Source organism: Coffea arabica, chromosome 8c (genome assembly GCF_036785885.1).
Source record: "Coffea arabica cultivar ET-39 chromosome 8c, Coffea Arabica ET-39 HiFi, whole genome shotgun sequence".
Classification (NCBI taxonomy): Eukaryota; Viridiplantae; Streptophyta; class Magnoliopsida; order Gentianales; family Rubiaceae; genus Coffea; species Coffea arabica.
Window position 1 is genome coordinate 11,124,964 of NC_092325.1, and position 72,089 is coordinate 11,197,052.

Below are 72,089 nucleotides of genomic sequence, written 5' to 3' on the forward strand. Positions count from 1 at the left end.
CCATATTCTCAAAGTTTTAAAGCCCAAATGCCAGAGACTTATATATCCAAATTACAGACAAAAATCCATCCCAATTTCATACAATGAATTCTGATAAGATAAGTTGCAAAACAAACGGGCAGATTGCGGGCCACGGAGAAAGAAAAACAGCAAGAAAACTGACAAACAAAAAAAACAAGGCCCAGGAATGCGAAAACAAATGAAAGTGAAATCAGTTGGAACATTGTTTTGGGATGATACCTGATGAAAACTTTTCAAAAACAGGATAGGAAACGCCGCAAAAAGGAAACCGCTGGAATCTCTTCGCTGCGGCGTCGAACCCGCACCCGTGGAATCGATCAACGATTTTGGGAGGTAAATTCGAAGACTTTATCAAGATTTTCTGCAAATGATTTCTAAGCGAAAGCTTCTCCCTTTACTTCCTAGTTGGTGCAGAACTTGAAAATTTTTTGAAAGGAGCAAAGATCAAAGAGATATTGCAGCTCAAAGATGGCTGTTTTTCAGCCCTTGCTGCGCAAAATTCTGCAGCTTTTCTTTCATTTCCTTTCTTTTCCAAAAAACAAACTCCTCTCTGTCCGTTTGACCTGAAACCTCCTCTCCCTGCTTCACTCCTCTCTTCTCTGCCCTCTCTCGGTTTCAACTCTCTCAAAAACAGCCGTTGTTACCAAACCTCTTTCCCCCCCCAGCTCTCGGTCTCTTCCCTCAATCTCTCACTTTTCTCTCTTTCAGACGCCACAAAGCTGCGTTCTTTTCCTTCTAAAGACCTCGTCGCTTCCTTCTCTCAACCAGCCGTCAAGTTCTCCCTTCGTTTCTTTCTTTTTCGTCCCCAAGAAACCCTCTCGCCGTTCCTCTCCTGTCTTCTCTCCTACCTCACCTTAATCAGCCGCCAGTCCTATTTCTGATTTTCATCCGTCACCTCTCTACTCCCTTTTCTCTCGGTTCTCTCCGTCACTTTTTGATTCCTTTCTATCCCTCTAGCCGTCTCCCACTCTCAAACCCTCAGCTCTTTAAGCCGTTCCCTCTTACTTTTTCTCTCATCCCTTGCCGTATGTTTTCTTTTTCTTTCCTCTTTAGATTTTGCGGCCGTCAATCCTTCCCCCCTTTCTCCGCTTGCGTCTCTTTCCTTTTATACGGGAATCCATCCTAAACCCTTCAGTCCTTTCTTCTATATTTGCAGCTAAGGGCTGCCTTGATCCCTTCTTTGTAAGCTGCGACAAAACGCAGCTTACATGCCGCAAACCCCTCTTTTTTTTTTAACTTAATAAATAAAACAATTAAAGCATATATTTTGAATGTTTTTTCTTTTTCTTTTTTTCTCTTTTTTTTCTTTTTTTCAAGAAATTCTATGATAAAAACTTAAAAATAAAAATAAAAATAAAAATAAAAATAAAACTAGAAACTAAAAACAAATAAAACTAACACTACAAATAAAAAACTAAAAATAAAAAGTACATGAAATTACACCAAAAATTTGGTGTCTACAGTTTGCCCTTCTTTGTCTGAGTTTTGAAAAAAAACTTGAGACAAAGAAGCAGACACCAAATACTTACCCCTGTTATTTGGCTGCAAAATGATTCCAACGAACAGGAATTCTCAAACGGGACTGACCCGAACAAGTTTGAATAATCATGGACTGACCCGAATAAAATGAAAATCATGGGACTGGCCCGAATAAAACGAAAATCATGGGACTGACCCGAACAAAACGAAAATCATGGGACTGACCCGAACAAAACGAAAATCATGGGACTGACCCGAATAAACTTTTAATCATGGGACTGGCCCGAGTAAGCTTTTAATCATGGGACTGGCCCGAATAAGCTTTTAGTCATGGGACTGGCCCGAATAAGCTTTTATTCATGGGACTGGCCCGAATAATCTTTTAATCATGGGACTGACCCGAATAAGTTTTTAATCTTGGGACTGACCCGAATGAAATTTAAAATCATGGGACTGACCCGAATAAAATGAAAATCATGGGACTGACCCGAAAAAAACGAAAATCATGGGACTAGCCCAAACAAGCTTTTAATCATGGGACTGACCCGAATAACCTTTAAATCATGGGACTGACCCGAATAAAACGAAAATCATGGGACTGCCCCAAATAAAATGAAAATCATGGGACTGACCCGAATAAAATGAAAATCAAGGGACTGACCCGAACAAGTTTTTAATCATGGGACTGACCCGAATAAACTTTAAATCATGGGACTGGCCCGAACAAGCTTTTAATCATGGGACTGACCCGAATAAGCTTTTAATCATGGGACTGACCCGAATAAGCTTTAAATCATGGGACTGACCCGAATAAAACGAAAATCATGGGACTGACCCGAACAAAACGAAAATCATGGGACTGACCCGAATAGAAATTTAAATGGGATAGACCCACGGGATAGACCCGGACAGAAATGTAAATGGGATAGATCCAAACAGAAATTTAAATGGGATAGACCCACGGGATAGACCCGGACAGAAACGTAAATGGGATAGACCCACGGGATAGACCCGGACAGAAATTTAAATGGGATAGACCCAGACAGAAATGTAAATGGGATAGACCTACGGGATAGACCCGGACAGAAATTTAAATGGGATAGACCCGAACAAGAATTTAAAATCATGGGACGCACGCTAGTGGGACTGACCCATGGCTAGCGGCGGGGGGAAATGACAGGCGCACTAGTGGGACTGAACCAACGGCTAGTGGCGATGAAAATGAAATGCACACTGGCGGGATTGACCCACGTTCCAATGGCAGTGAAAATGAAATGCACACTGGCGGGACTAACCTCACGCTCCAGTGGCTGTGAAAATGAAAAGTCTTGACAATCGGACAGTGGGATCAAACCCGAGCCTGCCGTGATGAACTTGATTTGATTTTTGACTTTTTGATTTTTTTTTTATTTTTGATTTTTTGATTTTTTGATTTCTTGATTTTTTGATTTTTTTTATTTTTTATTTTTTTTATTTTTGATTTTTTGATTTTTGATTTTTTGATTTTTTGATTTTTTTGATTGAGAGAGACTTGTCGAAATAATTTGCCCCAGTGCGATGAATTAGTCAGTGGGATTAAACCCAAGCCTGCCCAATGGGAAGTTGGCGGCACGAAATCCAGTCCCAACGAGATCTTGTGAAGTTGGCGGCACGAAATCCAGGCCCAACTTGATTTTGAAATGTTGGCGGCACCAAGTCCAGGCCCAACGGGATGTTTGGGAAGTTGGCGGCACGAAATCCAGGCCCAACGAGATTTTTGGGAATGTTTCTGATTTTTTGAACTTTTTGAGGGAATCTTTTCAAAGATAATTTGCCCCAGTGTAGGTCCATTTTCCCTCCTTCTTCTTGTTTCTCTTTGCAGTATCGGCCTTCCGCCTTATTGGATGCTCTTCGTCGATTTCAACTATGAATACCTACACAGGGACTTACCAAAATATGACATGCACTCAAATTTTTGTGAAAAGAAACAGCGTGATTGATTTGAAAAATGCATTATTTTGATTCTTGGACGAAATTCGCAAATGTACTACAAAAAATTCGCCCCAGTATGGGCTTATTTCATGAAATCTCACAAATAAAATTTTGCCCCAGTATGGGCTCCCTTAATTGCAAAAATTTATTCAGATGATTTCCCATTTATTTGAACAAAGAGAAACAGCACTTCTAAAATTTAGAAAATAGTCATATATACAATGTGAAGACACTTAACATCGAGTTTGAACTCATGCAGAAATTTCATGATGAATCCCTTAGAATAACACCAAATTCAAGAAGATTTCTTCCTCACTTTTAACATCGGTGTTTAGGATAACAGGTCACCACTTTCTGGTTAGCCCATCTTTCAAGACTAATCAAATGGGCGTTATTTCTGACTTGGAAGTGACTAAAGGAAATGGGAGGCCAAGACTTGTCTTATTTTGTGCCCCAATTGCATGTAATCTATTCAATATCACATCTTAGTGAAAGCAAAGAGTTTGTCACTCTTATTTCTTAAGAAAACGTAGTCAACGTATAAGTTTTATAGGCTTACAACAAAATGGGTAGAAGCGATAGCTAAACCTGTGAAAACTGGTTATACCCCCATGATCACAAATGATTGATGTATTTCTTACGAGTATAATCCTCATTTTGGATTGTCATGAAGGAATAAGTCAACGATGGACTTTATAGCTTGTAATGTGGCTTGAAAAGATAGTTGAAGGATAAATCTTTCAAGGACATTGCACCGAAGATCGCATTTTTCAAAATTGCCTCTATTTTGAAACTCAAAGATCTCAGACTTTGACTGCATTTTTCTTATCATTCACCAGGGACTTCAGCGTCAAATTTTTCTGCATTTTCCTTGCATTTACTTTTCTTGCTTTGCTTTTTGCCTCTTTTCCCTTTCCCTCAACTTGGTGGATTTTCACATGGTGAGTAGAGTCAATCCCATACCCAAGCAATTCAGAAATACAGCTAAAATTTTCCGGCATCAGAAATTTTCTTGGCAGGGCTATTGCAAAGAACAGAAGTCAGGACTTTCGACTTTTGTAATGGGGTCTGGTGGGGTGTTTAGAAAAGTTAAGGCTTGAAGGCAGATTTCAAGAGTGGTTTAAGTAATCTGAGATCGCATTGTTGTGCCAACCCTATTTTAGGGTTAAATCAAGACTTGCCCCAGAGTTTATGCTCAATTGAGGCTTTTCTCTTTCATTCTCTTTCTTCTTTTGATTTTTCGGCTTTCTGCCATTTTTGAACTTTCACCAAAATTTGCTCCAGTTGATTTGTGAACTGAGGTTCTCTTTTCTTCTTTTGCTTTTGATTTTGTGACTTTTCACTTTTTCACTTCTTGAAATTTTCCTTTTCAACTCAAACTTGCCCCTAGTGTGGGTTTTGCGATTCTCAGGGGTTGCCAAATGAAGTATTTTATTCTGAAGGCTCAAAAGGGATAACTAGGGATAGAATGCTTGATCGGAAAAGAAGATGGCCTGACTTGTATTCCGTTCCTTACAATAACTCTGAGAGGAAACTTTCATTAATGCGAAATTTCTGGCATGTATCTGAATTAACTGACTGAGTAAGACCCTTGTTCATCCTATATTTGTAAAACATAGGCGATCCACGCGGACAAAACTCTTCCTTTTCTTTCTTTTCTTTTTTTTTTTCAAAATTGAAACCCAAGTGGAAATTTCTCCAATTCGTGATTCCCTTCTTATTCTAGCATTTTTGCTTTTCCCTTTTTCTCTTTTTTCCTTTTTCAAGATTCCCCGATCTCCTTCCCCAATGTGGGGTGCGATCATATGTGCACTCGAAAAGAACCACCAATTTTTTAGCTCAAATGAGGATGCAAGGGATGATCAGTGTTTAGGTTGTAGAAATGACGGCCAAAGCATCATTCTTACACTTCATGACAATCAAGTAAACGAATTGCTCATTGAGAATCCATTCCCTTTTGATATTTGAAAATTTTCCAATATAGGATAGTGATTATTAGGGCTCTTATTTGAAACAGAATTATTCTTTTAAAGGCTCAAATGGGAGAGCAAATGATAAACTCTGTATAGTTAGAGAAAAGAATGCTCGAAGTATCATTCCAAATTTTCAAAACAAACAAGAATAATGCACATTTTTGCTTTCACTTAGATGTGAATTGAATCGGTTAAACACAATGGATATTTTCAAGCAAAGATGGCCCAAATTTGCAATTTATCAATCAATGTGACTGATTTTATTCTGGGGTTAAGTGAAGGAGAAAAGGTATCTCATTGGGCCTTTTGAGTGACCGTTCACCCTTTTCTGAGCACTCTTATTGTATAGCTCGGATCACCGACCTAGTGTACATGAGGATTTTAGAGAGTGTACACATGCGAAATTCAGGCTATAGGTTGAAAAAATCTCAATTTGGTCTTATTTCTCAAAATTCATCATGAAATCTCTAATTGTCCAAAAATTTTATTGCTGAAAAAGTTTGAAACAAAAATTCTCGTTCAATTATGATACAAATGAGAATAGAAAACTTCTAAAGAGCTCCACATTTATACCCTTTTTGTCTCCTTTTCTTTTGACACAAAAATATATTAACAAGTCAAATATACAGAATTTTCCTTGAAAGCAAGTATGAAATCTCTTAGAAGCTCTTAGCCTAGAGCTTTCAGATGGATCTTTCATGTTTCCATTGTTTGATCTGCCCAAGAATCAAATAATACTTTCCAAAACTTTATCGGATAAAAAATTGTTATCCAATATAGGGAAATATTTTCATCTTATTGAAGCATTTTTTATGAATGCAGGGGAGGGGGGAAACAAAAGAAAAATACCCAGAGTCAGTAAGCAAGAATAAAAAATCGGTATGCATGTCCTATGGGGAACCCTGTTTATGCCAAGGGTAGGCCTAGAATGAGAATGCAATCCTCCAGAGTAGGCACTATACAATACCTGATGGATCCGATCAACTCATTGAGTGAAAAATAATTTTGAAGAATTTGGTCAATTGGAGAGGCGAAAGACATTTGTCAAAATGAGGACCTCGTCCGAAGGGATTGATCACTTTTGATCGATACAAGAACTTGCAAAACGCACGGGTTTGACCTTGACGAACTTCCTATCGAAGAGATTGGAATTCGTTGACAAATTTTCTCAGTGAAGCACGGGTCAAAACTCCAACTGATCAAATGGCTGGATACAATGGATGTTTTTCTCAAAATCGACTAGGTTTTCCATTTTGAAATTCGACATTGAAATCCTAATTGGTCAAATGAAATTGACAATTTATTAAAAATCGACCGGATTACCCTAAAAAGGGAAACATGTCAAATGAATTGAATGAAATTTAATTTATCCAAAATTAATCAGATCACCCTAAAAAGGGTAAATTGATCAAATAGATTGAACGAAACTTGACTTATTCAAAATCGGCTCGGTTGCCCTAAAAAATGGGTAAATTGGCCAAATGAATGAAATTGAATTAGTGATTTATTCAAAAAATCGGCCGAATGACCCTAAAAATGGTAAATTGATCAAATGAATTGATGATTTATTCAAAAATCGACCAGGTGACCCTAAAAAGGGTAAATTGGTCAAATGAATTGATGATTTATTCAAAATCAACCAGGTGGCCCTAAAAAGGGTAAATTGGTCAAATGAATTGATGATTTATTGAATGAATTGGCAAAATGGATTGGTTGAATTGTCCAGCCATTGGTTATTTCAAAATTATTGAAGTGCATTAGTCTATGACCTTCTAAAAATCAAATTTTGGCCTCAATTTATTTATCGTCTCAATAGGAGGAATCATTTGTGAATTTCTTCAAATTAATGTCTTTCACGCAAGGGATTTTTACCAATTTGATAAAATAGCCAAAAAGTGATTATTAGATGCTCATATTCCAAAGATCACTCTATGAAAATGATCGGATCCTACCTTACCTTATGCACTACCCCTTTGGATGGTACAAAATGGAAACGTGCAAGTCTCACTGGATTAAGTATCCGAGAAACAAGGTGGTTTATTCCTGACACGGGATCCCCTAAATGGCATTCCCTTTCTAGGGTTTAATGCATGATGCCATTTATTAAAGCGATGTAAATATGTGACAAATATGGCCTAAAGGACATAAATAATAAATCGGGGGGAAAAGGTCTAAAATGAAATGTATTTATTGAAAATTAAGTGTAATGACTGAAATTTAAACATGTGAGATATCTAGTGGGTAAGTCACTAAAAGAGTGCCAAAAAGGCCTCTTATTGCTAAGACACATGAATGCAAGCCAAGCAAACACAAGAATGGTTAGTGCAATTGATAGTACACATAACATATTGGGAGTAATTAAGAAAAGAAATACAATAAAAACAAGTAAAAGGGGTGGAACCCCTTCCCTCGTGCCTAATGTGCTTAAAAGAGGGTGAGGCTGACTCTAACCTAGGAAAATTCTAACATGGATGCATGAGGTTGGGGTTCACTAATGCGACTAGACTCGATAAGATTTAAAAGGTCCCCAAGCCTTCAGACCCAAAGGCCAAGGGTCATCACTTCCAAGGCCTTCGATCGGTGGCTCGAGTGATCCCTTAGGTAGCACTATGGGCGCAGTGCACACCATCCGCCTACTCAAGGCAATCAATCCTAATCCTACAAGGCGGTGTGGGATAGCGCCCACGAAAATAAAATAAAATGGGATAACAGTAAGTAAACGTGCACGTATGAAGTGTTCCCTATTTTGAGGGAAGGGGTTGAGAACCAACGCGAGGCTCTAAAGGTGCCACATATCCCCCAAATGCAATGCAAGCGCGAGATAAGCAAGTAAACATACATCCAATCAACCAATCATACATTCGCGAGCGAGGGAGTAGTTGGATACGCGTGAAATGCAAAATCCTAAAAAAGGAAAAAATGCAACCCTAAAACACCCAAATGTGATATATGAAAAGGTTAAAAGAAGAAAAAGGTTGATTAAATCAAATTTGCTCGAACACTCGAATGTCCCCAGTGGAGTCGCCAACTGTCGCGCCCCATTTTTTGATAAATAAATAAATGGTTTAAAAATGTATTTTTTTTATTCAAATTGTGATTGGAAAATGAATTGTGATTTAAAAGAAAAATGGGTCTAAATTGGGGTTTGAGAATGCGAAGATTTGACCTAAAATTATAGTTTAAAAAGGGTTTTTGAAAATAAAAAAATCGGAGTCGCCACTTGGTAATGAGTTAAGGTGTACCAAGTCACCTAAAAAATGAACTTTTTAAAGAAAAAATAGGAAAAAGTAGTAAGAAACCCCTTTTAAACGACTCCTAGTCCACGTAAATCAACGAAAAAGGTTCGGGAGTCACATTTGACGAAGGGGAAGGCAAGGATAAAATCCAAGGCACCCCTTTGACCTAGCCAAGGCTAGTTGCGTGATTTAATCAAAGATTTTCTTGTTTTAACCAAAGAATTTATTACATTTGGATGTACTACATGGATGCAAACCTTAGACCTAGGGTTAGATGGGGAAATTTCTCTCCAAAGCTTGAGTGATGCCAATCACATTAATTGTGAAGCCCAATAATGATTCTTTGGGAGAGGTCACATATAATCCTAAATGACGTAAAAATGAGTGAAATGAATGCATGCCATGTGAAAATGTGAGTTTGTGTGAAGTGAAAAAGTGATAAAAACAATAGTGTGTAAGTGAAAGTGTGCAAATGGATGTACAAGATAAGGTGAATAAAGTAATAATGTGAAAATGTATGTGTGATAACATAAAGTGCATGTGTGCGAGTGATATTATAAAGTGTAAGTAGTTGAGTGAAAACGTGCAAAATTAAAGTAGTGTGAAGTGAGAATGTGGAAAAAGGGATAGAATATAAAGTAGAAGTGTATGTGATAGTGAATGAGTAAAATGCATGAATCCTATAGGAATGCATCAAAACGGGAACGGGGAGTCCTAACTTTGTGATTTTAATTTTCCCTTTGATTAGAAGGGAGAACTAGCGTGCTAAGGCTATTTTGGAGCCACACTCGCTCGTTTCCCTTATCAAAAGGGGACTCTCAAGCAAATGAACCCTATAACTAGTATGAGGTGCAAAAATCCCAAAATGAGGGGAAAAGGGGTTCGAGGAGCATGCCAAATGATAAAAACTAAGAAAAATGCATGAAATGAAGTGAAACACGCAAATATGCACCTACGAAAGGGGACGGCCTATTGGGCCTAGCATTGGACTAGCCCTTTCTATAAATGAGCCACAACTAGCGTTGAACTAGTGTGGTGACGTACATTCATCCATCACATTCATCCATAGCTATAGAAAGCAAGTAGACATGCCAAACACTCATAAACACATAGCACATAACACTTAGCATGCTCGACTAGATGCAAGAGCCTAATAAAGCAAGTAACAGATAGCAACAAAGGCAAACAACCAAGCTAATGAACCTATTACATTTGCTAGCTAGGCACACATCTTCAATAGGTCTTCATCAAGTGCTTTCCAAGCCCTATCTATTACAAGCCAAGAGGTGTACACATACCCCATAAAGAATAACTTAAATAAAAAGCAAAAGTAAATGAAGTAAATGAATGGAATTAAAGAAAAATAAGGGAAGCTAGTAGACATGCAATTTTCACGTAGCACGTTGGATCACATAGGAGAGAGACAAAAAAGATAAAAGAAATTATACCTCCCTTGAGTTGATGCCTTAAATGGAGTGAAATCACTTATTTATCCTCCAAAATAAAAGAAGTGGTCAAGGTACCAATTTATTAAGAAAAATTAAAGAAATGTGCAAAACAAAGCTCACTTGATCGTAAAACCTCTAAAGTCATGGCTTAAGTACAATTGAACCAAAGCATGGTAGTTAATTGAAGCAAACAAGCAATGCAATTGTAAAAATTAAAGCTGCCAAGGATCAAATTGAAGAAATTATTCAATTGATTGGGTCATAGTAACATTAAGGACAAGCCAAGGGGTTGATTTGCAATTTTTAGAAATTATTTCTTCATGCAAAGCATGCATACGAAGAAGATTTCTGCATTTTAAAACCTTCTGCAACTAGAATGCCGAATGCACTTTCATCTTCAACCATAAATTTCAGAAACTAACTCAAACTTTGATCAAACTCTCTCAAACCAATGTCCAATCTTTGAATCAAGCAACGCAACACACAACTTCAACATCCAAGCAAGCCAAAACATAGAAGGAAAAACCACGCAAATGCTACGAGGGAAAACATGCTTCTGCAACAACAAGAGGATTTCGACAGCTAAGCTAGTTCATCCACAAGCCTTATTCATGAATCTGTGGCAAACAAACTTTAAACTAACTCTGGTTATGTTCGACCCAAACACTCCCCAAAGGATCCAACAAAGCTAGCCATGAAATGCAGCAAATTAGATAACCAAGACCCACTTCACGGATTTATGACGGGAGAAAGGAAAGATACAGCAAAACATGAGGGAAAAAAAAACGCAACCTTTCTTCCATTCCCTGGGTTTCTACAAAATTTTCTCATTCATGCTTTCATGGCAAATGAGCAGAATCATACTTCCATATATCATAGCAATACACCAAAAAAAGAAGGCCATCACCTTCTGCACAAAACAAACTCAGTAAAATCCCAGAAAATTGTCAGCATCAGTCATAAATCCACAAGACTTCATCAAAACATGCGATCTTCTCTTTTGTTTTTTAAAGAACTTCATGTAATTTTCTGCTGCAACTTTGCCATATTCTCAAAGTTTTAAAGCCCAAATGCCAGACACTTATATATCCAAATTATAGACAAAAATCCATCCCAATTTCATACAATGAATTCTGATAAGATAAGTTGCAAAACAAACGGGCAGATTGCGGGCCACGGAGAAAGAAAAACAGCAAGAAAACTGACAAACAAAAAAAACAAGGCCCAGGAATGCGAAAACAAATGAAAGTGAAATCAGTTGGAACATTGTTTTGGGATGATACCTGATGAAAACTTTTCAAAAACAGGACAGGAAACGCTGCAAAAAGGAAACCGCTGGAATCTCTTCGCTGCGGCGTCAAACCCGCACCCGTGTAATCGATCAACGATTTTGGGAGGTAAATTCGAAGACTTTATCAAGATTTTCTGCAAATGATTTCTAAGCGAAAGCTTCTCCCTTTACTTCCTAGTTGGTGCAAAACTTGAAAATTTCTTGAAAGGAGCAAAGATCAAAGAGATATTGCAGCTCAAAGATGGCTGTTTTTCAGCCCTTGCTGCGCAAAATTCTGCAGCTTTTCCTTCATTTCCTTTCTCTTCCAAAAAACAAACTCCTCTCTGTCCGTTTGACCTGAAACCTCCTCTCCCTGCTTCACTCCTCTCTTCTCTGCCCTCTCTCGGTTTCAACTCTCTCAAAAACAGCCGTTGTTACCAAACCTCTTTCCCCCCCAGCTCTCGGTCTCTTCCCTCAATCTCTCACTTTTCTCTCTTTCAGCCGCCACAAAGCTGCGTTCTTTTCCTTCTAAAGACCTCGTCGCTTCCTTCTCTCAACCAGCCGTCAAGTTCTCCCTTCGTTTCTTTCTTTTTCGTCCCCAAGAAACCCTCTCGCCGTTCCTCTCCTATCTTCTCTCCTACCTCACCTTAATCAGCCGCCAGTCCTATTTCTGATTTTCATCCGTCACCTCTCTACTCCCTTTTCTCTCGGTTCTCTCCGTCACTTTTTGATTCCTTTCTATCCCTCTAGCCGTCTCCCACTCTCAAACCCTCAGCTCTTTAAGCCGTTCCCTCTTACTTTTTCTCTCATCCCTTGCCGTATGTTTTCTTTTTCTTTCCTCTTTAGATTTTGCGGCCGTCAATCCTTCCCCCCTTTCTCCGCTTGCGTCTCTTTCCTTTTATACGGGAATCCATCCTAAACCCTTCAGTCCTTTCTTCTATATTTGCAGCTAAGGGCTGCCTTGATCCCTTCTTTGTAAGCTGCGACAAAACGCAGCTTACATGCCGCAAACCCCTCTTTTTTTTTAACTTAATAAATAAAACAATTAAAGCATATATTTTGAATGTTTTTTCTTTTTCTTTTTTTCTCTTTTTTTTCTTTTTTTCAAGAAATTCTATGATAAAAACTTAAAAATAAAAATAAAAATAAAAATAAAACTAGAAACTAAAAACAAATAAAACTAACACTACAAATAAAAAACTAAAAATAAAAAGTACATGAAATTACACCAAAAATTTGGTGTCTACACTCTCCAAGCCCTATCTATTACAAGCCAAGAGGTGTATACATACCCCATAAATAAAAGAATGACTTAATAAAAGCAAAAGTAAATGAAATGAAAAAAAGCAAGGAAAGCCAAGTAGACAAGCAATTCTCATTTAGCACATTGGATCACATAGGGGAGGGACAAAAAGATAAAAGAAGTTATACCTCCCTTGAGTTGATGCCATAACGAAGTGAAATTACTCATTTACCCTCCAAAACAATAAAATGGTCAGGGTACCAATTTAATTGAGAAAAATTTAAAGAAATGTGCAAATACAAAGCTCACTTGATCATAAAGCTCCTAAAGTCATGACTTAAGTGCAATTGACAAAGCATGGTAGTTATTTGAAGTAAAGCAAGCAATGCAATTGTAAAAATTAAAGCTGCCAAGGACCAAATTGAGGAAATTATTCAATTGATTGGGTCCTAGTAACATTAGTTATAAGCCAAGGGGTCAAAATGAAATTATTGAAAGCTGTTTCATGTAAACTCATGCAACTACGTAGAAAGCTTTCTGCACAAAACAAACAAATCAGCCGCATTTCTTTTATGTTTCACTTTCAAACGCCAACTTCAAATTCAACTACATACCTTAACCAAAGCTCCCTTAATCTAACATCCAAAACTTTAAACTAGACAGCAAAACATAAATTTGACATCCCAAACCAGCAAAGACATAGGAGGAAATCATGCAAACATTGAAGAACGAAAGCTGCTACAACCGAAAGAGAAGTCTGCTGCATTTTCATTTACAAATGGATTCTAGACAGCTTTGAGTATAGCCATTTCATCTGTCCAACATTGAACTTAACCAGCAAAGCAAATAAACTCCTCATCCAACAAACCAAACATTCAAAGCTAATCTAAGCATTATAACACACAATTTCAAAATTCAAACAAACCCAACTATAGAAGAAAACTGATGCAAAGTACTGGAAAATTTTATGCAAAAACGGTTCAGCAGTCCTAATCTATTCATTTTCCAGCAAACATTTAGATATGATTCAAGTACCCTTCAAACCCAAACGCCCAAACTCAAAAACAGCAAAACAGATTGCAGCAACCTTTCATCTGCTACAAATTTCGCAGCTTCATGTTCGCAACCCAGAAAACAAACAACAATTAAAACACAACCTAAAACCCCGTCAAATTATCCATTGCTATCTTTGTTATAAACCTGAGCATATCGACAAGATGACTAAACTAGATTTGCAAGTAGTTACAGGAAGAAATGAATGCAGCAAGTCATGAGAATGACATGTATTTATTTGTGCCAGGGTGCATTTGTTCGCAAGCAACTCTAAAACAAACTCTACCAAGTAGACGACCCAAAACCAAGTGCTGGAAATTTATGCCACTGTCCTCAACATGATCCTCTGTCCTAGAAGAAAATAACTAAACCAGAAATGCAGCAAAGCAACGAAGAAGACATTCTGCAAATTCTAAAAAAAAAATTTCGGCCAACATCAAAAGCTCGTGTGAATTTAGAAACATTCACTTAACAATGTAAGACCGAGAGTTTAAACCTTTTTCAACAAAATACGATGATCAAACACTCCTAAAACAAGATTTAATTTAGTAAGGATGAACGAACGCATACACAACAGCAAGAGATGTCCCTGTCAAGCATAAACGGCTCTTCCATATGACTGACTCCACAATACAACAGAGACACAAAGGGAGAGGATCGCAGCAGATATGCATACAGCTTGCCAACCAAACATGCTAAAGAAAACACAGGTTTCAAACCAGTCCAAACTTGAACAAACCAAGGGAAGAAACAGAATTCATCTGCCCAGGCTGCTGCAACAAGCCGAGAGCCTCTAACTTGTTGCAGCGCACCTTTCGAGTGAACTCCAAAGACTCTAATAATTTCAGGTTACGCAAATAAGGCCCAAAGATGCAGCCTTTAACGCACCAGATTTCATTTCGTCAGATTGGGCTCTGTTTAGCAATGGAAACGAACAAGGAAAAGGGCGAAAAATTACCTGTTCCACTGCTGGAACGCACCCTCCTCTCTGCTTGATCTTTGGAGTCGCCGCCGTCGTGAAGCTCTCAGTTTCTTAGCCTCTCCTTCAGCCCGTAGCTTCTTCCTGGAGCCCTCAACCGTTAACTCCCTCTCTCTCTGTTGTTCCTTTCCTTTTCTTCTCAACCTATGGCTACCTCCTTTTTGGCTCCCCCACTTTCACTTTCCCTCAGCCTCTCTTTTACTCCGCCGCCCACTCCAAGTTCCTCCAGCCGTCACCTTTTGCTCTCTCAAACCTCTCCGTTATCTCTATCCGCCGCCCTCTCTGATTTCTTTCTTCAACCTTCTCGATTTTCTCTCTTCAAACCAGCCGTCCAGCCCTCTCTATTTTCCAGCCGTCCAAAAACTCTCCCCAAAAATCTCTGCGCAGTCGCTGTTTTCTCTTTTCCTCTCTTCCAGATTTGCGGCTATCACTCTCATCTCCCCCTGCTCCCCCTTTGCGGCTCTTGCTTCCCTTTCCTTTTATACCGGACCTCCAACCCTAAAACCCCAGCCATCTCTCCTATATTTGCAGCTAAGGGGCTCACCGAGCCCTCCCTTGCAAGCTGCGAAAAAACGCAGCTTGCATGTCGCGTATCACACTTTTTTTTTTAAGAATAATATAAATAACAATAAAAACAATAATAATTCAAACAAACTTAAACTTAAATAAAATGTACAAAATTAGCAACCAAAAGATAAAAAAAATAAAAAACTAAGATTTTCCTCTTTTCTTCTTTTTTTCATTTTCATTCATTTTTCCTTTTTTTCTAAGAAATTCTATGCTAAAAACTTAAAAATAAAAAATAAAACTAGAAACTAAAAACTAAAAACTAAAAATCAAATAAAACTAACACGACAAACAAATAAAAAACTAAAAATAAACAGTAAATGAAATTACACCAAAAATTTGGTGTCTACAAATCCTTGATCAGATCATTAAATCTACAATACATTTTGTCAATATTTCCATGAGGTTCCATCTTAAAAGATTCATACTTAGTGACCAGAATGGATTTCTTTTGCTCTCTCACATTCTCGCTTCTCTCATGGATCTTTTTAAGTTTATCCCAAATTTCTTTTGCAGATCTGCAGTTTTTGACTCTAATGGACTCATTTGAGTCTAATGCACTGTATAGAACATTCATAGCCTTGGCATTTAGAGTGAGATGAGTTCTATCTTCAGCAATCAACTCACTTCTTATTTTTTGTCTCAGCCTATGAGTAGTTTCATCAACAATAGTCGCGTCATATGGATCTTCACTAACAATAAACCACAACTCAATATCAATGGATTGTAAGAATATAATCATCCTTTCCTTCCAACTCACATAGTTTGATCCATTGAACATTGGAGGTCTAGTGACAGATTGTCTCTCAAAGAACATGGCATTGTTGGTTGTCATATTTACTCCCAAGCCGATTGAGCTTAATCTCTAGGAGACCAAGCTCTGATACCAATTGTAAGGATCGAAAACAACCTAAGAGGGGGGTGAATTAGGTTTTCTAAAACCAGCTAAGATATATGTCACTCTTTTTCAAGTCTACCTTTCTTTTCTCAAAGACCACTCAATGGAACAGTTTACAAGAAAGCACAGGTGTTCGTGAGATGAAGAGGTGAACAGTTTATATAGTAAAGCTGTAAACGAAAGTAGAGAAACAAACCAGGCTTCAAACTCAACTTGAGTTTGAACAACACTTTATATAACAAGCTACTTCAAGTTGAACAATCTTGCAACCAATTTCTTGTGTACAAGGGAAGGATCATTTTTTCTTGCCCTAAACCACACTTGGTCAAGCAAGGAAGTTTTATAAACACTCGGATAACCCTCACAATACTACACTATTGAAGAAGCTGTGTCACACTTGAAAAGTTACAAGAAAATTGCACAAGCTGAGAATACAAATGTTCCTTTTGGAGTATTCTAACACTTGAATCACTCACGATTTAATGTAGACTTAATGTGTAAAGTTGATCTGAGGTGGTTGACTTTGTTCCTTTTGTAGGAGACCAAGAGATTCTTCAATTAATGCTGTCAATGGATAGAAGGCATCTGAAGAGTCAACTAGCCGTTGGTGCTGTCGGACGTCCGATAGTCAGTTTTTATGCGTCCGAGCGAGGTCAGTGAGCTCGAGAAATTTTCTTGAACCTCTTAGGACGTCCGATCCCCTCTCACCATGCATCCGAGGGTAAGATGCTGACTTGGAGGTTCCTCTTCAATTCCTTCGGATGGCCGTTGCGTCCAATGTGTTGCGTCCGAAGTGCAGCAACGCTTGTCGGACGTCCGATGCTCAGGTGTTGAGCGTCCGATCGTGATCAGTAATCGTAGAAGCCCTGGCTTGTCTTCTTCGGACGTCCGAGTCTGAGTTTTTCATACGTCCGAAGTTACTCAATGGATGTCGGACGTCCGATACTCTCCTTTTGTGCGTCCGACATCTTCCTCAGCACTTTTCATCCTTTTTTATCTTTTTTTTGCTCTAAGTCCTCAAACCCGTTTAGTGCTATTTCTGAAAAGAGTCTCTACAAAATGTATTAGTAACATCCATTTGTTTTGTAATCATCAAAAGATATGAATTGAGATAAACATGCCCCAATGTGACATGGAGCATCCAGGGGTATAACTTCAGCTTTCCTTTGGTAATCATGGAACTAGGGACATAGGACATGATACTTGGGGTAGATTGGATGGTGCAATATAGTCCTACACATTCGATTTCAAACAGCTGCTGATTAAACTCTCAGAAGAAGTTGGGGAAATGGTGTTGGAAGGAGCAGCTAAGCAACCCTCAATGAAGCTGATCAGAGGGAAGGCAATAAAGAAATTCATGCTGCAGAAACACAGAACCTTGGCATCAATCTGCTCAGTGCCTGAGAATAGCAACTCAGATGATGTAAGTCCACTTCCTAGTGAAATCTCAGAATTACTGCACCAGTTCTCTGATGTGTTTGCTGAACCTACACAATTACCACCTGAAAGGGCTCATGACCATACTATACCTTTGAAACCAGGGGCTCAACCCTTTAAACTCAGACCCTATAGGTATCCACACTCCCAGAAAACAGAAATTGAAAACCAAGTGTCTAACATGCTTCAAACTGGGATCATTAAGCCTAGTACTAGTCCATTTTCTTCTCCTGTCCTGCTAGTAAAAAAAAAGAAGGTACTTGGCATTTCTGTGTAGATTATGGGTTTCTAAATGACCTCACCATCAAGGATAGGTACCCTATTCCCAATATTGAAGAACTCTTAGATGAATTATTTGGCTCTAAGTTCTTTAGCAAGATTGACCTTAGATCTGGTTATCACCAAATCAGAGTCAAGGCTTGTGACATCCATAAGACAGCATTTCAAACTCACAAAGGCCATTATGAATTCCTAGTTATGCCTTTTGGCCTTACTAATGCCCCTGCTTCTTTCCAATCCCTCATGAATAAGATCTTCCCGTCTTACCTCAGAAAATTCATACTTGTCTTCTTTGATGACATACTCATCTACAGTCCAGACCTGCAATCACATGTAAACCATCTGAGAACAGTGTTGGAAATTCTGAGATCTCACCAGTTGTATGCAAAGATGTCCAAGTGCATGTTTGCTCAACTGAGAGTGGAGTTCTTGGGCCATATCATATCCTACAATGGGGTTGAAATGGATGCTGCTAAGGTTGAGTGCATAAGAGCCTGGCCAATGCCTGAGATTGTTAAGGTTTTGAGGGGATTTTTGGGCCTTATAGGTTATTACAGTAGATTTGTACAAGGTTATGGGCAGATTTGCAAGCCCTTGACTGACCTGTTGAGAAAGGACTCCTTTGGCTGGAATGAATCAGCAGCCACAGCCTTCCAGAATCTGAAGGATATCATGAGTACCACTCCTATGCTGAGAATGCCAGATTTTTCCAAGTCATTTGTAGTGGAGACTGATGCTTGTAATGAAGGCATAGGTGCTGTGTTGATGCAAGAGGGACAACCTATAGCTTACCTCAGCAAAGCCTTAAGTCCTAAGAACTTGGGGCTATCTATATATGAGAAGGAGTTGTTGGCCGTGGTAATGGCAGTGACAAAGTGGAAACACTACCTGCTGGGATATCATTTCATCATAAGAACTGATCACCAGAGCTTGAAATTCTAGTTGGAGCAAAGGCTAAATACACCCCTGCAGCATAAGTGTCTAACAAAACTCTTAGGTTTGGATTATGAAATCCAATACAAGAAGGGAGCAGAGAACAAAGCTGCTGATGCCTTGTCAAGGAGAGGAATTCAGGAGAAGGATTCTGCAAGAGGAGCCTGTGACAGTGGGAAACATGGTAATTTGAGGAACCAAATCCTTCAATAGTTGCATTCTTCTGCAGTAGGTGGCCATTCTGGCCAGCTGAGGTGCCTGAAGAGACTAGGCACAGTCTTCTACTGGCCTGGGATGAAGAAAGATGTAGTTGAATTTGTCAAACAGTGTGATGTTTGCCAGAGCAACAAGCATGAGAATGTTCCTTATCCTGGCTTATTGCAACCTCTGCCAGTTCCCAACCAAGCATGGTCGCAGATCAGTATGGATTTTATTGAGAGTTTACCAAATTCTGAAGGTGCGGACACTATATTGGTGGTTGTGGACAGGTTCATCAAGTTCTCTCATTTCATTCCCCTCAAGCATCCCTTCTCAGCAGTGGAGGTTGCCAAGCTATTCTTAACACATGTTTCCAGACTCCATGGATTACCAGATGTGATAGTCTCAGATAGGGACAAGCTCTTCACTAGTCTTTTTTGGCAGGAGTTGTTTAGACTGTTGGGAACTCGCTTAATCTCAGCTCAGCCTACCAACCCCAAAAAAATGGTCAAAGTGAACGTGTTAATCAGTGTGTGGAGACATACTTAAGGTGCATGAGTAGTGATAGACCTCAGAGGTGGAAGTCATGGTTGCTTATGGCTGAGTGGTAGTATAACACTAATTACCACACTAGCCTTAAAATGACTCCATTTGAGGCCCTCTATGGTTGCACACCTAACCAGCTACCTTTGGGGTGCATTTCTGATACTATTGTTCCTGCAGCTAGTGATCTTGTTCGTGATAGGCAGGCTGTGTTGCAAATTCTTTGCCAGAACCTGGCTCAAGCGTAGCAATGAATGAAATTTTTTGCAGATAAAAAGAGGAGTGAAAGAACTTTGGAAGTGGGCGACATGGTTTATTTCAAGCTTCAACCTTACCGCCAACAGTCTGTGGAAGTTAGGCATTCCTTGAAGCTTGCCTCTAAGTATTATGGTCCTTTCCCAGTCCTTGCTCGTGTGGGGGCAGTAGCTTACAGATTGGGGTTACCTCAGGGTTCCAGAATCTACCCTGTGTTCCACATTTCTATGTTGAAGAAGAAGTTGGGAGGTTCTCAGGTAGTCATGCTTGCATTGCCATTAGTGGGTCCGGATGATCAAATTCAGGTTGCTCCTGAAATGGTACTCAAGAGGAGAGCCATACTGCGAAACCACCAACCAGTGTCACAAGTCTTGATCAAATGGATCAATCTGGGATTCGAAGAAGCCACTTGGGAGGACCTTGATTTCATCAAACACCAGTTTCCAAACTTCCATCCTTGAGGACAAGGATGCTCTGAAGGCAAGGGTATTGTCAGGAATCATAAGTGATACGATGCAGTTTTGGAACATTGAAGCGCCATTTTGGAGATTGCCAAGGGAAATAAGTAGTGCGACGTAGTTTTTGGTTGTAAGTCAGATTCTTGTGAGAAACGGTGCCGTTGCACTGAAAGTTAGTTAGGAAATCTGTTATGATTGTTTTCAGTTTGTTATACGTCGGTTAGTACTGATGCAGTATGAATAATGCTATAAATAGCATAAGGAGTGAAGTAGGCGGCAATGAGATTGATATTCATAATTTTCCAAATAAAAATATCTTTCCCTTCCTCCCAATTCTCTCTCAGTTCATGAACACCCCCTCTTCCCTTCTTTTTCTGCAATCCATCAGGTTCAATCCTGACAATGCCATGTCATCAAATATGGTCTGTATCAAATAAACTCATAACCTGTTCTAAAAAGGCATTCTGTAATTTCACCTTAACTTCTACTTTAATACCGTTGAAGTAGTAGTCAATGCCTTAAGAAAAAATTGTGAAAAAGTTTCACTTCTCTCATGAATAACTATTCTTCGAGTTTCCAAGTGGTAAACATTCCTAATATTTTTTCCTTCCTCTTCATAGCCCTTTTTATATGTACGATTTGTTATGGAAAAGAAAATACAAATTGAAACTAATTTGATTTCTCTCGCATTTTTTGTTTTCCCAAAGTAACTATCTACAATTAAGAGCATTTCAATTAGTCAAATGTAACATATTAAAGAAAGTTTGAGCTTAGTTTCACTTTGTCAATTGTTTTTAGATAGCTAGTTTTCTAAAAGTTGAGGACAAAATACAGTATTTTTTTAACATGTCATCCGATTCCACGCCCAAGTCTTTTTTTTTTTCACAATGGTAGAATTTTTATAATCTAATCTAGCTTAATATAGAGGGGAGGAGGATTCGATGTAAGTAGAGATTCCATCGAGAAAAGTCAATTGAGGCCGTCACATATTGTGACAATTTTTTGGTGGGAGGCAGTGGCCACGCCCAAGTCACTATAGTGCAATGTGTCTATGGGTGATGAGGTGGTAGTGCCATGTCATCAAATATGGGCTCCGGTCAAACACACCAATAGCGCATTATAAAAGGATATTCCTATAATTTCCCTTTAACTTCTATTTTTTTTTAACCTTTTTTTGTTTAGTGTAAGCAGTAGGATTCGAATCCGAGACCTCTCACTTACACTCCTTCCCCCCGTACCACCCAACCCAACCCTCCCCCCCTTCCCTTTAACTTCTATGTTCTTAATACTTTTCAAATAGTAAGCGATGCCCATCTAAGCATTATGAAAAGTGTTGTCCTTTTTTTTTCATAGAAATAATAATAATCTCATTCATGAGATCTACACTAATGGCATAAAGTATATCATCGGACATTTTATAAAATAACAAATCTAAAGGATCTACTAACACACCTGATTTGAGAAAATAACAACTATTACATTATGAAGCTCCAATCTATTCCAAATGATATCAATCGCTTTGAGTCTAATGAATATCTGTGGATGTCTTCTCCCAATCTACTAATTAAATATTTTAAACTCATATATTAAAGTGAGACCTAACAATACACATCTTAGAAATTTCACGTTTGACAACCAGATATAAAAAAAACTGAGATTTGACAAAGAAAAAAATATTAAGTAAAAGAAAACTTTCACTAAAATTGTAGAAGAGAAGAAACTCACATTAAAAATAGTCTATGAAAGCAAATTTTTCTCACTAGGAAACCTTAAGAGATGATAATACGCTTACTACAAATCCTAGGAAAAACTTTATTAGCTGCCAACATTAAAAAAAAATTTATTGGAGAGAGAGAGGCCTCCTTTCGCCCATGGAAGAAGGCATTATTTTGTTTGAGAGGAGCGGAGAAAGTTAGAAAGAATGTGAAGAATTAGCCCCTTCTTATTAGTAACTATTCTTTCGGTTCCAATAGGCAAATTTTTCCAATAATTTTTTCCTTCCTATTTAGGGCCTTCTTTATGTCTAACATTTTGAAGGAAAAGAAAATGTAATTGAAAATAATTTAAGTTTCTCACAAGTTTGGTCATCGTAAAATAAATTATCTGCAAAGGACGTTTCGATTGGTCAAAATACAACATAACGATCAAAGTTGAGCATATTTTGATTTGTAAATTTTTTTTCTCAATCCCATTTCTTTCCCTAAAATTCCAAGACAGAATACAGTAGTTACGCTACCTCATTTACTATTCCTCATTGAATTTCAAGTTTCTAGCATGCCTCAAGCATTGAACTTTTTCTGTTGGATGTAATCTTACACTTTAACAATTTATTTACTTACATCACCATTACAATTTCCAATACACCTTTTTATCTTCCTAATTACTTTTTTTTTATCTCACATACATCAAATCACAAAAAGTGCTACACACTACAACAAAAATGGCCTTTAACGGCATTTAAAGGTGTCAGTATAGATAATCTAACCTGACACTTTATCTATCCTCACACCTAGGGTGAGTGTTGTCCCTTCCAATGTGGGAATAGCCTCAATCTTTAGCAGCATTCAAATGTGTCAGGAATACCATGCTGCTATAGCATTCCCTCTGCCAACAAAAACTTTTTTTTTGTGATAATCGAAAGTGTCAGTATAGCATTAGAACATCAGTAGCGGATCAATAGGATATCCAATTTATGAAGGCATCTTGAGTTGTCTTAATATATGGCTTTAAGGACACGTAGCCATGTAAATTTACACTGCTTTGGACGACATGCCCATTTGTCATTAGTGTTTTTCGAAGCTAAGCTTTGCTGACACTTTTAATTGCCAGGAGTTTTTTCCCTGTTTTTTTTTTTATATGGAAGCAACCTGCAATTAGTCCTCCCTGCTGTACATTCCATCAACCAGAATCCCAAGGGACTTGTAAAATTATCCCAAAGAGTAGAATGCATATAGCAATTTAAAAGAAGAAGTCGATACTCAAATATAATTCATTGAATTAAAAGTCGGTAACAAGTACAAACGCAGCAAGTACTAAAATCCCAAACAAGTACTAAAACATTCTCATGTACACAAACTTGAAATACTCTCTTGTGCACAAACTAAAAGATTCTCATCCCTAACAAGTTGAAAGAACTAACAGTAGCTTCCAAACTTTCCAATGAAATGAGAGCTTTCAGTCATAATCACGAAGTCCCCATCAATCTTCAGTTGGTTCCACCTATGCACAAAGTTTGTGGGGGATCATTAGATCATCATACTAACAAGAGCTTTCCAGAAAAGGCACAATGTATTTGCTAAAGATCAAATTAAATTGCCATGATTCCAGAGGCGAAGCCATTCATGATGAGACCTAAGAGCCACGATGTAAAGACATGAACCCCTTTTCCACTACTCTGGGTTAGGCCACGAGCCATGTCATTTTGTTTGATTCAAAGTTAGGAACCATTCTAAGGATTTAAATTTGTTCAAATTTTCTGTATTCCACGAAATAATCACTTCCAGGGGGAAATTTTGCAACCCACTCACACTTAAGATCAATCTGCTATCAATGAAAAACTAAACCTTGTATCCACTCAGTAACATAAAGTCAACTGCTAACAAAACTAGCTACATGCATTTCATATCGGCAATTACAGGACAGATCAATGCGTAAAGTTAAAAGCTTTCAGAATAAGTATTAGCAACACAATGCCCATAAAGCCAATACATAAATGTGCAGCAGCAGCAGCGGATCATGAAGCTTTAGTTGCATTTACTTCTTAAATATTAGCTAGAGAAAAGATCATAATGTTTCCCACCTAGAAGCTTTAATTTCATCTATTAGTTACCACCTCATACTTGCCAACAACCATAATCACACCACTCATCCTCTTATACCAACCACAAAGTCCAATAAACCCAATCTCCTGCCCCCTGACCCTCCTCTTCGCCACCCACCCCCAAGAAAAAAAAAAGAAAACTAAAAAAAGAAAGAACAGAACAAGAAATGGTTCTTGGAACATTTACAATTTTCACAACCCTTTCACAACAAATACATGGAAAGCACTAATGAACATCATCTGTAGGCCCAATTGAATCAAACAAAACTGACTACTAGTCCTCAATTTACTGTACAACCACTAACCACCGACATGATTACTACCAAAAATGCATCTGCAAAGCAGAAGCAACCTCTTTAATTCATAAAACAGAGTACAAAATCAACCCATTTTAGTACTCAACTTCCATCCTTAAAATCCAGAAAAGGCCATGCAACATCCTTAATCTTCCTCACAAAGACTAAAGACCGTTCTTTGATTAGCTTATACCAAAACCCCACAAAATTAAAACACATATTTTACAGTTTCAAGAAAAATCATGAGCCAAGATTTACCTTTAGAGAAGACTTAAAGCAACCCTTCCGGTACACAGACTGGAAAACGTAATGATGTATTGCTGTCCTATCCTTGACCAGGGCCTTTTAAATACTTAATGTAATTACCTAGTAGATCAAGAATTTAGTTTCTTTTTGGTGTTAATGTTTTCCACATGAATCAGGAGTTTGTTTTATCTTTTCTTGGCTTCCTCGTGAATCAGGGAATGTAGAAAATGGAAACATAAGAGAGATCACTCAATAAAAAACCTATACTAGGTTGTTTTCGTATTTATGGTGAAACCATATATTACCTAATAACTTTTCAGTACATCAAATTGCAATCATGGACAGCAAAATGTGCACTGCATCCTTTGCTTTCGCGAAAAATTTGAACTATACTAAAAGGAATGTCTTAAAATTTTTACCTCCAAAAGGAGGGAAGTTCTGCATTAGTGCTCAAAAGAAGCTGTGCTTTTGTTCCTGTGCAGAGTCTCCATTTCCTTTCTTTAAGGTAAAATTGTTTGGAGAGGCATTCATTGCTAAAGTTTCTTGATACAAAGCCTGCAAAAATAGTTTCCCCAAATTTTAGTAAAGACAAAAGCGAGGCTAAATCAAATGCTTGTATGAGAAAGATAGTTTACCATTTATCATTGCCAGATATACTCTCATTGCCCTACTTCCTAGACTGCAATTCCACTTTCAAAGCCTTAAGAAGGTCTTGCATTTCAATTTGTTGGTTTTGCATTTCAGCTTGTCAGTTCTCCAGCCTTTGCATAAGTTGCTATTGAGTTTGGACTTGAATTCCCATCTCAGCTGAGCGCTTTTCAGCTTGTTCAGCATTTTTCTTGAATTTTTAAACCATGTCAGGTATGAATAACAACAATTCGTTAAAAAACAAGACAGATTATGTCCCATCATAGAAGATGCAAAAGAAAGCTCCAAAGTCTGAATTATAAGTTGTAAGAGTGATTATAATTTTAAGCTAGTCCTAAAATTATACATCTCAAACTACACAACATCAACTCCCAAGTTTGAAAAAGAATAACCAAAGGAGATTTCAAGTCATAAACAACCCCTCCATATGATGCATACCCAGCCTACTCAATCAGATTGAATTTGAGGGAAACAAATAGGGTCAGATCAAGCACATAACATCCCATCTGTTCCAATTCTGCGTACCCATACAAAAGCTCCAATTAGCTTGCTGGATAAACTAAATCAACTCCTAAAACTAGTGGCAAAACACATCTAATTTAATGTTTTCTAAGTTTGTTGAGTAGATTTGTCTAATGAGGGAAAGAAGCAGAAAGTATGGTGAACATTTTACACTACCAACGACAACAACCAAAATTTTCCAACCGCTGGTCAATTTTTGTTCAACTCTCCCCCTGCCAAGTCCAGCCATAGTTGGGTTTTGTGCAAAAAATGGTTGGGAAGTAGCAAGTCCTTCCCATGTAGGCCAAGAGACAGATGATGCAATTAATCTAGGGGATTCATGTTGAAAAGGCAAAAATTTTTAACATTTTTTTCCCCTAAGTTAAAAATTAGGGCAATAAAATTTCTAGGGATGAAAAGATTAATCATGTAAATAACCATAAAATTACACCCTAAATGCAGATTCGACAAGAATGCAGGTAGAAATTTTCTGAAAAAAAAAGAAACAGGCTTAGGGCCAAAATATTTGCAAATTATTTAGAGAGAAAGAGGAGAGGGAAAGAACTAACCTTTGCTGCAGACACTTGGAGAATTACTTGGTCTTCATGCCAGAGAGCCATGGTACTTCATTGGTCTTCAATCGTCGGAGAGATTGAGATTGCAGTAGTGAGGTGCAAGTAGAGGTGAGAGTGGGCGTCTGAGTGAAAGTGAGGTAGAGGTGATTTGAAAGAGAGTTCAACACTTAGAAAAGCTTTGTTTTGCTTCTACACGGTAAAAGACAACTAGACAAGTCCGCCACTTTTTTTGCCTTGAAGAAGAAAATTTTCACTAAGTCTTTTGGCCGCCAAAATGAAACTTTGGAGTTTCCGCCAAAATCAAACGCTATCGTTTTGCGTCTTTTTTTTTTAACATCTTACATTTTCTTAAATGTCATGATAGGTAGTCTAAAGGCACATTATTATTTTTATATTAGATAAAATAAAAAAAATTAAAGTATATATTATTGAATTGATAATAAGTGTCATGATAGGATTGCTATAATGACACAAACCAGAAAGTGTCCTTATAGACATGTCAGGAAAAGTCATTTTTGTTGTAGTGACAGTAAAAAAATCTCAAATACTTTACAATCCAAACACACTCATGCAATTTTTGAGATGTGCCTTTTATCTCAAATATTTGAGATGTGCCTTTTATTTTTCCCGGACGGAGAATAAATCATGTTCATAAAAGGGCATATAGCTCATGCCATTTTCAATGGATCTGGGCCATAACAATTGTTAGACCAGTTATTCCAGACGATATACAATGTTGTTAACCAATTGTAACTTGTACACGACAGCGTTACTTTTCTGTGTCTTGAGAACGATTTACTTAACATTCTGAGACACTTGAATAACAAACACCAGGATTTATCAAATTTAAGTTCATGATGCTCGTTGTAATTGTGCTTCTTTGATCCTCTGTACCAGCACATATGTCATGGAATAATCCACGAGTTACCGTATCTTCAGTCATATTGGCCAAGAGTTTGTGTTAATTAAAAATTGTAACTTATGTACAATTTGGAACAGTTTGTACCAAGGATATAAAATCGTACAACGTCCATGAAGAATACTACATTCACATGCATCCCAATTTACATGACAAAATTTGAACAACACATTTAAAGTTTTTGTGTTGGTGAGTAATTTTGTTGTCGGAGTAATCTGCTTCATACCCCAAATTCTTTGCAAATACATGCTAGTGTGTTGACAAAGCCATTCCTGCACAGCTATAATTTCTTTCCTTCCATCACCGTCAGAGAATGAGAAAAGGAAAGAAGCTTTGCAATAACAAGGACTGATCAATGAGAAAGCAAAGAAATATGGGTTGTCAATAGTAAAATAACTGTACAAGATATAAGGACTGATCCTTGTTCTGCCGCTTGCGCCGAAAGTACTCCAACATGATATTTGATTGGAAGCTGGCCAAACTTATGAATGGTTTTCAATCAGCTCTTTAAGACTGATTAAAGCCAAACGAGGTCATGTCACATCTGGAAAAGACCAAAGAAATCTAGAGAATTCTCCTCATAAATGATGATCACTTGCTCTTGTTTCTTCGATTTCTTGCAATAGTTTTTAGGTCTTCTGCAGTAGATTTCCGTTTTATCCTTTTCTGTCATGGAGGAAAGGCTGTGTCCTCTTCTTCTCATCTGATTCCATGTTCTCGCTTAATAACTTGTAAATCTGTTGTAGACCTCCTACCATCTCCAAGTGATTGTGTTGCAACCATAAAGAGCACAAATATTCAGAAATAAAAGTTCAAACTATAGAACATCTGTTTTGTTTTCACAATGGGGGGAAAAATCACTAGAGTATACTTTTCTTAAAAAAAACTCTAAAAAAAGAGTAGCCAAACGAGTCCTAAGTGTTTAAACTGTGTTGGCTATGCATTTAGAGGCTCAATTTAGGGGTTCAAGTGTTCAAGGCCTTTCCTTACTAATGAAGATCAAGGTGTGTATGAGAAATTCTCTTCACAATAATTTTCTTTTAACTAGAAACAACAAAACTTCACAAAAAAAAAATTTTTTCAGACAGATTGCAAATCTTATGAGGGAGTTACACATAACTTTTGATCTAAAGTAAAGTAGCTAGAAAATGGGAGTGATCCCATAATTTGTGCTATATTAATATTTTTTTTTTGTAGGATACATCAATTTTATGGGTGCTGTCTATTTATTTTTTATTTTCCTTCGAATTTTTTTTTATAGTAAATTGGCTCTACTTGAAAACTTTTGCAATTCGTGGTTTTTGTTGGGAGATTCTCAAGCAGTTTAAGTAACAAGCTTGACAGTTACGTTGTTAAGATTAAAGTTCTCGAATACAATCTCTTGTGTTGAGCTCAAATGTTCCTTTCTTTTTCAACAAACGAGCTCAACTGTTACTTGAATTTACTAAAAATGTTGTTAATCCTAGAGCAATGTCTTCAAAACCAGCTCTGTCAGAAAATCGTTTGAGTTCGCCAATTCCTGGGTTGAATTTTCTTTTGTTGATTCAACTAGATATTTTACTTCTCAAGGTGGACTATATACACTTATAATCTTCCATGATGTCATTATATCTCAAATTGCACTTGTATATTTTTATTTTGGATACTTTACATTTTAAAGTATGAGAATATTTCAAGCCAATGTGATGCATATTTAGAAACTTAAGGGGTGAATTTGACACAAAAAATTAATACACAGTTAAAGTGAAATTTTATTTGAAATAGTTTGCTCATGATGAATGCATTTTTTATCCTAAAATATAATATTAGAACCATTAATAAGCCACAAATAGTACAAGAACCTAATAAAGCGTTAACAATTCTTCAAATTAGGTTAAACTAGGCAACCATAATTTAGTTAAGACATTGACCCCACAAAATGACATTCAAATATGTATTGTTAAACAAAAAATGCCATCGAATTCCAAAAATCAATCCAACTGACAATTAGGTTTTACTCGTTTTAAACCTTGCATGGATGGTGAATTTTCATAGAAAAATACTCTCAACATATTATATATTATTTTTTTATCTCATATAAACACATTAATTAATATTATAATATACCTTTCAATAAAAGCTTCAAAAACTTGCAATCCAAACAGGCTCAATAATGCGCTGTTCGGCTTTGCCTACGTGCCAACAGATTGGTTCCATGGAACATGTCCAACCAAGAAATCTGGGCTAATTAGAAAGACACTGCCCTCCACAGTGATTGATAGATTAATCTCCAAGCACTCAAGCGGATCCAATATCGTACTAGCGCGCTAAAAGGAGAAAAACCATGCAGGACCACAAGTAGTGTACTAGAAGTGGTTTCCCTTCCTATAAGCTATAAGTACCGAACTGGGTCCTACAGGACTCATTTTTGTCAGGACTTGAACTATAGAGGCTACTGTTTGCTTTAATTAGGGTCGGTGGCATTATTCACACCATGGCCGGTTACCACAGGCAAAACTAGAAAATTTATTTTGAAAGGATGAACTCTAATTTAATTAAAATTTACTATATAAGTTGAAATATTCGTCATTTTTGCAGGACCAAGAGTTTAAATTTATCAAAAAATTTTAAATTTTCAACTTTTCAAGAAAGAAAACTTAATTTTTCAAAACTTGGGAGAAAGGGACGAGGCCATTCCTGCCATACTTTAGTTTCACTCCCTCCACTACTTGACTGTCAAGGAACTTTTCCCATTGCTTTCAAGCATCTTAACATTTTTTTAGTGTAAGGGGGGAGGGGAAGAAACTGTATGTGAGAGATTCTGAGTTTAAAATCTCTCAATGACACTAAAAAAAAATCTTAGCAAAAAAATTAAAGTTTTATTTATAATTTAAAAGAATTTTAGTGCATTCAATGTAGATATTTATTGGCAAAAACGAAGGAATTCGCAACACTACTACATAAGACACACAAAATTGTTTCCTTATATGCTCTTAAGTTGGAATTCAAGTAAAATCATTTCTCAAGACCCTTTAGAAAATATTTATAAGTGCTTTTTCGTTCTTTTCCTTTAAAAAAAAATCAAACAGCTATTCTTATACATAACACACCAAAAATTATTCAAAACATATCAACATCGTGTCATTTAAAATGTAAACACAAATTACAAAGAGTGATACTACTATCACAATGTAGAAGTCGAACCACAAAGTAAAAAATGAAGTGAAGAAGATTTTTAGAGTACACAACTATCTAAACTCTAAAACGTCATGTGAAGCTGACATCAATAACTTCAACATTGTTCAAAATTTTAAGTTATCCTGTGCGATCTCTTTCTTAGATTAGGGGTCTCTTAAGTTGATTTCAATTCAGTTCGATCTAGGGCTGCAAACGAGTTGAGTCGAGTCGAGTTTTGGGCTAATCGAGCCGAGTCTTGACTAAATTTTACCAAGTTCGAACTCGAGCTCGAGCTCGACGAGCCAGCAAATTTAAAGCTCGAGGTCGAAAAAAAATAAAAAATAATTATTTTATTTTTTAAAAAATAAATAAAATAATATTTTTTCTTAATAAATAATAAAATATTAAGGATATATATGTAAATTTACTATTAAAATAAGAAAATAAAAAATATATATATACTTAAAATAAAAAAATTTTATATATATACTTAAAATAAAAAAATAAAAAAATATTATATATATATACTCGAGCTCGCGAGCCTAACGAGTTTAATATTTTAAACTCGAGTTCGAGATCGATTTCGACTTGAGCCAGCTCGAGTTTGACTCGAACTCGATATTGATCGAGCTTGACTCGAGCCGCTCGCGAGCAGTTCAATTCGTTTGCAGCCCTAGTTCGATCCAATTGATGTAATTGTTATCACTTTTGGCATAACCTAGTACAATTTTAATATAATCGTAATATTTATATCAATTTAGTTGTGCTAGTTGATAAATTCACGCCGTAACTCTCGTAATCACAGCGTCTATGATATTTACATTTTCCTATTTGTAAATGCTTTAGGAACTGAACAATAGTTAGGTGATAGACGTCCGAAACTTTAAAAGCTTTTAACTTGTATAACACTACCTCCTACTTTACTTATATCAATTGGGATTTTAAATAATTGAGAAGCTATGCACAAATTACGAGTGGAAAAGGCTAAAAGATAGAAATAAAGAGGTAGGACAATGATATAATAATAGACATAAAAAAGTTAGTGGATGAGAGTTGTCCGTAACTCTTACAACCATAGTATCGGTCATTTCCATATTTTCCCCAAGGAATTATGTACGTGCCTATTGCCAAACAGGCTATAAATTTATCATGTAAGTAGAATTCTCAATCGGTTCTAGCCTTGCTTCTCATCTAGTCAGTTCTGTATCCATTTCCATGGCACACCAACTTCTTACGTATTTCAAGTGCCCACAGCCAAGAAGTACTCTATATAAGGAGAAATCCAGGAAGCTTTTTTTCTCTCCTTTGCGGCGATTCAATGATGGTTTTGAAAAAAGTGGTGGACAACAAGAAGGCGGATGCATAAAAATAAAAAAGGCACGCAAAGATGTCCACCGAAGCAAGAGGCAGACAAAGAATTTCTGCTGTTCCCCTCTAGTAGGGTTTTGGCTACTTGTATCACCTGTGAGTTGCCACCTGAAGAATTACGCGAAATGCTCTGTGCATATGAAAGATCCAAGGTTGCAAACTGAAGCATCTTTGGTAAATGTATATTTTTCTGTCCCTGTTGTTCCGCCACCGAGTACTTCTATTGATTAATCATGTAGCCAAAACTTGTTGAAAAATGAATTTTTTATTATCTCTATACTTGTGAAATTATGCATTATCAGTAAATCAGTAACTTGTGTTCCATGTTTAGCATTATGCATATGGAAACACTGCACTTCCCTCAAATATAAAAACAAAAATAAAAATAAAAAAGCAAGTAGATTCATTGGAAAGAGCAGGATTTCCATTTTTTTCCTTTCTTTTTTTTTTGTGCTGGTGGGACCCCGGGGGGTTGTTAGAGGTCAAACAATTGAAATAAAGGAAAACAATGTCTGTATAGTAAATAATGTTATGATGTTTGCTGTTAGGACTTAGTACTGAAATAGTTTTTTTTTTTGGGAAGGGTTAGATTGGGTGGTATAGGAGAAGGAAGTGTAAGTCAGAGATCTCAAATTCGAGACCTACTATATATATACATATATACACAAAAAAAAGAAATAGTTTTTCATGAAAAATTTTATATTTGTGCAGTAAATTTCTCTAAACTTTTAGAGAGCAAAAGTAAAATGTACATCCATCACTAGCAAATTAAATTCTCAAGTCTGGGGGAAAATTTTAAGTTTATATGAGTTCATCAAGGCAAAAAATCAATAATATATATAACATTTTTTAAAATTCATGCGAAGGCAAATGAAAATTTTAAAATTCTTGGGTGGTCAAAAGTTGTATGGGCTATGGGGTTGCAAGTTGAATAGTGATCTGTCAATTCTTTTTGTTTGTTTGTTGTTTTTTTCCTCCCAATATGGGAGAGATGAGATTTAAGAAGCAGTAAATGATAGAGAGATTAGAATCGAGAACTTCTAATTTTTTGAATCTCAACTAGCGATTTGTCAACTTCTACTTCGCCTAAATCTTCTAAGCATTTGAACCGATGTCAAAGGCGAAATTGCAAGTCTAATACGAAATAATTGATGATCTCATGCAACTTGATTTTCATCAGTCTAGTCAGTAGGTTTTGCGCCATGAAGCTTCTCCACAAAATCCAATCCTCCATCCACAACATCTACCCTTCCTTCTCCACCCGCACGAAGAATGAAACCAAAATAAATAACCAAGGATACAAAATAAAAAATAAATTAATAAATTGATAAAAATTTAAAAAATTTTAAAAAATCAGGCAAAGAATTAGTGAAAGCTCACATGATTAGCAAGAAAACATTATATACCAAAAGATACCTTAAAAATTAGCTCATTGGGTTTGGTTGGGTGGTATAGAAAAGGAAAATATAAGTGAGAGATCTTAGGTTTGAGACCTACCACTTACATAGAAAAAGAAAAGAAATAGTTTTTCATGAAAAAATTTTATATTTGCACAGTAGATTTCCTGAAACTTTTGGAGTGCAAGAGTAAAATGTACGACCATCATGTCTACTAGCGTATTATGTTCTCAAGCCTGGGGAAAGTCATTAATTTTAGATTAGTTCATCAAGGCAAAAATCAATATCACATATAAGATTTTTAAAGTGTTAAGGGAGGCAAATGAAAATTTTAAAATTCTTGGGTGGTCGAAAGTTGTAAGAGCCATGGAGGTGCAAGTTGAATAGCGATCTGCCAACTCTTTTTGTTTGTTTGTTTGTTTGTTTTTTGCCCACCATAAAAAAGAGATGAGATTTAAGAAGAAATAAAGGATAGGGATTAGAACCGAAAACTTCCAATTTTTAGAATCTCAATTAGCAATCTGTCAACTTCTACTTCACCAAAATCGTCTAAGCATTTGAGCCGATGTCAAAGGCCAAATTGTAAGTCTAATGCGAAATAATTGATGATCTGATGCAACTTGATTTTCATCAGTCTAGTCAGTACGTTTTGCACCATAAGGCTTCTCCACCAAATCCAATCCTCCATCCACACCAACCACCCTTGCTTCTCCATCACCGCGAAGAAAGAAACCAAAATAAATAACCAAGGATGCAAAATAAATAAATTAATAAAATTTAAAAAAATAAACCGGGTAGAGAATTTGTGAAAGCTCACATGATTAGCGAGAAATACAAGTTAATTACTTGTTGCAAACTCTTTTCTATCCCTTCTCTCTTTAAAAATCTTTTCTTTTCCTTCTCTCTAGAACTCTTCCATCAAGACCTTCATTATCTCTCCCATGAGACAGAGACCAAATCTAGTCTTTCCCCATGATAGGAAGTATTCTTTATAGTTTTTAGTTTCTTTTATTTGAATAAATTTTCTTTAAGATTTCATAATGAAAGATTTTTCTCTCCTAAGATCTCCTAGTGAGAGTTTCTTCTCTTCTAGATTGTTCTAGTTAGAGTTTTATTCTCTTCTAGATTTTTCCTTGTGAGAGTTTTTATGTTTTTATTTTTGCGAAATTTGAGATTTTGTAGATCTATAATCTAGTTTCTTATATATAAAATTTCTCCATTACTGTCAGATCTAAACTTCTCTTTGGATTTGAACCAATTTTAAACAGATCTGATTGTTAACATACATGCATTTATGTATTGGATTATAGTGATTCATCTGAATGGATGATATATAGAAGCATCAATTTTGTCTTTATTTGTATTGTTTTCTTATATCTGTTATATCCATTGATTTCAGATTTATATGTATCAGCATTATGTTCGTTTGATGTATTTTCTACCATTAGTACAGATTTGGTTGAACTAAATGATCTTGTCTATAAAAAAAAAAAGCAAGAAAACATCATATACCAAAAGATACCTAGAAAATCATATCATTGGGTTCACTGCAAGTCATTGAACTATGGTATAATGAAATCTTACATACATAAAATAAGAAAACAATCCATTTTCATATTGTAACTTTGATGCCCAGCAATTTTGTTTTTCTTAGTCAGATAAAAGAACCAAAATTAACATTCCATGAACTACAATCATTATGGTGATAACAAATTCACGTTTATGGTTAACCTTAATCAAGAAAGTGCAACACTTCTCACTACTCCCTTTGGGTGGTTAATTACTTGTTCAACAGAAAGGTAGTGTACTCCTGTGTTTTCACTACAGATTGTAGTACATTTTGACACTTTAACTCCATGATTACTCTTTTGTCTAAATTGTGAAGGGTAAAACTGCATTGATTAGTTGCCCTAGAGCCCATGCCAAATAAAAAAGATTTGATCAACAACAAAATTCTAACTATTGGGTGATCCATAAATTTAAAAAACGAAAATAATGTGCCTAATATACTAGATAAAGCTGTTACTATTATGGGTTCAGGATTTCGATTTATTTATTTTTCTTTTTTTAAACTTAAGCTAATATGCCTATATAACACCTTACTACTCGGAAATATTTTCAGGTTCCCACTAGCTCTCCTAGTTAACTAGCTCATTTATCAATGTTCTTCTTTGCCTGCATTAAAGATAAACCTATCACAATATAGTATAACTGCTGCAATGGGTAAGCCCCTGTTCGTGGATTCTGCTACAGCTTCTGGTGTTCGCCCTAGCACAGCTAGGGTGTGTGTGGAGATTGACTTGCTCCAAACTCTCCTGTTGAGAATTTGGATTGGTAATGGGGAGCATGGACGCTTTTGGCAACAGCTTATCCTAGAGCGTTTGCCTAAGTGTTGCAGCCACTGTTTCAGAGAGGGGCATGACAGGTATGAGTGTAATGTACTCCATCCAGCTTTGAAGGTAGAGAGGGTGGAGAAGAAAGCTACACCAGCAGTGTGTAAACCGTCGGTGACTGCTGAGGGAGCTCCGTTGGTGCCCACAGTGACACCCCGGATTTTTGTGTGAGAGGAAGATAGTGTGACGACTTGAAAATTTGCTTATATTTTCTTAAAATTCCATTTTATTTTGAATAAGTTACTTTATAATTCCTTTTACTACTAATTTTATTCCCTCAATAGATATAATAAATGATAGCATTAAGAGTTTTACCTTAGTTTTATAGTTAGGGTAAAATAGGGCTTTTGCGTATTTTGGTAGTGTGATTAATTGGTGAGGAGTGTGTACTAAATTTCGTAGTTAAGAGTGAGTTTTAGATAAGAGAAAATCTAGGATTAGAAGTGCTAATAATAAGTTAGTGAATCATAAGTTAAAACACTAGTACGCGCGAGTTAAGGAAAATAGGATTGAACCAACGTGCACCATTTGTTACAGGTTGAATACACCATTTGAACAATATTTTCTTACCTTAATCTCCTTGATTTTATTTCGTTCAATTCTCCCTAATTTGACCCGTAGACCAGCCGAAATTCTTGACTTAAAAACAAGAGGAAAAGAAACAAAGCAAGAGGAAACTTGGTGGTGACAAGTGTTGCAATCCAAGAGAAGTTTGACCAAGAAACTTTCTTCCTTCTTATCTTTCCTCTAGCTACCATTTTTCTTCATTTCCTTCACGTCTTGGCCGGACTTGAGAGAGGAAAAACAAGAGAGGAAATCTTCAAGTTCCATCTTGATTCTTACTTTGTTTGAGTGAAAATCAACAAGAACAACAAAACTAAACCGAACAAAGTGGCAATAAGGTAGCAAGGAAGCTTGTAGTGGAGTTTCTTTGGAGAGGAAAGCCTTGGTTTTGTATTTTTCCTTGAGGTTTGAAGGTATTAAACTAAGAAATTCTTCTTTCCTTTCTTATGTTACATTTTATTGGATAGATGACTTGAATATGGAAGTTTTATGGAAGATATCATGAAGTTGTGAAGTCGGTAGAATTTTCCAGCCTAGGGTTTCAAAATTTCATCTTGGGTATATTTGTTATATATTGAATTTGGTTAGTCTTTGCTATCTAGAAAATGTACCAATTGTCTCCTATAATTTGTGAGCTTGATTTGAGGCTATTTTGGGTGAACTTTGGTGTTGATTGTAGGATGGAAAAGTAAAGAAATTAAGATGAGGTGCTACTGAAATTTTGTCTGCAGGAACCCTTGGGCAGCCTTAGGAAATCTGCTATATCTTGTTGTAGAAAAGTCAAAATTTAGTTCTGTTTATTGCATTTGAAACTAGAGTCAGAATACTATCAATTGTGAAAATTTCAGCCTTTTTCTCAATTCTCATGAATACCTGTGATTTTTCAAATTTGACTAAAATTGCATACCTGTTCTGTCTTTTACTGGATAAATTAGCAACTTGAGGCTCGAATTTGACTGAATTATGGACTGAATTAGCTTTTGGACAAAACATGAAAGTTATAGGGATTTGAGTTAACTTTCTACCAGAAAAATATCAGATCAATTGGATCATTTTAGCATATGATTGGCTAGACCATTCCTGACTGCACAAAAACTCTAATTTTCCTAACATGTTTTTCATTTGCTTCTAACTGTCCATTTTTGACCCTGAAAATGCGAGAACTAGGTGTCAATGTCTTCATAGGAAATGCAGGTCTAGTCTTAGCTTCGAAACTCCATAAAATTTGCCTCGATTCGATAAGTGTAGCTTCAATTGTGATCAAAACACCAAAAGATGGCAAATCTGCCATCTTCATTGTTTCTCATTGCCTTTCTCTTGTTTTCCGTTTCCTTGGTCCGATTTAACATGTACTTTTCATGTGTTCTAAACCTGATTTCTAACATTCTAAAGAAGTATTCAAAATATGGTTTTTAGTTGTACATATTGGCTTTGAACTTAATCGTTTGTGATCATTTTCTTTTACAAATTATGCGTGCACCTTGCCTATATGAATTACTATACTTTTCATGCCTGTTTCCTTTGATATAGAAATATAAGTTATGCAGCTGGCACTCTTGTATGATTGGCTCTTTGTGGATGATATTTGACTACAGATTTCGAGAGTGGCTAGATGCCTGCCCTGAACTGAATTTTGATAAAACGTGACTTGTTTAGGGTGAGTGTTCCTTGTGTGTTTGTACAATAAGTGACTATGTGACTATTTGTGAATATTTGCTTGAATGTTAAATGCTTTTCAAGGATTATTAAATGGATTTTCGATGGGCAAGTGTATACTTTATCGCACTCGACCCAAGCTAAAGTGAATTTTCAATGATTGAATGCTACTTGTAAATAAATGTAAGCCTTTTGGCTGAACTGAGCCCTTGCCCTTCGTTGCCAGTCGACTCGAGCTGGAAGCGGACTCAGTCGAGCAGCTGCTGATCCTGAGACAGTGTTTTGGTATACTCGAGTATGACCACGAAAGTTGGTAGAGAACTAGCCAATGAATTGGCTAATGGTGGGAAATGAAATAAATGAATTGAAATGTTAAAGTTATAAGGGAAAATGTGAGGACCCGTAAATTTTTCTTATTTTTATATTATTTTATTTTATTTTCTCGTATGCATTTTCTTCATTATACCTTATTATATTGATTTTTCCAGACATTTTATAAGTGAATAGAGTTTTTAAAACATTTTTCTGATATAAGTTAGTTCATATTAAGTTTGGAGTGTATAGTGGACGTGGGACCCGCTAGTGCGTTAAGTGAGAGAAATTCGGCCAATTAGGTTATGTTTTGTATTCAGGGATTAATTTACTAGGTGTTAAGAGATAGTTAGAGGTTACTTAGTTGGATTAATCTTGGAGAGACAAAAGGATATGTTTTAACTCAAAAGGTGCTAGGTGTCGCGACATGGTTGGTTCTTGGATTTTGACCACTATTCACTAACTTTGCTAAAACCCAAAATTGGCCAACAATCATCTTCATTCTTTGAGCATCTTGGCCAAGCTTCACAAGAAAAAAAAAAGAAAGAAAGCCTTCACTTATTCCTTCCATTCCTTGCTTTGATCTTGTAAACCAATCGTTAAAACTTTGATTTGCTCCATAAAAACCTTTCTCTTGGTAGGATTAAGGAGAGTGGTGGAGTGGTTTGAGAAGAAAAGTTGTTAAGTTGCTTCTTTTCTTGAGTTTACAAGGTGAGTTGCTAAGAACTTCTTCCTTTAGTCTTGATAATGTTAAATTAGTGGCTTTAGTGGTTGAACATGTTGATTTATGGTGTGTTTATGGTTGGAAGTGAAGTTTTAATGGATTTTGATTTATTATTGTTATTTTTCTGTTTTATATGATAATCATGGTTTAGTCATGGATTGAGGGCTTGTTATAGGGTAAAATGGAGATAGTATATGTTAGATATATTTGGTTGCGGAAAATTTCTGGTTGGTGCTGAAATTCCAGTTTAGGGATTGTAATTAACCCTGTTCTGCCTGGTACTGTTTGACCTATATAGAGGCCGAATTGGCCTTAGTATAAAACATAAAAGTTGTATAGAATGATGTTTTATAGTTTCCTACAAAATTTCAGCTCAATCGGAGTACTGTAGCATGTGAAATCACTGAAATACCCTTGACTGCCACAACCCCTGATTTGCTGACAGTTTTCTGTTTTCGTAGAGATTCTGATTTTTGACCATGAAAATGCATTATTTGGTTTTGGAGGTCTTCATAAGGAATGTAGGTCTCTTTCTTAGCTTCGAAATGCCATAAGATTTGTCTTAATCCGATAAGCGTAGCTTAAGTTGCGATCGAAATATCGAGAGATGTCAAACCTGCTGTTAGGCCTATTGTCTTTCAAATTGGTTTTCGGTTGCATTATTAAACTTGTGTTGTAATTGACTATATATGAAGGGTATTGTGACCCTAATTAGATGTTTTTAATATCTTGTGAATTATATTCGAGGTTGTGGTTGATTTGGGTTGAATTTAGTGATGAATTGTAGGGTGAAAAGTAAGAAAAACAGGGGGAAATGCTGTTAAAATTTTTGCAGGAACCCCGGAGCAGTTCTGGGAAATCTGCAATATCTCGATGTCGAATTATCGGAATTGAGTTCCATTTGTTGTGTTTTAAACTAGATTCATAGAGCTACGAACCATGTAAATTTCAGTCTCTGGTTTGATCTGTGGGATTTATGGTGATTTTTCAAAGTTAACCGAAATCATATACCTGCTCTGCCTTTTTCTGGTTAAGACAGCAATTTGAGGCTCAAATTTGATTGGCTTGTGACCTGAATCTTCTAAATGTGTCTTCTGAGAAATTTTACCCCTTTGAGTCTATTTTCCAACGGTGTAAATTTTACCAATTTCGGACTTAAGAATCCTAAGATATGATTTTTCAATCAGGGGTGTGCAAAACTGGAAAAATTCTGTTTTCTTGGAATTATTCTCACTTTCAATTTCACCTTGAGATATGAGCTAGTACATCATTGTAAGTATGATTTTGAGAGGAGTGAGGAGTTTTGGGGTCATGTATGTCCTTAGAACCAACCGTTTTCTTTTATTCTTAAGTCGTCTTTTATTTTTTCGTACTAGTATATAACTTGGAGAGGTACCTGACTAGTAATCGAACCTCATTTGTGCATCCTATTTACTCAGTTTTGGATGAGGAAATTTCAACTGCTTTACCTTTGTTATTCTTAGGGTTTCACGGTGATTAGGCCACTTTGGGTGGAAATTTTTGGAAGTACCTGTACTTGAACTGGTGAGTGTACCACTCCTCTCACTTGTTGTTTAACTTGGTTTCTGTACATGCAATCTATGATATGAATGACTGTACTATCTATTTATTCTGTGTGAGACAAGGGTGTTCTTTATCACACTCGTCTCTTGTCTGTTCGTATGCCAATTTACTGTGCAAATTTGAATCTGTTATCTGTATCTGTATCTGCTCTGACGTCGTTTGGAAGCTTGTATCCAACGACCTTTCTGTGACCTCTGAGCTCAAATCCTGTGGCTAAGTTATTCGAGTCGAGCAGGCAAGGGCCCGGTCGATTAGATAACGACCACGGTAGTCTGTTCTTGGAATCTTTGGGTATTGAGACTCTTGGTTCCGGTATACTCGACTATTACCACTTCTAATACTGTTGAGGTGTTCAAGCCCGGTAGGGGAAAGTTTGGTGTAAAGTGGGGTTTACGGACATGTTGGTTCTTCATACATTGATGGAGAGTCAACGGGTTTGGATCAAGTACTGTAGCAGAAAATTTTGAGCTCCTAAGAGCCACCCATATCCTTTCTCTTTAGGATGTTTGTTCAATTCCGTATTGGATATGTCTATGTAGTTAATTGAATATGAAGTTCCATGATTCTAAACTATTATTATATTGGTACCTCATTGAGCGTAAGCTCATCCCGTTTCTGTTATCTTTGTTTTCCTTACAGAGAACAAACTTGGAAATCATGGTTTTGAAAGAAAAGGGTCGAGCTAATGTAAATATTAATTTGTTAAGCTCTTTTGTAACCGAAACCCTAATCGTATTTTGTGTAGCATGAATACTTTGGCTTGTATTTTGGTTCATTTGTTCAAGACTCCGATGTAAATGTATGTATAAGTGTTTAACCTTGTCTATTAAGTGTCTTCATTTGAGATATTAAGATTTTATGGCATGGAAAGCATGATCTCACCTTGGGAGCCTTTGATTGTTCGTTTTTGTTTGGGGTCCTATCGCGCGTACTATAGGGTTTGTGAGATTCTACTCCGTAGTCCTGGCGAGAGTTGGGCAGGCGGTCCGCCGAACCCTTTGGTTCGCCTTAGGGTGAGGTGGGGCTGTCACAGTAAAAAAATGAATGATTGAATGAAGGAGAATGACTGGCTGAATGAATGAATGAATGATTGAACGAATGGCTCCACACGAGCATGTATCCTTTTAATGAGTGTGTTCTCATTGTTTTTATATTGTAAATATTTTCTCGATTGATTGTTATTAAATGAATAATGTCTTTGTTTTAATTGCTTGGTTATGTGTATGGGAACCTCATTGAGTTTTAACTTACCCATCTATTCCACGCCATTTGTTTTCCTTATAGAGGATGACTAGAACTTTTGTTGTGTAATAGTGATAGTATTAGTAGTTGGTTGGATCCTGGACTTTTTGTACTTAACCTTGAGGATTGTATATATGTTAAGTTTGATTGACACATCTTTACTCGCTCTTGAAGCGATAAGTGAGTGAGTCTCGACAAGAGTTGGGCAAGCGGTCCGCCGAACCCTTCGGTTCGCCTTAGGGAGAGGTGGGGTCGTCACACCCACTGAGATGGGTAAGGAGACTGTTCATCCATTTATGCAGTCTATGGATGGTAGGTCTTCTGGGGGCCATGTGAGGCCATATGCTCGGGATGATTCTACAAAGTGCGTGCGGCAGCAACAGGATGTGTTGGTCAGTCCTTTGAGGAAGGATTCAAACGCAGCAGGTCAGCGAGCATTGTAGGAAGGTTAAGCGGATGGATTAGCTTTGCCACCAGAGGCGATTCTGGAAGAATTGCAGCAGTGGGAGGCTGTTGTGGCTTGCTTCTCAGAGAAGGAGAAGGCTTTAATAGGTCATACGGAGTCTAGTCAAAGCCCTCCAAACAGCCCGATGTCACTCCAATAGTTGCTGGTGCAACCAACAGTTAGAGATGCTGAGTTGGATGGGTTTAATGGTGCAAACCCTGTGGCACCATTGCTGGTTGAAGACAAACCGAGGATGACAGTAGAGCGGGGGGAGGAGGAGGTGGTATCAGAGGGGCAGCTTGAGGAGGAGGATGTTTCCAGGGCAAAACAAAGTGCTAGCAATTTATCTCCACGGCGGCAATTAGTCGAACGGCAATGTGAGTATAGTTCTTTGGTGATTGATATCTTTAATCTTGACCCAATAATTCAACAAGTTCAGGAAAAGACTACCAATGGGGAAGGCATTAAATTGGTTAATAAAACTAGGCGTAAGGGTTCTTTGGGTTCGAAGTCGAAATTGTGCTCTAACTCCTTTTCTGCACTGTCTCATGATTAATTTGTTATTATGGAATATTCGGGGTATTTCGCATACTCCAAACTTTTGTAGATTAAAAAGGATCATTGATGAGTCTTCGGTTCAACTAAGGGCAATTTGTGAGCCGAACGTATCGCCGTGTAACATCCGATTGATATGTGCTCGACTCAAAATGGATAATTGGGTGGTGAATAGGGAGGGGTCTATCAAAATTGTTTCCATTGTGATCATGTTGGGGAATCTCCCAACACCTCACTCTTAAAATCACTTTTCAGATGCTCTTGGGTCCTGTTTACTTTTCTTTCATCCATGCAAATTGCACGGAGCAGGAGCTGGTTCTGCTTTGGTTAGCCTTGTTAGAAGACAATCTGAGGGATGATCCATGGTTATTGGCAGGAGATTTTAACGTCATCGTTAGTGAAGAGGAGAAGAGGGGTGGGCTGCCTTTTCGGGTTGATGAAGAAGTGGAACTGAGAACATTTATGTCTATGGCGGGAGTTAGTGATGCAGGATTCTCAGGGCCGCGGTATACATGGTGTAATAATAGAGGAAGGCATGCTCGTATTTGGAAGCGGCTAGACAAATTGCTTTGTAATCCAACTGTTATTTCAGTCTGGGCGGCTGGTCGCTACTTTCACCTTTTAAAGAGTACGAGTTTTGGCAAAATTTCAGCCTATATACCTTTATTAATGGAAACTTGAATACCATAGACAATCCAATTTCACTTCGACCTCAAATCGTCGCTCAAGTTTCAAGTTCACTCGCTTATCTCTCGGGCGAAAATTTGGGCAGCATTTCCCCTATATTTTTACTTTTCCCATCCAAGTACAACTTAGATTCACAAGCCAACAAACCTCCAATCCAACCACAAGTGATAACCAATAACATACATCTATGCAAGTCTTCAAAACCAACCAAACAAACTAAATAATAAACTTATTACCATGGATATCAAAGCTAGAAACCAGTTTAAAGAAGAAATTATAAGTGGCAGATTTGTCATCCTTCGGTTTTTTGGTCATAACTGTAGCTAGGTATATTGGACCAAGGTAAATTTGATGGCGTTTTGAAGTTAAGACATAGGCCTACAACTTTGATGAAGGCATCAAACCCCAGTTCAAACATTATTAGGGTTGAAATTGGCAAAAACAGAGACATATAAATTCTGTTGGAGCCAAAACAGGATAATTGAACAGTTTTGGTACAATGGCTATAACTTGGTGTAGAAAAATCAAAATTCAGCTCCGTTAGTGGCGCTTAAAACTAGATTCATAGAGGTTTCCAACGGTATAAAAATCAGGTTCTAGTTCATCTCCTACACCTACCAGCAAGCTCAGGAAATTGACTGAAATTCACCACTAAATGCTTGAATTTACTTGCCAAAGCTGGAAATTCAACTTTCAACTCTACAAAGTAACAATCATGCCACTAATCACTTCACAAATTCCATTTCCAAGCTCAATAACAACATTTGCTAGTTAAACATCAATAATCAAAGCTGAAAAATATAAACCCTAACTGAAATTTTCATTACACCACCAAAAACTAGAAAATTATCATCATATGCCAAGATTAAAAGCTTCTATAGCATATTTAGCTAGATAAAAAAAGATAAAAGGGAGTTCTAGACTTATAACTTCCAAAACACTTGAAGAAAGTGAAGAATAAAAGCTTTCCTCTCCAAACTACTCCACAACAAGCTTCCTTCGCACCAAGGCGAAGGTTTAATCGATTTAGTTTTTGAGATTTCAACTCAAACAAGAAAGAATCAAGGTTGGAATTGAAGTTTTCTCCAAAGTTACGGCAAGATGAAGGTAAAATGAGCCAAGAAGAAAGATAAGAAGGAAGGAAACTATCTTGGTCAAACTTCCATGGATTGCCAACAAGTGTCGCACCAAGATGGTTTCTTATTTTTTTTCTTTTCTCCCTTTTCTTTGGTCCAAAATTTTGGCTACTTTAGGGGATATTTTAGGGCTGATTAGCTCAAATAAAAACAAGAGAATTAGGGCAAGAAAGTAGTGGTCAAGTGGTGTATTCGATCAGTAGCAGACGGTGCACATCGGTTCAAGCCAATTTTCCATAATTCTCTCGTACTTGTGTTTTAACTTGTGATTCACTCACTTATTATTAGCACTTCTAATCACACATTTTCTCCTACCTAATACTCACTCTTATCCACCAAATTTAGTACACACTCCTTGCCAATTAATCACATTACTAAAATACACAAAAACTCTAGTTTACCCTAACTATAAAAGTAAAGATAAAACTCTCAATTCTATTATTTATTACAACTAGTGAGGGAGTAGTTTAGTAGTAATAAAGTAACTTATTCAAAATAAAAGGGTATTATAAGAAAATATGAAGAATTTTGTAAGTCCTCACAAAAGTAGGTATGGTTTAGCTATAAGCATAGTTGATTCACTACGAGAGTAGGTTTCCTAGACATTAGGAAATTATGCCATAACTAGCCAAGATAATAGCATTCACTTAATCGGTAATCTCATTTGCAAGAGTAGTAAGGAATTCCATATCTCTAGGAGATTTCTAGTGTTATTTTCATTAATTTTATGGTTATGGTAATCTAGATAATAAAGGAGTTCGAAAAACACCGGTAATTATCACTCTTCCCTGTGGAATTGACCCTTAATATCCTATATTCACTCACAATTCGTATACTTGCGATAAATCATGTGTGGGATATTTAGAATTTATAAATGTGAAACTTGATTGTGGATGAGCAAATTATATATGTATACCCCGCTCACGTCAGTAGTTGCAACAATATAATGTGATCATTTCAAAAACCTCCCCTAAGATTTTTGACAATTTCACCGAGTTTCCCTAAGGTTTGATAGTTTCAGTAACCAAACGTTAAAATAATATTGATTTGGTCAAATGTTTAATTTTAATTTACTTTCTTGCAATTGAAAGACTATCTAGCACAATTATAAGGAACATGTGCCAAATTTTTCATGCCCATGTCTATTGTTTGATAAACAACTATAATAATAATTTTATCACTATGATAGGATACTTTTGATGGTATTTAACTAGGGATTTAAATTTATAAAATAGAAAAGAAAGTGCTGAAATAATTATTTTAAAGTTAATAAAGTTTTGAGTGGTGGAACTACTATAAGTTAATAGTAGTGTTGCACCTTTTTTCTAGATTTATTATTGATTTTGAAACCAAAAAAAAAGAAGAAAATAAAGATCAATAGAAATGTTAGAGCATAGTTAAATTTAACTCATTAAACAATAACACTAGCTCGACATTTGGTTATAATAGAAGTTAAAGGCAAAAGTAGTAGTTTTATGATTTTGCTAGTAAAGAATAAAAAAGAGGAATAAGAAGGAAAAAGAACAAAAAATAATTTTAAAACTCAGTCTTAGTATGTGCATACCAATCCAGAGAATTTCATTAAAATGTTTAAGGTAGTTTTGTCATTTTAAACGGCAAGGATGCTATATATAATTTTTAAATCCTTGAGAGAGTTCAATGAAATTATCAAAAACCTCAAAGGAGGTTTCTAAAATTATCCCTAATATAATAGAGGATAAATGACTCCGATAGTCTCTCAGTTCTTACCAGTGGTTTTATTTGGCCCCTTGACCATTCGAAGTGTTCATTAGGTCTTTCAATTTAGGAAAAATGGCCAACTTCATCCCTTAAATTTTTTTTACTGGAGTCAATTTAGTCCCTAACTTTTATTTCTGACAAGTTTGATACTTGAACTTATTTTGCAGTTCCAATTAAAAACCTTCACAGTAGCACTATTACCTAAAACTAATTTGACTCCTAATTGACTAATTAAATAGATGTATTATGAGAACATCACTCACGGGACTGTAATAACAAGTAAGTCATGTAAAAGTCACTAGATAAAACTTTTAAATCATATAAAAAATCACCATATAAATTTTTTTAAAGTTTAATCTTGTGATATTTTACACAATTTATTTGATTTATTACAATTTTGTGAGTGACATTCTCAAAATACCCTTGTTTAGTTGATCAATTAAGAGTCAGATTGGTTTTACGTGATGCTGCTGCTAGGAGGTCCTTAATTGGGATCACAAAATAAGTTCACATATCAAATTAGTTAGGAACACTAGTGAAAAAGTTTAGGAACAAAATTGGCCATTTTCCATTTAATTTATAAATTGGTTCAAATGGTCCCATCAAGTCATGTGTGAGTATCTTGATTTCACTTTGTCCCCCGTGGTTTGATTTATGTTACTTCTCTAAGTTTAGAAGTAAGACACATTAGCCAATTTTATTCATTTTTGTCAGATATTTAATAGTTTGCTACGTTGATTAAAAACATTAGAACACTGTTCTTCTTGCAATATGCCTAAATCTAAAACTTTTATAAAAGTTATCTTTTAACAAATTATAAGCTTAATAAGACCTTATATTTATAAAATTCCGCTAAATTAATTATTATTACTTTTGCTTCATCGTGATTCGATTGTTACTCTAATAAATTAAAGAAATATATATAGGAACAGACAGTAGTTGAACACAAACAAGATAAAATCTAAAGGTAAATACGTGATTGTGTTTATGCCTTATTTGCTAAAGGAGATTCATTATTGTCAGCGACTTGGCTATTTTATATCTCTCTAGACCATCAAAATGGCAAAATTCGACTATTTTGTAGGCTTGGGAGGATCAAACTAGCATTAAACTAGATCTTAGTTGGAAGAAAAATAAAAATTATTTTACTTAGATTTGTTCTGGGGTCCAACTAAGGCCAAATTCAAATGTTTGAAGGCCAAATTCAAATGTTTGAAGACCTAATAGACATCTTTAAAATCAATTATTAATTACATAACTAAAACTATTAAAAGAGATTAGTGTCTTATTTTTATGCTCAGAGACGGAAAATATACATATGATCAAACCTTAGAGGGTAAAGTGAAGAATGCCATACTTAGATTTAACTTCAAAGAAACCATTAAAATCAAATTTATAAGTTAAGGGATCTAGCAAATGCTTTTGGGAGTTGGGGGAACAAATAGGATCATTTATAAAAGTTGGGTAACTATTAAAGTCTGTAACCCTATGTTAGATTGATTGCTATTTTTGTGACCTCAATCAAATGAATAGCTGAACACTAGCGTTTGAACATAAGTTGCAAATTTGAGCTACAAGCTACATTTTAGACTATAGCATAGTTGTTGGTCTCACTTTAATTAGTTATTCAATTACATCCATCTAAGCTTCAGTTCGAGAATTAGTTATCAAGTACACGAGTTAAAAATAAAAGATGATAAAATTGTTAGGCATGCACGTAATGTCACAAAAGAAAGGTTTTATGGTTAGAATTGTAAAAAGCTGATCATTCAAGTACAAAATGGTGTATTACCTTCAATGTAGTCTTCAACTAGCTTTTTGTCCCGTACTATGCATGTCAACTACAAATGGTTGAAAATAATTTAATTTTTAAAATTAAAAATTTAACATATGTTATTATTTGTTTGTTAAATTTAAAATGAGTTTAAAATTTTTTACAGAATTTAGTAAAATTCTAACAAGCACATGACTTATTAGAAAATGATACTTGGCTTGCTTATTGAAAAGTTTATACAAGATATCAACCGTTGGATAGTTAACAGATAGATGACATTAATTAGATTCTAACATGTTGAACGAAAAAGTCGTAAACTTCTTCCCAAATTTGAAAAAATCAGATTTGGATTTGTTCGATTATCAAGATTTGCGAAAAAAAAATTATATTTTGTTCTACTTATATCATAAATACAATTTCTAACCAACTTTTTTTTTTAAATGTAGCAATATTATTGAATCGAACCAAAGTTTACACTAGTAGCAGAATTTACGCAGCCCAAACCCTATAACATCCTGAACTTCCTAATTGAAGGCACTCCTAGTTTGTCTAGCCTGATTGCACCACGAGCCAACTGTGGAATCAATCGGATGTGGTCATAAACCCTAACCTTATGCTCAGGGTGAGCCACTCCCACATTAGATAGAATATCAGCAACTTTGTTCGCCTCCCTATAATAATGAACTATCCGTGGGGATTCACCCAGCAACTGCCAAATCTGCCCCACCTCCCACCGGACATGCCAACTTTTTTATTTTATTTATATCACATCACAAAAAACATTACAGTATTATTTCAGATAATTTTTTTTTTCAAATAATCTCCTATCCAAGGCAACCCAAAGATTTTGTCTCTGTAAATTGCAACTAATCCATGAGAGAGATTGAGTGTGTGTTTAGTGCTTGCTACTTTGAGCTTCTAATTGGCCTACAGACTTGAGTGCCAGGAACTGTACCTGTGGACTAGGGGCCCAACTGCAAACTTTAAAAAGCTTTAAGATTTAATCATCTATGCTTATCTATCCTTTACTTTTGCCAATTGGAGAAACCGCAACTTTGATGGGAAATTAATGGGCCACAAGAGTTTGGTTTGTTTCCACAAAGCCACATTCATCGGAAATGAATGCATACACATAAGCGTTAATATTATGATGTTGTGCTTGGCCACGACAATATACTCAAGAATCTTTGAAAATTGAGATACAACACAATGGAGAATATTCTTTGTTTTGTTCAACGGAAAATGCTGTGGTGACCTCAACTTACCATAGTTTAATACCAATTTCGTCAAGCAAGTGGTAAATTCAATTATAAAATAGATTGGTTTGCCAGGTTATTAGTAATTTTCACTAGCAAAAAATAAAAAAAATGTTGCAATTAAAATTAATTGATAATGTGTGGACTAGTCCATTGGATTTGAGCTTTAATTAGCTTTCCTCTTGTTTCTACACAATAGGACTTATTTTGTTTCCCTTTGTTTTTTTCTCTTTTGTGCTTTCTTCCATTATGGACCACAAAAACGTTTGTATTCTGAATTTAAACTTAAGAAATTATTTTGATCTAAATACTTGTAACCCCAAACTTGAGAATATAGTATGTAGTAAAAACTGTTTTCTTGCATATTACTTTTGCCCCATAAAAACTTCAATGACCTAATTTACAGATACAAATTTTTTTATCCAAAAAACTATTTTGATTAAGTGTATGGCCTCCAAAATTATATATTTCATTTTCTTCCTCCTCCCTACCAAATTGAAAATTATTGTTCAGCTAGTGTAACCCACAACAGTGGAATGGACACATATAGATTATAACTCATGAACAATATTACTATTAATGATCAACAATCAGTGGGATGATAATTAACAACATTTTGGAATAAATTCACATAGGATAATACTTGAACTCTAGTTGCCTTATCGCTGGATCAAGGCTTCATTTGACTAATTATATTTTATGGGTATAATTAGCAACTCTTAATCTTGTGTCGACCTTCTATATATCAAAAGAATACCATTACATGCTCACTCTTCATGTATTATGATAGTAGACTTTAGAGTATATATTTTCTATTTGAGACAATTAACCGCTTGAGCTTAATTTATATGCTGTATTGAAGTGTCCAATGTATATGAATAAAAGCTGCTTCTGGCTATAATAAACAAAGTAGAAATGTAAAGAAACCAAACTCTATTTAAATTAGTTAATAAAATATCACTAACACAAGGTGAGATTGAAATTTAATGAGATAGAGGCAGGTTCAGTTGCCTTCTGTCCAATTCTATTGAATTCAAAATTTGATATAAACTCATACAAATCTAATGTAAAGATTTTATTTTTATATACCAAACTCAATGGATAAGACACTAAACCTTGTCAGAATTATACCTGCTAAACGCATAAAACTCAACTAAATCTGCCTCCTTTTTTAATTTAATATATTAAACCTCGTTTGCTTTTGGAGTTCAAATGGTATTGCTCGGTTGCAAGCCATCACGCAATACTCAATATTTGGAGGTTGAGTAGTGTCCTTGCCTTCTATTAACACTCATCCACTATACAAGTTGCCTATATATCTTAGTCGATATTCTTCTATGCTCTACACATCTCAATAAACATAGTGCATATTGCTAGCTTTTCTCATGGGATTTGAGGTGAAATTCATCAGGAAAACTATTGTAAAAGCTATAGGTCCCTTGCCAGATTCTCACATTCTCACTCTTTCGAACCTCGATCTCTTATCAGGACGGTTTCCTGTCACCTATTTTTACTTCTACAACAAACCTCAGGATCATATACCAACTCCTTTTCATGCCCTTAAAGATTCTTTGGCCAAATGTCTAAGTCTTTTCTACCCGTTTGCGGGTAAAATTGTTCAAAATTCACAAACTAATGAGCCTGAGATCATCTGTGATAACAGTGGTGCTCTTCTTGTGGAAGCCAAGGCAAATATCCCTCTGAAAGAACTGGATTTCTACAACCTTGACAAATCTTTGCAAGGAAAGTTAGTCACAATCCATCAAGATTTCCCCCTACAAATCCAAGTGACGAATTACACTTGTGGAAACTTATCAATGACATTTACATTTGACCATGCCTTGGGTGATGCAAGTGCCTTTGGTAGGTTTCTTCTTACATGGTCTGAGATAGCAACTTCAAAGTCACTTTCTGGCTCACCGGATCACAGTAGAGATCTGATCCAGGCAAGGTCTCCTCCGACTTATGATCCATCTTTAGATGAAACTTTCATTTCCTGCACTTTACAAGACATAGCCAACATTCCAACGGGCAATAAAGTGTTGAAGAGGCTGTATTATGTTGATGTGAAAAGTATTGATAGCTTGCAAACACTTGCATCTCTTGATAGTGAAGAGAGAACCAAAATTGAGGCCTTTTCAGCTTATGTCTGGAAGATTATGGTTCGTGCAATCAATAAAAACCACGAAAAATGCAAGATGGGGTGGTTAGTCGATGGAAGAACAAGACTAGGCAAAGATAGAAACTCTATGTCCAACTACATAGGCAATGTTATATCAGTAGCGTTTGGAGATGGAGATGTCCATGGATTGAAACAAGCGTCACTAGCAGAAACTGCAACATTGGTTCATGATTCAATCTCCAAAGTAACCAATCAAGCTCATTTCTTGGATTTGATCGATTGGATTGAGTGTCACAGACCTGGATTGATGTTATCTAAGATTGTGTTAGGCCTTGGAGGTCCAGCTATTGTTGTTTCATCTGGACGAAGATTTCCAGTCTCAGAAATAGATTTTGGTTTTGGAAATCCAATCCTTGGTACAGTTTGTTCCACCATTGAAAAAATTGGAGTAGGTTACATTAACCAAAGGCCAAGTGCTAAGGGTGATGGATCTTGGATCGTCTCAGTAATCTTATGGCCTGAAATGATTGCTGCACTGGAGTCAGATCCTAATCAAGTTTTTCAGCCTATGAATGCAAAATTTCTTCAACTCTAGTGCACAAATTTGTCCTAATTATATCTGCTCTCTAGATTTGCCTGTGTTGTGTTGTGATCATATATTACATTTTTTATTGAATTCATTTGAAACTTATATGGTAATTTTCTTGGTGCCAATTTTGCTTTACATCTAAATTTTGTAATAATTCCAAAATTGCACTTTATACTTTAAATTTGAACACGTTACTGCATTATCTCTTTTATCCATTCCAGTGCTCTTCCGACAACTGTGGGTGCTGGTGCTTCACTTCCACAAATGGTGGAAGTAGATTATTGCAACTGGCTGTTACAATAACAACCAAAGACAGAGAGCCGGCATTAATGAATCATATATATAGTTTCAAGATGAAACTCAACCTTCTAAGGAGAAAGGGAAAGACAGTTTAAGAGCCAAGTCAAGAATCTCACTGTAACTTTAGTTAATATTTTTACGAGCTAAGTTAGATATTGGGGACGAATTATAGGTTTTATATGGATAATTCACCACGGATGCAATTAGAGGGGTAGGAGGTTTGTTTGTTCCCCAAGAATTTCAAAAAATTTCATTTGTCCCATTAAAAACTTTAACAAAAACTTGTGTTAAAAATTTAAAAGTTGAGTAACTATCTTGGTATAAACTTGTGAACATATTATGTAGTTAAAGCTATTTTCTTGCATATTACATTTGCCCCATAAAAACCTCAATGACCCTATTTACAGATAAATTTTTGTTACCCAGAAAAAACCTATTTTGATTAAGTGTATGTCCTCCAAACTTATATATTTCATTTTCTTCCTCCCTCCCTACCAAATTGAAAATTATTGTTCCGCTAGTGCAATCCACAATAATGGAATGTATACATATAGATTAATTTCTTTCCTTCCATCACCGTCGGAGGATGAGAAAAGGAAAGAAGCTTTGCAATAACAAGGACTGATCAATGAGAAAGCAAAGAAATATGGGTTGTCAATAGTAAAATAACTGTACAAGATATAAGGACTGATCCTTGTTCTGCAGCTTGCACCGAAAGTACTCCAACATGATATTTGAATGGAATCTGGCCAAACTTATGAATGGTTTTCAATCAGCAATTTAAGACTGATTATAGACAAGCGAGGTCATGTCACATCTGGAAAAGCCCAAAGAAATCTAGAGAGTTTTCGTAATAAATGACGATCACTTGCTTCCGTTTGCTTCGATTTCTTACAGTAGGTTTTAGGTCTTCTGCAATAGATTTCCGTTTTAACCTCTTCTGGCATGGAGGAAAGGCTTTGTCCTCATCATCTCATCTGATTCCATGTTCTTGTTTAATAACTTGTAAATATGTTGTAGACCTCCTACCATCTTTAAGTGATTGTATTGGAAACATAAAGAGCACAAAAATTCAGAAATAAACGTTTAAACTATAGAACATCTGTTATGTCTTCGCAATTGGGGGAAAACTTCACTACAATATATTTTTCTTAAACAACTCTAAAAAAAAAGTAGCCAAACGGGACCTAAGTGTTTAAACTGTGACGCCCCCACTTCTCCTAAGGGCAAACCCAAGGGTATCCGCGGAACGCCTGCCCAACTCTCGCCAGGACTCGAAACAAATCGATTCAAACTTAATGATATACAACAATTTGTACTAGTCTAATAAGGAAAAGTCGCTTCCATAATTAAATATTCAAGTCTTGTATCACGAGTTCAAAATACATCAATTGCCCAAATATATACACCAGCCAAAATGTCTAGTTGATTACATTTGAAACCCTAATACAAAAGTACATTCAAAGGGGTTCTACCGAATTTCACTTCATCCATTCCTGATAAGGAAAACAAATCTACGGGGTGAGTAATTGCTCGTGAGGCCAAGAAAATACAAATGCAAGCACACTGTCTAAGTAACAATCCCAATATTCAAGTAAATTACAATTCGAATGAGAAAATAAACAGAAACAATTCAAAGATATAGGAGCTCTCAGGAGCTATTTTCCACTTGCTTCGCCACAGCTCGATCAGGTAACCCCCTCATGATGACACTCCGTCATCCGGGTAGATATTATATCCGTAGAAACTTCACTTATTACTTCCTCCTGCCAACATTCCACTCTCTCGGATCCGTAACCAAACACGCATGAAAAAGGCGATACTCGTCGAGTATGCCGAACGAGATCTCAAGAGATCAAGATTTGATTTTTAGAACACGCACGAAAAGGGCAACACTCCACGAATATGCCGAACAAGATCTCAAAAGATTGTGTTTTGTTATTCTCTTGATTTATCAAGCTTCTCGACCAAGCCCATGCCGGCTCGAGTTGCAAGATTGGCTAAGAGAATTGGGCGTCCCCATAGTCGAGGAGGTTCACTCCATCTGACAACACGACACGCACGACATGCATGACACACACACGAAAACAAGTATATTTTAGTCGACGAGATTCACTCAAATCGACTTTGAAAACCAAGTTAATGCAAGTAAAGTTCGAGTAAAGGAGAGCGAGTGCGATAAAGTATACACTCGTCTCATCAAGTGATATTCACGTATATAAACAAGTAAATCAAGTAAACACGACAAGTCATGCACTTGACACTCACCAATTCAAAGTAATTCGAGCGAGTAAAATCTTTAGTTGTCCCCTTCGGGATTCTCTTCAAGACTCGCTTGAGTACCTGAAGCAATTAACAAGCATTTTTTACTCATAATCATGTATTAATCAAGAAAGGAGTTACACTCATCTAGACTAGTCAATACCTCAAACCAAGAACCTTAGCCACTCAAAATAAAGGTTTAAAAGTGAGGTTTTATTGACACACGAAAAACTGATTTTCTTCATGAAATCGAGTTTAAAGCGACCAATTATCATCAAGAAGGAAAAACTGATTTTCTTCATGAAATCGAGTTTAAAGCGACCAATTATCATCAAGAAGGAATAACGAGTTCTCAAAATTTCATTTTCTAAGAAATCGGTAAATTTCAGCTTTGCGCGTCAAATTTAGAAAAATCAGATCTTGCACTCAGTAGATCCAAAATTGGAAAACTTGGCACCGTTGGAAACTTCTTCCAAAGTAATAAAAGTTCCTAGAATATACTTTCCCATGATTCCTAACGAAAGGCATTCAAAAATTGGCTCAAAGTTATTGTTTTAGGCTTGCGAGACAGTTTTGAGGTTGGTTTTTGGCCAATTTTGAAAATTTAGTAAAATTCACTTGATTTGAAATAACCTCTGAAATTTGGAACTCTATTAGAGTTGCAATCCAAGTTTAAGAAAAAATAAACAGAACAAGAATCGGAGTTTTGAGCACCAAGATATAGTAGCTCAAAGTTGCTGAAAATTTGAGACAATTATGAAATTTCCAGGTTTAAAGTACCAACTTTGGGATTTTGTTCGAGTATTGAAATGGACTCGAAATGGCACCAAAATTAACAGTATTACACTACCATATAAGGACCATTCCTCTACAAAATTTCATAGGAAAATTCATTCGAGAAGTTGGTTAACGAAACCACTAAAGTCCCAAGAAGTTCCAAGGCAAATCTGCCTCGGACTTCCGTTTTTCTGTTTTCAAGCATTTGGCCAAGGAAATTTCCTCAACCATGGTTAATTGGTGTAGACAAGGTATAATAAACATTCAAGATAGGTTTGGTAGGTGATTAACACCAAGAATCTCGAATTAACAAGTCTCAATCAAGTTTAGTAACAATTCTGCCCAAAAGGAGGGTTTTCCTTCAAAAAGTCAGTTTCGAAATACAGCCACAAATCACTCAATTCAACTCAGAATTGGACGTGGTTGGTGGCGTTGGAAAACACATTCATAAAGCTACAATTTCTTGGAAGAAACCATTTTCAAAATATGTCCACAACTAGTCCACATTTGAGCCTCAAGTTGTAGTTCATGTTCTGCCTTCCAGGGAACTAACGAAACAGGGTAGCCAAGTTCAAACAGTTGGTACGGATTACTCATGTGGAATCAGGATGTGCATTTTATACCGTTGGTGGGAATGTCTAGTTTCCAGTGCCGCAAACGGCACTCGATTTCGACATCGGAGTAAAAAGTTATGGCTGAAAGAAAAGGACTGCCTGGGCAATCCGGGAAAATTTTTCAGATCATGTTATTTTTCAATGAAACTTCCTACACCATTCATATAACATGCATACATCACAAACAAGTCATTAGAACCTCAAAATTTCACACCAAAGTGCACGAACATGGTAAGGGTAAAATGGTCACTTTTGTTCATTGCACCTTCCTTGAGTTTCTACCAACAACCCAACATTATTTCACTAATTTAAGCACTAAACCAACATTAATAGCATCATCATTCATCAAATCAGTCCATCCAACCAAAGTGGGAGTTCATAGAGCCCACACATACATTTTCCAACATGAATCAAACTACCCACATGAATATATATGTTTATATGTGCAATATAACTTCCATAATGCAAGATTTGATGGGTTGATCGCCCATATACCTTCTTAGATGCTAAAGGTCAGATTTTTGGCCACAAGAAAGCTCCAAGAAACCGTGGAAATGTAGCTCTTCTCCTTGCCTAAGTGAATCTCCAAGTGGATAACAAGTTGGGTGTAAATTTTGAAGTGATTTGGAGCAAGAAAATGGAGTGAGATGATGAAGCTTTTGGTTCCTTCTTCTCCTTAGGGAGTTCGCCAGCTTGAGGGGTGAGAGAGAGTGTAAAAACCTGATATGGTTAGCTTCTAGAGTAAGCTTGGTTGTTGGGGCTTGGTGCACAAAAGTCAACTCTTCATTAATGCGCATACGCGCGCGTTTCGTACTCGTTTCCGCTCGGGTTTGTTTCACTTGTGCACTAAACCTCTAATGCACTTATATTCATACTATTATTATTCACTCTTAGTAATCCCAAAATAATGGTCTAAGGTCCCTCAATTAATCGCGTACGCGAAAACACGTACTTCTGATTTGTGCGCGATAAAGTGAAATTTCTAAGAAATTCTTATAACAATAGTGTAACTAACTAATACTCGAGCACTTAAACATGAAAATATTTATTTCAAGACTAATGTACAAGTCTCCCAATTTTCCAAACTTATCGTACTCTCAATTCGGTTATTACTTCCAAACGCGCATTCATTATCCTCACTTAACGAGCTTCCAAAAATTAAAGTGTGAAACAAGTCACTTTAAAAATATAACTAAGCTATAGATCCATATAATTTGGTTTAAAAAAGTTAGAAAATAATATTCGGGGCAATTGGTCAAATAAATAATTAAATGAGCTTGAAATAAGAATTTAAATAAGAGAATTTGCGAGTCCTCATATAAACTATATTGGCTATGCATTTAGAGGCTTAATTTAGTGGTACAAGTGTTCAAGGCCTTCCGTTACTAATGAAGATCATGGTGTGTATGAGAAATTCTCTTCACAATAATTTTCTTTTAACTAGAAACAACAAAACTTCACCAAAAAAAAAAAAAAAAAATTTCAGAGACACTGCAAATCTTATGAAGGGTTACACATAACTTTTGACATAAAGTAAAGTAGTTAGAAAATGGAAGTGATCCCATAATTTGTGCTATATCAATATTTTTTTGTGTACAATACATGATTTTTATTGGTGATGTCTATATATTTTTTTAGGGAAAATCATTCAAAACATCCCTCACATTTTATCAAAAAAACTTATTTCGTCCCTCACTTTTAAAAGTGTATTTTTACATCCTTTGCAAATTCATATTGGTCAAATTTGGTCCCTACCTAGGTTTTTTTTATCATAATCCACTACGTACCTTGCACGTGATCATTTTTCAAGGGCGAAATTGACAAATCAAACTTTACATAATCCAATCTATTGCCCCCCACATTTCACAAAATGAATTATTTTGTCGCTCACATTTCACAAAATGAATTTTTTCATTTCTCACATTTTACAAAATAATTTTTTAATCCCTCATTGATCATGTATATGAATAATTTTTTTTAACTCATATATATATATTTATTTCCATCTGAACAATACGAATAGCATGTAATATATCTCTATTTGATATTGGCTGCACATATTGTTTAGGTGAAATTAAAAACATATATATAGGGGTTTAAAAAAATTATTAGTTTTTCACTCATGTTTATTTCCTTTTACTAGAAAATTGAAAACAAAAAAGATATTTAATTCTAAACATTATCAAGTGTTTATATTAAATTAAATTTGGACAAAAAAATAAGCAAAGGCAAAGTATGACAAAAAGAAATAAGTGATTGACACTTTCAAATTTTAAGACAATCACAAGGCAAGAAATTCAAATGTTGGACTTAAAGATGGCGAGTAGAAATTTCAAATATAAACTGTAATTTGTTAGCATAAGTATAGAATTCGAGTTAGGATCGATTAATTAGATAACCTTATTACACAACTCAATAAATGAATTATTACCAAAAGAGAAAAGATCACAAATATTGAATAGATTCACATAGTGAAATCAAATAGATATATATGGATTTAAAACAAAATTGTTATATTTAAACTCATGTATATATTAAATGAATAGCATGTGTACAACTACAATTAGTCTGTTTAGGTGAAATCAAATAGAGGTATATTACATGTTATTCATACTATTCAGGTGAAATCAAATAAATATATACATGATATTTTTTTAAAAAAAAAAGTTATTCATACACATGGTCAATTAGGGATGAAAAAATTCATTTTGTGAAATGTGGGGATGACACAATTCATTTTATAAAATGTAAGGGACTATAGATCGGATTATGTAAATTTTAATTTAACAATTTTGCCCCTAAAAATGATCACATATAAGGCAGGTGATAAATTCCGACCGAAAACTAGTCAAAAACTTAGGTAAGGACAAATTTTGATCAATTTGAATTTATAAGAGATGTAAAATTATATTTTTTAATGTGGGAGACGAAAAAAGTCATTTTACAAAATGTGAGGGATGTTTTAAATGATTTTTCCTATTTTTTATTTTTCTTCAAATGTCTTTTTAGTAAATTGGCTCTACTTGAAAATTTTTGCAATTCGTGGTTTTTGTTGGAAGATTCTCAAGCAGTTAAAGTAACAAGCTTGGCAGTTTTTAAGATTAAAGTTCTCGAATCCAATCTCTTGTGTTGAGCTCAAATGTTACTTGAATTTACTAAAAATGTTGTTAATCCTAGAGCAATGTCTTCAAAACCAGCAGTGTCAGAAAATCGTTTGAGTTAACCAATTCCTGGGTTGGTTGGTGTGATTGGTTCAGCCGGCTGGGTCAACTAGTTTTCTCCGTCTTGTCTTTCATATTTCTTTTGTTGGTTCAAGTAGTTATTTTACTTCTTACGGAGGGCTATATACATTTTATAATCTTCCATGATGTCATTACATCTCAAATTGCACTTGTGTGTATTTTTATTTTGGATGCTTACATTTTAAAGCATGAGAATATTTCAACCTAATGCGATACATATTTAGAAACGTAATAGGTGAATTTGACACAAAAAATTAATACACAGTTAAAATGAAATTTTATTTCCTTGTATGACCTACAATTAACTCACAAAACTAAAGGTTAGGACCTTACGATCACTGGTGCCATTGAAAAACTTAGTTTAAGGTTTATCACAAATTTCTATGACCAAAAGTTCATGACTAAAAACTCCTAACCCTATTTCAGGTATTTCAAACCTAGCGCTCTGATACCAATTGTGATACCCCCACCTTTAGGGCAAACCCTAGGGTATTAGCGGAACGCCTGCCCAACTCTCGTCAGGACTCCTGCACTCATTCAAGCTTAATAAATATTACAAATTAACCATCGACTTAATTAAGAAGTACTTCAAATATACAAGATCGAAACTCCCAAGCATACCATTTTTGATCATAAACCACAAAACCCAAGTATACAAAATTTATACTTTAATGGTCTCCAATAACATATAAAAGTATACTAGTTTCAACCAAAGTCGCTAGTTTAGGATCCCCAATTTCCACCTCCAAAGCCTGTTAAGGAAGAACAAACTTAAAGGGATGAACTAACGCTCAGTGAGGCCAAGAAAACAAGCAAGCAAGCAAGCACGTAGAACCAATTAATCGAATAACATGTTAAAATGCAACTTTAAACATGACATTTCATTTAAGTGCACAAGTAGGAATTAACACATAAGGAGGATACAGGAGCTCTCAGGAGCTATTCCCACGTTCGATTAATTTGAGCCATTGGGGTTGACCCTCCATCAACCCAAGTAGTAACACAACCGTAGTGCTCCACTTACTTTCTCCATCCAACATAACACCCACTCGGATTCGGAACCAAACATGTATAAAATGGCGATACTATTCGAGTATGCCAAGCGAGATCTCAAAAGATCAAACTATAATATTTCCCAAGGTTCACCAAACTTCTCGACCAAGCCTTTACCGGCTCGAGTTACAAGGTTAGCCAATGGGTTGGGGCGTCCCCACAAGTATAAGGGTCAATGAGAAAACGCTCCAATCGACTTAGAATCGATCATAGCACTGAGTCGGGATGGGTGGTACCTCCTACCCGAATAGGCCAGCCTTGATATGGTGACATATGAGCTGGATAATTGTTTATTTTGGAGAGGTTTTATAGTCTGAAATAAGTAGCTTTTATAGCCTATAATTTGTGGTCTTGATTTGGATGGATTTGCCATGAAGTTCTGTTGAATTTGAAGGAAAAGTTAAGCATAAAACAGGGGAGATGTTGTCCGAATTTTGGGGCAGTTTGTTTCCTTTAATTGTGGGCTGATTTTGTGATAAACTTGTTTAAGATGTTTGGCAAACCTTTAATCTTTACTTATGTGTTGAATTTTGGTTGAAATGGAAGGGTTTTCATTGATAATTTCCTCCAATTTGCTGGCTGAAATTGTGCTTGTTGGCCGAGTGATAGTGAAGCATGTTACTTTGTTTTTCTCCAACCTTTTCATGACTAGTTTTGGCCAAAACTTGTTTCATACAGTGGTTAGGACTTTTGTGTGTCGAACTTGGGTGAAAACTATGAAGGTTGGAAGGTGAAAAACCTCATGATTTTGCTTGTCTCGTGGCTGCAAAAAAATTCTGGTTGGGATGGCAGCTTTGTACCTTACCACTTTTTTGCCTCAAAGTCCTTAGTTTTGATAGTCTTTGGACACAAACTTGTTCATTTTCCTTGCTAAAACCTTGAACAACTATGGTGTATTGAATTGCTGTGAATATCATAACCTAAAGAGGTGAAATACCTTGTTTCCTTTACTGTTTTGCTGCTGAAACTTTCCAGCTATGAAATGAAATGAGAAACTCCTTGGTTACTCATGTCTCTTGGGTCCAAATGCTCTCTATCCACTCCAAAACCATATTTGAATCTTTACCCTAGTAGCTACTTGGATTTTTCCTTGGTTCACCTAAGTTTTGGATGGTTGAACCATAATACTTTTATCTTGGTTGTTCTTAGGGTTTGTTGGTGATGAAGGGCATAACTGAGGGACGAACTTTTGACGTTGTTTTGCTTGAACTGATGAGTGTTCTAACTACATGTTTCATGCTCATTGTTGTTAGAAATTGCTAAGCACTTGATTTGTCGTTTCATAGGCAAGTGTGTACTTTAATGTACTTGATCGAACTCGGCTAAACATTTGATATCTTGTTCGTGCATGTACCAACAATTTGATTTACAAGTAACCTCTATCTGGACTTGAAATACTTGAAATGTTGAAAACATGATATACTGAATTTACCTGTGACTTGATCTTGTCTAGGTGAGTCTGCCTTTAGGTGCACTCGACCTCCGTGAACTTGAAACACTTGGTTTTGCATGCGGACTTGCATGTATATATGCATGTTTATAGGCCGACTGCATATTTTCTTGCAGCGATTGAACTCGGTCCTTGTACACTTATCCAAGACAAATATGCGTATGTGTATCCAAGACGGATACACTTATGCATATCCAAGAACTGGGTTACTCATGCGCATGTGTGAATGTAGGTCGGTAATGGCTAAACTGAGCCCTTGTTGGACCTCTTGCTTGAGACTAGCCTTAGAGCAGTCGAATAAGCTAAGCAACCTTGGGTAAAGGACAAAGCTCCTAACCTGTTTACTCATGACTTGAACTCATGACTTGCTTGATACGGAGTGTTAGGTGACAGCTGACGGCTCCAATCATTACCTGCATGAGCGTTGAATAACAACCAATGACTCCACTCGTGAATTCTTCAATACTTGAGGCTTTAAACTATATCATGGATACTTGATTCTTGAATACTTGGGGCTATAAGCCCAACCCCATGGCTAGTTGGTTGAATTTAGTCGGTAAAGGGTTTGGTCAAGGAGATTGACGAACCATGGATACTTTTGGTGTTTGGGCCCGATAGGGGGATGATTGGTAGACGGAGATTGATGTTTAGTGGTGATCTACTGACATTATAACTTCATGATTGACGAAAAGTCAACAGACCTCGACAAGCTGCGATGGAACCTACTCCTGAGAGCAGCTTATATCTTTTTGGCATAAATGTGTTCTTTACTGTATATTAATGCATGATCTATTTGGTTGCCTGCTTACTAAACCATAGGTCATGGTCTGCTTGAGTATGACTTGTCTTCTGATATCCTGTGAATAGTATCATGCATGCTAGTTTACTTGCCTATTTTCTTGGAATCTCACTAGGCTTCTAACTTATTCCATAAATTTTATTTTCCTTACAGGGGTGAGAACATGAGTGCGCGAATTGGGGAAGGCATCGACTTTGCCTAAGTTTTGTTAGTTGCTCACATGAGCACTCCATAGGTTTTTAGCTACCTTGCTTAGTTTAATTTTTGTAAACTTGACTCCTTGGCTGTAATTATAGATTATATGAAAATTTGATGCAGACAAGTTTCATAGTGTATTATAGTAGTGTTATCGACTAGTGGGATGTGTGTAGTAAATTTGAAAGATTAGAAGGAGCACTATGCAAAAGGGATTATGTCACAAGAAGTGTTAAGAGTTAATTGGAGGAGCACAATATATGTTAGTGATTAGAGACAAAAGAAAGACAAAGAGATAGGCATGAAACCAAGCTCGCCAAGTGTCGCTCATCTAGACCCTTTTTAACCAAGACTGCTTAGTATTTCTCTTCCAATTTAGCACCAAAACTCTATCATTTTCTTCTTGAGATGGCCCAAAAACATGAGAGAGAAAGGGAGAGAAAAACTACAAGTTCAAATCTTGATTTCTTGTTTGATTACTGAGAGAAAACAAGAGAAACCCGTAGTCTACTCCGACAAACCTTGAATCAAGCTTGGGAGGAAGCTATTGGAGAAGTTTTGAAGGAAGAAACCCTTGAGTACTTCTTGCTTGGCTGTCCATCTAAGGTTTTCGAGGTAAGAGGTGAAATTTGCTAGAAATCTTCCCTCATACATGTGGTTTTCCCTTGATTTGAATAAGAAACCGTGGCCTTTTTCGGAAGCTATATTAGGGTTAAACCTGCAATTTTCTACATTTGTTGAGTGAAGCTTCGAACTCATATTTTCTCATTTATGTTGGCTATAAATGGATAGACTCTTGATAGCTTATATAACCACAGGACTTGAGAAGACAAACAAGGGTTTGAAGTGAAACGATTGTGATCCAGTGGTGAGTATTCCTTGCATGTTTGTGCAATAAATGACTATATTGAATGTTTGTGAATGATTGTATGAGTGTTAAATGCTTTCCAACTATTGTTAAATGGATTTCAATGGGTGAGTGTGTGACGACTTGAAAATTTGCTTATATTTTCTTATAATTCCCTCTTATTTTGAATAAATTATTTTTTTAATTCCTTTACTACTAATTTACTCCCTCATTAGTTGTAATATATAATAGAATCGAGAGTTTTACGTTTACTTTTATAGTAAGGGCAAATTAGGATTTTTGTGCATTTTGGTAGTGTGATCACTTGGTGAGGTGTGTGTACTAAATATGGTGGATAAGAGCAAGTATTAAGTAAGAGGAAGTGTGTGATTAGAAGTGCTAATAATAAGTTAGTGAATCATAAGTTAAAACACAAGTACGAGAGAGTTAAGGAAAATAAGCTTGAATCGACGTGCACCGTTTGTTACCGATTGAGTACACCACTTGACCAATACTTTCTTACCCTAACCTCCTTGTTTTTATTTCATTTAATTTCCCCTAAATTACCCTTAAGTCAGTCACCATTTTTTACTAAAGAAAGGTGAGAAAAGAAAAAAAAAAAAGAAGGAATCTTGAAGTGACAAGTGTTGGCAATTCATGGAAGTTTGACCAAGACATTTTCCTTTCTTCTTATCTTTCCTTTTGGCCAATTTTTCTTCCATTTCTTCATGTCTTGGCTGTGAGTTTAGTAGATAAAAGAGAGGAAGAAAACCTCCAACTACAACCTTGAATCTTGCCTTGTTTGATTTGAAACCACAAATTAAACCGATTAAACTTGTATCTTGGTGCTTAGGAAGTTAGATGTGGCGAAAGTTTTGGAAGAATACCTTGGTTCTCCACTTTCAAGAAGGTTTTGGAAGGTATATGTTCATCCACTTCTTTTCTCTTCCTTATTTTTGCTAAATATGCTATGGAAGCTTTGAATCTTGGAATATTATGGATGATTTTCTAGTTTTGGGTTGTTTAGTGAAAATTTCAGCTAGGGTTTTATATTTTCAGCTTTGATTATGTTGTTTAACTAGCAAATGTTGGTATTGAGCTTGGATATGGAGTTTGTGAGGTGATTAATGGCATGATTGTGACTTTTTAGCATTAAAAGATGAATTTAAGGGTTAATTTACTAAGAATTTTTTATTAGTCTTACTAAAAACTGTGAATAGCTCTAAACCATGAGGAGAGTTTTCAAAATTGAGGTGAGATAAGTTTGACGAATTTGCCATGTGATTAGTATACTACCATTTGCAAACAATTATATGTGGGTTCTCGATGTGACATTGTGGCTCCTTGAATTCTATTGGAGGATTATTTAGGACTAATGTCCAATAGAAAAGCCATTGTATGAGATGTTTGAGATCATTTAGAATACTTAAGAGCCATTGATATACTGAGGTAATGATCATACTATTTGATTTGATATTAGATGTAGTAGATCTACAATTTACTAAGAATTTTTTATTAGTCTTAATAATGGGGTAATTGGATTAGTAAATGCACTTGAAACGATTGTCACCTTGGCTATGTTGGGATGATTACACACGGTAGTCAGTATAAAATAGACTTCTATCAATGGATAAGATTAAGATAAGGCTTAGGTTAAGGGTGCTTTAACTATTAAGGCAAGACTTAGATAGATGAAATAAGAAAATGAATCACTTTGCAGTGGAATTTAGAGAAATGTAATATGTGGAGTAGGTTGTGGTTATTAAGGCAATAATGTTATGGTGAAACATTGCAGTTTATGGGTCTAAGGAAATACTTATCGTAACATGTTTATAAGTAGTTGATATAACAAATATTGATAACAAGAAGCTAGAAAGAGTGAGAACATGTATAAAATTTAAAAGTTAGTAAATTTGATTTATTTATCGGCTCATAAGTTTAGAAGAAAGGACAGACTAATGTTGAAGCCATGACTTGATAGTTCTAGTGAATGGAATGATATTATTGAGATATTTGAACCCGACAGTTAGTGTGAGATAGGCTATGAGCGATCTTAAAAAAAAAAAAAATCTCGAACTTTTGTGAATAAAGGTAGGAATTCAGGGATCTGCCAGCTCTATTATGGATTGACCCATTATACCATTAGGTCGAGATGATTGAGTCAGGAACTTTGCCATGTTTGGATACTGAATGTACTTAAACTAAAGACTTGTTTGACTTCTTATTAAAGTGTACTTGAGCCTGATATATACTGTAATTGACTTTGTTATGTAGTGTAATTTAATTGATCATGAATTTGCTTGATAGTAATGATATATATGGAATTAATGTGTTTCTAGGATATAGTTAATTACAATTGTATGCACGCATAATTGATTATTATATTTTTGTATATAGACTAATTGTGAGAGTTATAGAGTTTAGGGAGCGATAGCATCAAGGTTATGATGTTATCTTAGGTATAAATTGTTTAATTGGGTATCACACCCAGTGGAATTGTATAACTAAAGAAATTGAATTTTACTTGGGGAAGTAGTTGATACAACACTTAGATCGGAAGGAGAAAACGCTAAGAAACAAATTTCTTTGGTTAAGGTTTTGTGGAAACATGAATGATTGGACGAGGTGATGTGGAAATGGAAGATAAAATACGGAAAGAATACCCGAAACTTTTTACGATTAAAAGTACCAAATTTCGGGGGCGAAATTTTTTTAAGGAGGAAAGGATGTGAGAACTCGGAAATTTATGTGTACACTTAGAATTTATCCCATTACATTTAATTTGCTATTAGAAACATTATATATAATAAATAAATGATTAAATTAAATGTATAATTGGATTCCTATAAAATTGAAATTTTAGGAAAAAAAATATATATTACGGACCATTAGCAAGCAAATTGGATTTCGGATAAACCATCATGCAGCTAGCAAGCAAGTCATCAGATTTCTAAATAAGAACCGAATGGAGGAAATTTCTGGAGAGTTGGTCACTGAGTGGAGAACTTTGAAGTCTGTGGCACTGAATGAAGAATTGACCACTGAGTAACATTTCTTTCTTCTAACTCTAAAGTCTTCTAAATAGAGGGATAAGTGAGTAATGAGAGGAGAAACACATAGAAACTGATTTACTAGTTGGGGCGGTGACTAACAGCTGCTAAGTCAGCTGCCAAAGAGAATTAGCTGCCAACATTTGCTAAGTCCATGCGGCAACCGAGAGAAAACTAGGAGAAACTATTTGCTAAAATGTTTGGGCGGTGGCCGAGTGGAGAAGCAAGTTTCAATTCTTTTCTGTCCAACCTAACAACCGAGAGGAAACAAGGAAAACCATCTGCTGATACACTTGGACAATACGGAGAGTGTAGAACTACGTGTGTGAGTGGGAGAGAAATTTGGCTAGCTTCATCACCAGCTAACCATAATCAAGAAAGAGTAACGCAACGAGAATGGGAGAAGCTGGTGCAAACTTGGGGGAACAAAGCTGGAAAACAATCTAATCCGCCTTCAATTCTTAACTCTTAAAGGCAAGAGGTAAGTTTTCTGTGATCAATACTTACTTACTCAGTATAAAAAAGTGTATATTCAACCCGCAAGTTAAGTCGTAGCAGAGGAAAGTGAGCTTCGACAGGAGAAAATTCTGGTTAGAGGTTAAAACGATTATCTGACTGAAGTTGTAAGAACCTGTAATAACCTCCTGCTTATTCAGTATAAATGGATAAATATACAAGCTGCATGCTGAATTTAGCAAAGAAAATGAGTCCCTAGCTAAGGTAAAATTCTGGCTTCTAGCCGTGAGATAGGCATTGGTTGTGTAGCCTATTATCAGAAGAGAAATGGAAAGATTGCTGCTGAATCCCGTAAACCATGACTCTGGTATCCTGTCCTAAACTGTAACTTGATGCATGGCATCATGGTTGCTTCATGCATGAGAAAGTGAGCATGAAATAGTAAGGATTGAGCTTGAAAGAAATCTGATACGGGCTGCATCAGTTTAGCAGTCTTGCGCAGACTTGATATTCCATTTAGTTTTCCTATGAATTCTGGGCATGAACTGCCCTGTTCTGCTTAGGATAACCTGTAGTAAATTAAGTATCCTCTGCATGAGTGATTGAGACCAAAAACTGAGGAAGGAAAGGTGAGAAAATGCCAAATGATGAACTATTGTTTTGCTAGAAATCTAGTGACTGCAATCGAAAGAGCAAAGAAGGAAACTTTGGTTATCCTCTATAAATTTTAATCTCTAGACAAACGTATAGAACTGTAGCATGTCATAAGCCTCTTAACTTCAACAAGTGAGATAGTCATGAATTGAAACTAAAGGGAACCTTGAAGGAAAGGAGCAATCTGCTGCAACAGCTTCTTACACTCTAGCCGAGAAAAAAATTAAGACTCGATCCGGCATTGCTTTCTGATCTTGGCGGTAACCTTATATTCTTGCATAAAATGCTTTCTAGTTGGATAGCTACTCCATGCAGGTTGAGTTGGGAGGAGGAAAATAAGAAAATGTGGGGAAAACAGGCTTGCATTGGATTGTGTAGCTACTTGAAGACCATGATAGCTGATAGCAGTTTTTGTAGAGGAATTTGGTCGAATAACCTGTTGAAATTATGAGACATTGACCTTAATTCATGTTGGACAGAATGTGTATCGTGTATTTGAAGTTTCGGGCAAGTAAAAGATGGAAACTCCACCAAAATTCTGAAGTAATGTTGCTGGGAAACTTGTTTAATGGTAGAGTGTGACAACCCCACCTTCCCCTAAGGCGAACCAAAGGGTTTGGCGGACCGTCTGCCCAACTCTCGCTAGGACTCATTCATTCTCTTCAAACAAAATAAGATAGAACCTCAAGAATAAGTAAAATAACAGTTTCCAAACTTAGAACGTATTCTTACATACATTGCTATCTCAAATAGTAATACAAACTGATGAGAATATAAAGACCAAGGCCCATTCAAGCACATGGGGAATTGGAAGATTCAAGTGAAGACTAGTTGATTGCACGAATGCTTGAGTTTAGTAGGATTATTTGATTTTCCTCGTTGATTTTGGTTATTTCTCGCTTTAGAAAGTCTAGGTAATTAAGCTAGTTTAATTGCGGCCCATTTGTTAGTAAGTAAGGCCCAAAATCTTTCTTAAATATGTAGGGTAGTTTGGTCAACTTTTTGGATTAGGGTTAATGCTTGTAAGGGCTATAAATAGCCCCACTTCCTCTTTGTTTCAGATCAGTTTTTGACTATTAAATACAATTAGTGAGTTTTCACTTTCTCTTTGGCAAGAGAGTTTCCTTTGAATACTTGAGAATCTTCTCAAGTTATTCACCTGAACTTATCAATCGAGTATCTCCTTGATTGTGGCGTTCTACTACCTCCAATTTGGTTCGTTAATTCGAGTAGTGACGGGTTGAGATAATATCAAAATTGTTCGTGACTTCTAGGGATTAGTTGGGTCAAATTTCCGCTGCCTAAGCCATGGTGTTTTGGTTGTCTAGATCGGGGGTTCACATCAGTTGGTACCAGAGCTAGTCGACAACCACCAAGTTATATCTTCTTTTTTTTCGTTTATTTTGTGACGGCCCCACCACCCCCTAGGGCGTACCCCAGGGTTCGGCGGGTCGCCTGCCCAGCTCTCGCCGGGACACACTCAAACACTACAGTCCTCAAATGAATTTCAAGATAAATCTCAGATATTACATCCAATTCACATCACGAGTACCAGAAAGTAAAACCTAGAAAAGCTGAGAACTATAACCACCACAACAAATATATACATCTTACTAGTCAACCTAAAACAAGTACAAGTTCACTCGTCTATAATCGAAACCCTAGACACCTTCCCGAGCGATCCCCGCGTCGACCCCCTGCTAAGGAAAACAAAAGGAAAGGGGTAAACTATATGCTTAGTAAGTAAATAGGGGTAAAAGCGTAAATTTCACATTTAGATAAGCAATTATTTCACAAAATGCCAAGTCAAGTGCAAAAGTAACAATACAAAGGAAGGATACAGGTTGGCTCCAAAGCCAAGTCATTTGCCATGCGTGACCTCCTGCCGACACTCCGTCGACCACAAATAAGGTCCGTAGAACTCCACTTGTACACCCACCGAACACCTTATCACCCTCACTGGCCAGTCACCTCACAAATTTGCCCGGGCAAACGAAATCACAAACTTGAGCTTGAGTCACAAGCTCGGGTCACAAACTTGGTCCACATACTCGGTGAACCGGATTCACAAACTTGGTGACCTCAAACCAAGTTGGACTGACTTCGACCAAGCCCTAACCGGCTCGAATAGTCCATTTAGGTATTGAGATCGGGCCCCAAACTCACAAACTTCACAAAATTATTCAAAAATCATCCCGAACCACAAGCTCAAGGGTTTTAATTCCAAAATTGCTCATATACACAAGCCATGTACAAATATGTGCGCAAATTTAGGGTTTAGGTCGAGTGCGATAAAGTACACCCTCGCCTAAGTACCCTCTTCATACATATCGAAACACATAAGCAACTAACACACAAGAGCGGCCTGAATACTTACCCAAAATACAAAAGTAGTACAAAAGCGGAAATCACTTCGTGTGTTGGCTAGTAGTGGGCCCCACCGGCTCCGCCTAGCTCACCACGGTCTGAAATAAAGATTTTATCACATTATATCACAAACGGCTACTAACAGGCCCAAAACAGGCAAAACGGCAAAAGCCGACACACGTAAGTATGGAAACGGCAAAATTGGCACATGCAAGTGCGCGGAACGGCAAAAGGAAACGGCCAAATCTGCCATCTCAAACCGTTTTGATCAAAGATTAGGCTAGGAATGTCGGATCAAAGTGAACGAGATACCGTTTCGAAGCTATGAGAAAGGGCTACAAATCCCCTGAAGAAACTTTAATCTAGATCTGAATGGAAGCAGGTCGAAATTGTAGAAAATAATACCAGAAATTTACGTCTTAGGGTGACGAACAGGGTTGTTTTATGGACCATAACTCCCAGCTCACAAATCCAAATCAGGAAATTAAAAAGGCATTAGAAAGCTGAGACATAAGGCTAAAACTTTGATGTTTTGGCTAAGACCTGAATCTATTCAGAACAGAACGAAAATGGAGTGCCAAAGTACCCGTCAGAACTGTCCAGATTCAAAGGCAGTTCTGACGATAAATCTTGTTTCGGTCATAACGGGAGCTACGAAACTCGGATTTCGACGCACTTTATACCAATTCGAAGCTAAAACCAAGATCTACATTTTTTATGAAGGAGTCAACACCCAGATCATACGGTATCAAAACCAAAAAAGTCACGGGCAGAAGCTAAACTAAAAACGCACAGAATCTGATGTTCAGAACTGGCTTGAGTATTTCATCTATAACTCATGATACACTAATTCGTTTGACCTGAAATTTTACAGGCATATACAGGACTTAAGGGGCTACAATATTTAAGAAGGCCACTCAGTCCAATTTCGAGTGTAACTACGTGAAAAATGTAATATACTACACCAGAATCGCAAAACAGGTTCACAAACCGTATTCTAGTACAAACATCATAAAACAGCCTACATAAGTCCAAATCCAGAAATTCCAAAGCCATACGAAAGCTTAGAAAGATGGATACAATTCATCAGAAGACCTCAAAAACCAATTCCGAAGTATTCCCAACCAAAAATAATCCAATTACAGACGCAATTATCAAATTCGGGTAGAAACAGGGCAGCAGGGGTAATTTGGTCTTTACACAGGCTACATTGCTCCGATTGAACTGAAATTTTGCAGACATCTCTAAAACATCATTCCCTACAACTTTCATGTTTTAACATAAGGCTAATTCAACCTCTAACATGGAGCACTAAAACCAGATAGAATGGAAGTCATATTTTCCAGAAATCTGGAAATTTGGGATTTCAGGGGCAATCTCTTCATTCTCTTGATTCAATCACTACCACAACCTCTTATACAAGCCTATATACATCATATACCACTCCTACAACAAGTATAAGAAGGAAATCAGTCAAACCCAAAGTCATATACATCACCCCAAAATCATCACAACAACTTGTATAGCTACTAATCTAACCAAAACACAAGCTATATAACATCTTAAACAAAAATAAAAGAACCAAAGCCATGGGTCAGACCTTATACCTCAACAAAAGGGCTTGGAAGAGTAATACTTCATCTCCTCTTGAAATTTCTGGTTCCTTAAGCTTCCCAAGCTCTCAAACTATTGATTGATCGGTTTAGATTTCTTGTTTTCTCACTTAAGTGGACCAAACTCAAGATGGATTATGATTTCTTTCTCTTGGCTTTTCCCTCTCTTTCTCACGGTTCATATGGCAAAAATAGAAGCTGAAATGAAGTGCAATTGAAGCTTCAAAGAAGGTTAAAAGGATAGGAATTGATTTGGGTCAAAGGTGACAAGTGTCAAAAGTTGATTGGTAGTCAAAATTTTTTCTTTTCTCTTGTTTTCTTGGTCAAATGTTGTGGCTGGTGTATGAGATATTTTGAGGGTTAATTAGCTGAAATAAAATGAGAAGATTAAGGTAATAAAGTATGGGTCAAGTGGTGTGTTTACCCGGTAACAAACGGTACCCGTCGGTTCGAGCCGATTTTTC

At 36.3% G+C, this 72,089-nt stretch overlaps 2 protein-coding genes and 1 long non-coding RNA gene across 3 annotated transcripts; all 3 read left to right on the forward strand.

Annotated features, from left to right (window-relative positions):
* The first annotated feature begins 19,836 nt into the window (after positions 1 to 19,836).
* LOC140013374 (uncharacterized) lies at positions 19,837 to 20,244 on the forward strand. Its single transcript, XM_072062642.1, has one exon. It carries the CDS (start codon positions 19,837 to 19,839, stop codon positions 20,242 to 20,244), a length of 408 nt encoding a protein of 135 aa, XP_071918743.1.
* A 14,967-nt stretch (positions 20,245 to 35,211) lies between these two features.
* On the forward strand, positions 35,212 to 43,347 carry LOC140013239 (uncharacterized). Its single transcript, XR_011820313.1, has 3 exons — positions 35,212 to 36,537; positions 40,301 to 40,361; positions 41,040 to 43,347. It is a non-coding gene; the product is annotated as an uncharacterized lncRNA (long non-coding RNA).
* A 7,161-nt stretch (positions 43,348 to 50,508) lies between these two features.
* On the forward strand, positions 50,509 to 52,056 carry LOC113706568 (coniferyl alcohol acyltransferase-like). The gene has a single exon (XM_027228492.2). The coding sequence runs from the start codon at positions 50,621 to 50,623 to the stop codon at positions 51,950 to 51,952; it is 1,332 nt and encodes a 443-aa protein (XP_027084293.1). The 5' UTR covers positions 50,509 to 50,620; the 3' UTR covers positions 51,953 to 52,056.
* Positions 52,057 to 72,089: the final 20,033 nt, after the last annotated feature.

What these genes read in the sequence shown, in the direction of transcription:
- LOC140013374 (XM_072062642.1), top strand. Translation starts at nt 19,837, where the DNA reads ATGGTTTATTTCAAGCTTCAACCTTACCGCCAACAGTCTGTGGAAGTT.
- LOC113706568 (XM_027228492.2), top strand. Translation starts at nt 50,621, where the DNA reads ATGGGATTTGAGGTGAAATTCATCAGGAAAACTATTGTAAAAGCTATA.